This window comes from Musa acuminata, chromosome BXJ2-3 (genome assembly GCF_036884655.1).
Source record: "Musa acuminata AAA Group cultivar baxijiao chromosome BXJ2-3, Cavendish_Baxijiao_AAA, whole genome shotgun sequence".
Taxonomy (NCBI): domain Eukaryota; kingdom Viridiplantae; phylum Streptophyta; class Magnoliopsida; order Zingiberales; family Musaceae; genus Musa; species Musa acuminata.
This window is the reverse complement of record NC_088340.1, coordinates 12823055-12893381: the sequence shown is the minus strand read 5'-3', so window position 1 is coordinate 12893381 and position 70327 is coordinate 12823055. Positions and strand designations below refer to the sequence as shown.

General features: G+C 40.7%; 7 protein-coding genes, 1 long non-coding RNA gene and 1 other non-coding gene across 14 annotated transcripts; 8 read left to right on the top strand and 1 right to left on the bottom strand.

Annotated features, from left to right (window-relative positions):
* The first annotated feature begins 9774 nt into the window (after positions 1-9774).
* Positions 9775-16145, top strand: LOC135607431 (U-box domain-containing protein 33-like). The gene is made up of 9 exons (XM_065099240.1): positions 9775-10338; positions 10688-10809; positions 11075-11199; positions 11865-11969; positions 12816-13251; positions 13634-13774; positions 14013-14546; positions 14628-15398; positions 15753-16145. Exons 1-9 carry the CDS (start codon positions 10161-10163, stop codon positions 15936-15938), a joined length of 2598 nt encoding a protein of 865 aa, XP_064955312.1. The 5' UTR covers positions 9775-10160; the 3' UTR covers positions 15939-16145.
* Positions 16146-16797: 652 nt separating this feature from the next.
* Positions 16798-23676, top strand: LOC135607432 (V-type proton ATPase subunit D-like). Its single transcript, XM_065099241.1, has 3 exons — positions 16798-16954; positions 17156-18051; positions 23395-23676. Exon 2 carries the CDS (start codon positions 17230-17232, stop codon positions 18022-18024), a length of 795 nt encoding a protein of 264 aa, XP_064955313.1. The 5' UTR covers positions 16798-16954; positions 17156-17229; the 3' UTR covers positions 18025-18051; positions 23395-23676.
* An 869-nt stretch (positions 23677-24545) lies between these two features.
* Positions 24546-32840, top strand: LOC135607428 (uncharacterized). Of its 6 annotated transcripts, none has more exons than XM_065099233.1 (11): positions 24546-24851; positions 26785-26947; positions 27045-27236; positions 27370-27506; positions 28065-28109; positions 28326-28379; positions 28991-29095; positions 29186-29383; positions 29478-29563; positions 31120-32042; positions 32266-32840. In XM_065099233.1, the coding sequence occupies exons 2-11, from the start codon at positions 26857-26859 to the stop codon at positions 32544-32546; spliced, it is 2112 nt and encodes a 703-aa protein (XP_064955305.1). In that variant the 5' UTR covers positions 24546-24851; positions 26785-26856; the 3' UTR covers positions 32547-32840. The 6 variants fall into 6 exon arrangements, with proteins under 6 accessions (XP_064955305.1, XP_064955304.1, XP_064955306.1 ...); XM_065099232.1 differs by having other exon boundaries at positions 27045-27251; XM_065099236.1 differs by lacking the exon at positions 24546-24851 and having other exon boundaries at positions 26842-26947; positions 27045-27077; positions 27173-27236.
* A 2097-nt stretch (positions 32841-34937) lies between these two features.
* On the top strand, positions 34938-36308 carry LOC135607430 (aquaporin PIP1-1). The gene is made up of 4 exons (XM_065099239.1): positions 34938-35351; positions 35425-35720; positions 35793-35933; positions 36007-36308. The coding sequence occupies exons 1-4, from the start codon at positions 35024-35026 to the stop codon at positions 36100-36102; spliced, it is 861 nt and encodes a 286-aa protein (XP_064955311.1). The 5' UTR covers positions 34938-35023; the 3' UTR covers positions 36103-36308.
* A 2183-nt stretch (positions 36309-38491) lies between these two features.
* LOC135607429 (short-chain dehydrogenase TIC 32, chloroplastic-like) lies at positions 38492-44124 on the top strand. The gene is made up of 8 exons (XM_065099238.1): positions 38492-38746; positions 39326-39557; positions 39673-39752; positions 40354-40507; positions 40689-40767; positions 41688-41772; positions 42409-42455; positions 43835-44124. Exons 1-8 carry the CDS (start codon positions 38641-38643, stop codon positions 43991-43993), a joined length of 942 nt encoding a protein of 313 aa, XP_064955310.1. The 5' UTR covers positions 38492-38640; the 3' UTR covers positions 43994-44124.
* A 136-nt stretch (positions 44125-44260) lies between these two features.
* On the top strand, positions 44261-44423 carry LOC135608622 (U1 spliceosomal RNA). Its single transcript, XR_010485596.1, has one exon. It is a non-coding gene; the product is annotated as a U1 spliceosomal RNA (small nuclear RNA).
* Positions 44424-46269: 1846 nt separating this feature from the next.
* Positions 46270-47598, top strand: LOC103973413 (uncharacterized). Its single transcript, XM_009387973.2, has one exon. The coding sequence runs from the start codon at positions 46270-46272 to the stop codon at positions 47596-47598; it is 1329 nt and encodes a 442-aa protein (XP_009386248.2).
* Positions 47599-51018: 3420 nt separating this feature from the next.
* LOC135606480 (uncharacterized) lies at positions 51019-52321 on the bottom strand. Its single transcript, XR_010484826.1, has 2 exons — positions 51784-52321; positions 51019-51714 (listed from the first exon to the last, which is right to left on the bottom strand). It is a non-coding gene; the product is annotated as an uncharacterized LOC135606480 (long non-coding RNA).
* A 5322-nt stretch (positions 52322-57643) lies between these two features.
* Positions 57644-65168, top strand: LOC103973380 (uncharacterized). The gene is made up of 7 exons (XM_009387934.3): positions 57644-58852; positions 60052-60176; positions 61681-62310; positions 62413-62716; positions 63146-63311; positions 64533-64635; positions 64728-65168. Exons 1-7 carry the CDS (start codon positions 57785-57787, stop codon positions 64843-64845), a joined length of 2514 nt encoding a protein of 837 aa, XP_009386209.2. The 5' UTR covers positions 57644-57784; the 3' UTR covers positions 64846-65168.
* The last annotated feature ends 5159 nt before the right edge of the window (positions 65169-70327 follow it).

The following is a 70327-nucleotide window of genomic DNA, read 5'->3' as shown; positions in this document are numbered from 1 at the left end:
AAAAGGATACTTGGCTTATCCTAGTCCAAGTATATAGACTCCATTGTCAAAATGTTTGACATGAAAAATTTCAAGAGATGTCTCATACCGATGAGATATGGGATATAATTTTTTAGGAGCATCTTCCCAAAGACTCCTGAAGAAAAGGTAAACATAGATAGGATACCCTATGCCTCAATGATAGGGGCTATCATATATGTCATGCTATGTACTTGGACTAATATAGCACATGTTCTAAGTATCACAAGTAGGTATTAGGCAGATTAAGGCTTGAAGCACTGGAAAGTAGTAAAGTGTATCCTTAAGTATTTGAGAAGGATTAAGAATCTTTTACTATTATATGGAGATAGTAGCCTTAAGATTAAGGGCTACCCAGACTTGAGTTTTCAGTCTAATGTCTATGACAGCATGTCTAATTCGAGGTACGTGTTCACACTAATAGAGGAGCAATATACTGGAAGAGTTCCAAACAAGATACTACTATTGACTAGACCATAGAGACGGAGTATATTACAACGACAGAGATAGCAAAGGAGGGAATCTAGATAAAGAAGTTCATTATAGATTTGGAGTCATGCCAGGCAATGAGAAGTCAATTCTCTTATATTGTGACAACAACGAGGTGATTGCTCAAGCAAAGGAACCCATGTCTCATTATAAGTCTAAGCACGTTCTGAAGAGGTTCCACCTGATTAAAGATATCGTGGCCTAAGGAGATGTAGCAATGGAAAGAGTTTCATTCGAAGATAACATCACAAATCCACTGATAAAACTATTATCTCATATTATATCTGGGTGTCACAGGAGTCTGATGGAGATTAGACACATAAGTGATTGACTTTAAGTCAAGTGGGAGATTGCTAGTCATAGGTGCCCTACAAACCAATCATGTGAGTGATGACATGTGTGATATTGTATATATTTTTTTTGCTTATTATTATGATATTTTCTTACTCTATATTGCTTATTGTATATGTATATTGTAATGTCCATGGATCTGTGTACTAGAAATCGGATCATGATGAGATCACGATAATGAGACTGATTCGTCTTTAAATATACTCTAAATGATCCCGATCATATGTCACTCAAGAGGGACATTAAGATGACCGAATAGACTAGTGTGTTGTACACTCATCTATATAATGGAGGTAGCTGGTCTCATAAATGCTCATGTGAAAACACTAAGGATACAATGCAGGTGCTCATTAGAGAATGAATTCATTGATTGATCCACATACAGAATAATTGATGGTTGATGATGCTTCGTTGTTAGACAATGATTCTGTCGTCCTAGTGGTATATCTGGTCTTTAGACTTGAGACACCAAGGAAGTCCTGTATGAGTACTCCACTCTTTGATACTAGACTTATAGGTTTGGAAGTTTCAGATCTAGAACAACTGGTCATCGAGAGTAGTAGTCAATCTTATGAGAGCTACTGAGTGTCGATAAAGGATCATCAGCTCTCGATATCATAAGAGAAATATCCTATATATTCTTATTCAAGCAAATCCTTGTCTATGGTCATTCGGATTGAGAGAGAAAGAGTTCTTTGGAAGAATCCGATTAGAGCAATACTAGAGTAGAAATCGTATAAGCCTAACAGCACCATGCCCGGTATATAGTTTTTGGGATATTAGATAGATGAAAGACTATAGGTACATGGTAACTAAGGATAAATAGGTCCAAAATATTAGATTCTCCTATATCGTCTGGGGACTATGACGTAGTTGCATAGTACATCCATAGTCGATGAGTCTAGTGAATTATTATAAAGATAATAATTCATTGAGCTAGAAGGAGTTCTGACAAGTATAACTTACGGTCAGCTCGATATTAGGCCTAAAGGGTCATACATATATGGTAGGTATCGCGACGAGTAGAGGTTCGGATATGAGATATCTGTTGGAGCCCCTATATTGTTGGATATCCAATAAGCCATTGAATTATTGGATCCTATAGATAAGATTCAATAAGAGCCAATGAGATATTATTGGATAGAGATCCAATAATCTAAGAGGCTTGGGTAGTTGGATGGAGATCCAATAACCAAATAGGGCAGGATCCATTAGGGTTAAATTGATAAGTGACCTCTATAAATAGGAGAGAACTAAAGGGTCATAGGTTTTAGCTGCCATCTCTTATTCTCCTCTTCCCTTCTCTTTCTCAGTGAGCAGCCCTTATTTGGGGTGTGCGAAGATTTGGATATCAATTCGAGGATCGTCTTCGCAACCCTTATCGTGTGGATCATCGCTAGAGAGGATAATTGACCTCCTTCATCTTTTTCCATAGATCTATAGGAATTCAATGATATACGATCTCTCTAAGTAAAACAACTATCTCACATATGGTTTTTAGTTTCATGGGTTTTTGCATACCAATCTTCACACGAAGATGAAACCTTTTAGTGAAAATATGAGATTTTTCTTTTTATTCTTCTACTGCATATATGATGTCGCGCATAGATTTTCCAACAAAATGTTATATTAATTTTAAACTGGTTAACAAAATTTTAAGATGTCTTCCAAAAAACTAGGATCCAAAGATAATTACAATTCAAGAAGCAAATGACTTTAACAACTTTCCTCTTGAAGAACTCATAAGATTATTAATAATATGTGAAATGACTTGCAAGGCACATGATGAACATGAGGATAACTTTCAAAGAATAGGAACTTTCTTATACTTAGAACCAAAGAAGACCACTCGACCGAAAGCTCAAGTGATGATGATGATTTGACACTCCTTACAAGAAAATTTAAGAAGTTCATAAAAATGAACAAAGCAAGTCCTATAAAACAAGACTCTAAGAATAAAAATAAATTTAAAAAGGACATAATCATTTGTTATTAATATGAAAAGTCGGGATACTTCAAAAATGAGTATTCATAACTAAAGAAGAAGTTGCTAGCATAAAAAAAAAAAAAAATACTCAAGACAACTTAACGAATCAAGTGCATTAAAAGACGAATAGCAAACCAATAAATACTTGTTTACCTTATAATCAATTACTTAATGCATTTGTACGATGAACTTAAGATAGTTGATAAAAAATATAAATTACTAAAAAAAGGATCATGTATCTCTCTCTAACGAATTTGATAAATTAAAAAATAAATATAATAAATACTTGTTAACACCTTACACTAAATATAAAGAGTTAGATTCATTCAAAAAAGAAAATATATTATTACCATAAATATTAGAAAATTTTAAAATTAATAACAAATTTTTAAACAAGATTATTGCTAATAAAGGTCATGTATATAAAAATGAAAGAATCAACTTCATGAATTGTAACACTCAACAAAAAGCCAACTACATTTGTAAAAGGACCCACATTACATATTTCCCCTAAAGTTAAATATAATTTTTATGATAGATATGGTCATTATGCTTATAAATATTTATTTAAAAAATATAGCTTGTATAAATTAGTTTGGATTCCTAAATGAGTCATAAATGACTTAATGCCAAAAGTTATGATAGATAGATCTAATCATGAGGAACTCCAAGTTAAATAGGTACCTAAAGCAAACATTCATTTCTTGTAGATATGTAAGAGGAATGCCTAAAATTAAATTTGTCAAAGATATAGTTTGTGATGCATGCCAACTATATAAATAAATAAAGAGTAGCTTTAAACCTAAAAATCAAGTAAATACCTCTAGACCACTACAATTAATTCATATGGATTTATTTGGATCAATTGATATTATAAGTCTAGGAGGTAGTAAATATGCTTTTATGATTGTTGATGATTATATTAGATATACTTGTACATACTTCTTGACTTATAAAAGTGATTATTTTAAATGTTTGATGAAATTTTATAAATAAATTTAAAATAAAAAAGATTTTATGATTTCTTATATTCATAGTGATCATGGTGGTAAATTTCAAAACCATGATTTTCAAGAATTTTATGATTCAAATGGGTATGATTATAATTTCTCTACTCCAAGAAATTCATAATAAAATAAAGTTATTAAGAGAAAAAATAGGAGTTTACAACAGATGATAAAAACCATGCTTAATGAATCTAGCCTACACAAATATTTTTGGGCCAAAACCATTAACACAATATGCTATGTCATGAACAAAATCGTTTACACCATTACTATCTAATACTTCTTATGAATTGTAGAATAATAAAAGATCCAACATTTCATATTTTAAAGTTTTTTGTTATAAATATTTTATTTTAAATGAAAAGAATGTCTTAGGAAAATTTGATGCAAAATCCGATAAAGATATTTATCTTGGATATTTCTCTATTTCTAAAGTTTATCGAGTTTTCAATAAAAGAACTTTAGTTAATGAGAAATCTATCCATGTTGTTGCTAATGAGTCTCCTGAATTTAAGAAAAATAATTTTAATGATGATTTTGAATTTGATATATTGAATTTGAATGAGAATTCTCCTCTCCCAAGCAACTTGGATGCATCTACTTTTAAAGAATTCTTACATAAGGAACGAAAGTATATAAATACATATCCTAAGGAGCTAATCATTGGAGATACATCAAAATATATTTAAACTCATTCTTTATTTATTTATTTTTCTCAAATTGAATTTAAATGCATTGACGATGCTCTCAAAGATGGCATGAGTTTTTACAATACATGCAAAATTAAATCAATTTGAGAGAAATAAGGTTTAGACACTTATTCTTAGACCTAATGATCATCTCTGATACTAAATGAGTCTTTAGGAATAAGCAAGATGAACAAGGTATCGTAGTTCGAAATAAGGCTAGATTAGTGACCAAATGTTTCAACCAAGAAAAATGTATAGACCATAAAGAAACCTTCGTTCCTGTGATAAGACTTGAAGCCATAAGGATACTCATTGCCTATGAATATTGTAAAAATTTTAAGTTATTTCAAATTGATGTTAAAAGTACTTTTTTTAATGGTTTTATTTTCGAAAAAATTTATGTTAAGCAACCACCCAGAATTGTGAATATTCTTTTTCCAAACCATGTTTATAAGTTATCTAAGGCTATCTATAGATTAAAGTAAGCCCTAAAGACTTGGTGTGAGAGACTTAGTTCATTTCTTATTAAGAATAATTTTTTAAAAGACAAGATCGATTCCATATTATTTATTAAATATTTTTAAAAATATTTTTTTTATTTAAATTTATATTGATGTTATTATTTTTTATTCTACAAATAAATCTTTATGTGAATGATTTGTCAAAAGTATGAGCCAAGAATTTGAAATAAGTTTAATGGATGAATTGATATTTTTCTTAGGATTGTAAATTAAGCAACTATGTGATGGAACTTTTATTAATCAAACTAAATATGCTTTGGAACTACTAAAATAGTTTTACTTAAATAGTGCTAAGGTCATAAACATACTAATGAGCACTTCTATTAAATTAGATAGGGACAATGAAGGACAATATTTTGATCAAAAGACTTGTAGATGTATGATAGGTAGTTTGCTATATCTTACTGCAATTAGACCTGATATAATATTTAGTATTGGACTTTATATAAGATTTTAATCCAATCCTAAACAATCTGACTATCAAGAAGTTAAAAGGATTTTTAGATTCTTAAAAGGAACTCCTAATCTATGATCATAGTATCTAAAATTTAAAAATTTTGATTTGATTGCATATGTTAATGCTAAATTTGCAAGATATAGAATAGATAGAAAAAATACCTCTGGAACGTGTGAACTTCTAAATCATGCACTTATTTCTTGGTCTTCTAAGAAATAAAATTTTATTGTATTATCTACAACTGAGGTTGAATATATAGTGGTAGGTGCATGTTGTGCACAAATAATTTGGATGAAAATTACTTTAGAAGATTATGGACTATGCTTGAAAAATATTCATATAAAGTACAACACTAGTGCAATTTACTTGTCAAAAAATACTATTCAGCATTCATGAACCAAACATATTGATATTAGACATCATTTTATTAGGGATCATATTAATCATTGTAATATATCTTAAGATTTTATTAACATAAAATATCAATTATCATATATTTATACTAATCCATTGAAAGAGGAATAATTTAATTTTATTAGAAGAGAATTCAACATGTCGAATCTTCCAAACGCATGAATTCTTCTTATATAATTTTTTAAATAAATTATTATCTTAATTTCTCATTATTTATGACTTGATTGATCTCTTATGATTTAAATTTATTTTTGATATTAATATCTTTCATGTTATGATTAAAACATTGATGTAAATTTTACACCATTGTATCATTCTCTTCTTTTTGATAATGACAAAAGGGAGAGAGAGAAGTGCTAGTTTGCATATCTCAAAGAGAAGTAAAAACTTGCTAATTTGTATATCTCAAGAGAAACGAAAACTTACTAACTTGCACACCTTAAAATGAAGGAAAAACTTACTAATTTACACTTCTCGAAGAGAAGCAAAAACTTGTCAACTTATACATCTCAAAGAGAAGCAAAAACTTGCTAGCTTGCACATCTCAAGAGAAGCAAAAGTTTACTAACTTACATATCATAAAGAGAAGCAAAAACTTACTAACTTGCACATCTCAAAGGGAAGCAAAAACTTGTTAGCTTACACATTTCAAAGAGAAGCAAAGAATTACTAGCTTGTATATTTTAAAGAGAAACAAAAAAAATAAAAACTCTCACATTTCTCATTTTTGTTGATGATAAAGGGGGATAATTAAATGTACTTATTTTTTGATTATTTAAAATTTTGATGAATTAAAATTATGCATATAATGATATCTTAACTCTGATGTACTTGATGATTTGGAATTATACATACAATAATATCTTAACTTATGATTTGATATTATGATGCATGTTAGAAAGTATGAAATATATTTCTCTAGAAAACTCAACAGTGGTGTCGCCAAAACATAATCTCCTAGGCTATGTTAGGCGGTGGTACCACCTAGGCAAGTGATGGTACCATCAGTGATCAAGCTATCAGATAGTGGTATTGCCCAATACAGATGGTGGTATTGTTAGTACCTCAAAAATCTAGGAATTTAAATTTTTGACTTTATTTATGAAGCTATTTGGGACCTATAAATACCCTCTCATATTTGCTTGACAAAATATGAAAAGCTTATGATTTTTAAGTGTTATAAATTCTTGAAAAGTGTTAAGTCTATTACTCCTTGAGTCTAAAAATTATTCTAAGGGATGTGAGAGGTTATTTATAAAAAAGAAATGTAAAGGTTCTCTCCTAAATCTATAAAAAAAGAAAGAGTTATAATAAAGATAGTTGATTTTTGCCCATTGAAAAAAGATCGGTAGTGAAAGCCAATGAGTTTGAACGAAGAGGAATTGAGAGTGGACGTAGGTTGGGACGACCAAACCATTATAAATCGATTTATATTTCTTCTTTTGTCTTAATTTATTATTACATACTGATTTACTTATTAAGCAATCCTTATTTGCACTTTTTGTTAATCACATTTTCGATACCGAACTTTCAAATCAAAATTTTTTGAAAACATTAATTCACTCCCCCTCTCTTAGTAACTTTACGATCCTAACGATTACTCCAATCATTTACGAAGAAGGAGAAGAATGAAATAAAAAGAAATATAAAACAATTTAAAAGATTTTATTGAAAGTAACTGATGAGTTGAAAATATTAACATCCATTTACAAAGAGATATCTTAACAATATTAAAATTTTAAAATAAAATATTTTAAATCACAAAAAAAAGGTGCTATTAAATTTTTTTTTAAAAAAATCATAATGATTTTTATCGGATGACACCCTTATATTCGTTTTTAGGAGGGGTGCCCCTTTTTTCTATTTGAACATAAACGCTCTTACCGTTTACATTAAATGATCCAATTTGGATCAAAATATTTCTAAACCTCCAATCGAACTTTCCTCGTCCTTTTCGTCCTCCACCACATCCTCCTCATCCACCTCCGTCCCCTCCTGTTTCTTGTCTTCTCTTCCTTTTCATCCTCCCCCTTTTGTCTCAGCCTCTTTTCACTTCATTATTGCCTCCTCCTCCACCAATCTCCTTCTCCTGCTCCTCTATCTTCTTCTACTCCTCCCCAAATACTTTCACATAACTATTATGATATAATTATAGAAGTTCAACACATAGAAAGGTTGATTTCACATTATAAATCATGTCCGACATCCTTCTTCATACTACATCTGAAGTCCACGAGGACAAACTCAAATCTTAGCTTTATTTCATCTTTATTGTCCCTTTCCTTGATCTCCAGTGACATACTATATTAGCTGGAGTTTAATGACAGATTTGACTGATTCTTTTTATATCACAAGAAATGCCTGTAACTCGTCATGGGGAAGCAGACCTTTGGAGCATGTACCATGGCATATCCTAAGTTTCCAAGTTTATATACCATCACAAGATTCTATATGAATGCCACAATGAATTAGATATTAACATGTTCAACCCCACCTACTTCTCTATCATAGTTGAAGAACACAGCCAAGGGTTGCTGACTTTCTCTGTCTTGATGAGGCGATTGGGTGGGCCATTCACCATCCTTTCCGAATGAGAACGAAACAAAATCTTACAAGAAGACATCCTTTCATTATCTGCACAACTGGAGCCGCAGAAGCAAGCAAATAATAATATGCTTATCTCCCCAGAATAATGCAATTAATTGTTTTTCCAGACCACATTTGCATCCTTTCTTGAACCAAAACCTGTTCTTAGGTTGGCCAAAATCATTATATATGAATCTGCACTGATATATGCAACGCACCGTATCAGATTGATCTTGACAAAAGAATGCCAAATTATGCAATATAAAGTGACATGATAGTCCCAAAAGTAAGGTTTCTTGAGGGAAAAACAAGTGTTTTTATTTCCTTTTTACGTATTTGTTTGGATCAAATGCTCGAGTACTTTACCACATTCACTCAGTTGAATGCTGATCCAAAAACTTTTTCTTCGTGGATGAAGTGCAGCTGACTGATGGAGGGAGAAGTGACATATCATGCTTCCTATATCTGCGACCTGCTTAACACTCACGCAGCAGCATGAAGTTAATGCATGACATGTTCCAAGTTTGATGCGTTTTGGTTTCCTCGAGGAAAATATAACTGTTTCATCGGGTTGATGCTGCAAGGAGGCAGCTTTCATTGAATGGCCGTATGTACCATTTGGCTACTTTCTCACCAAAGAGGGCGTGACTTGCCAGGCATATTGCATGGTTTCAGTCTTGATTTGACAAACTTGGCCAATCACAGTTCAATGCATACTGGGAGTGATGGGGACGACGCCACTGAAGTCTCTACAGCGAGGACACATCGTTCTTCTTTCGACTCGGTGTGTTCTCATCCGTCGTCCGGAGCCCTCCGAGACACGGCAATGGGAGATCTACAGGAGACAATGATACGCCTTTCTGTCCACGTTTGACTCGTCTGTTCACTGATAGAACTTGATCCACCTTTGGGCAATAGTCTTCGGATTTGTCTCCTTCTTTGCAGTAAAGAGAAGCAGAGGGTGATGATTCCCAGTCGTCACACATTTGCACGTTCAGATGTTGGCACTGACTGTGTTGCCATCGCAAGGAGCAGTTGCTGAAGGTGTTATAAGAATGTAGATATATCTATCTAAAGCCAACTGTGTTGCAATCTTGCTTGAAATGACCTAGCATGTTCTTGGACTATGAAGGAAGAGTTCTAGTAAGAGAGAGAGAGACGACAAAGAGAAGATGGCAAGAGCAGGTAAAGTTGACGGAACACGCGGATACGCTGTCAGTACACATCACTTCCTTCGGAGGTCTGACGAAGTCGAGGCTCCCATCGGGAGTCCCTTCCACCGTCCAATCTCCAATTTGAGACAGCTTGTTTGCGACCGGAGGCATCAGAAGGCCGAAAGAGAAAGCAAAATGAGGACAGGTGGCATAAAGGAAGGGGAGTGGGGGAGGAGTTCGGAGTACGTTGCGTGCTTTTTGCCTTCACATCTGTTCCTCAACTTATCTCCGCACGGTATGGATAAAGGGCGCCCCTTTCTGCTCCCCAAATGGTAGCTAATAGGCGTTCGAGCAGCCTCTTGGATCTCCTCCGTGTCACGACGCTGGCGAGCCGTGGAAGGGACCGAGGACGACGCTGGCTGGCTCCGAGCAAAGCCGGAGCGCACGGTCGTCGCGGGGTAGCTTGAGGGAGATCGTGGAGGAGCCGATGGAGTCGTCCGCGTGGCCGCACGGGGAGATGAAGGATGAGGACAGGGTGTACGTGGCGGTGGAGAAGGACGTGAGGGAGGGGAGGGCCAACTTCGTATGGGTGCTGCAGAACACCGCTGAGGAGAGGAAGATCACCGTCGTTCACGTTCACCGCACGGCTCAGAAGGTCCCTACGGGTATGCTCGCTTCCTTCCTTCCTCTCCAAGAATGCTGAACCCAAAGATCGATCTTTTTTGGCTTTTCCAATTAATTTGATGTCTCACAATTGTACACAATTCAGTAAAATAACATGATAATTTCTTCTTGTTTGTTTAAGAAGATTGTTTAGAATTCTTGTTAGGGCATTTCGCCATTGCCATTGGAGAGAGAGAGAGAGAGAGAGAGAAGAAGAGGGGTGGGGGGTCGGTCATTCACTTTCACATCGAACCTACATGTGAACTTTCTTGTGAAAGGAAGAGCATTCTTATTTCATTCAATAGAACATTGCATTTGAGCTCAAGTTCTCTCTTCCAATCTCAATTGCAGCACTGGGTTGGTTCCCTGCAAACCAGCTAGAGGAGCAGGAGGTTGCTGCATACAGAAACATTGAAAGAGAGAAGATGCATAAATGTGTAGATGAGTATCTAAACATGTGCGCAAGTGTAAAGGTATGTTTGCTGCTCCCCAACTATCTTCAGTTCTTCCATTTTTCACTAGGAATAGTGATCATCAATTGTTTTGTTCTTAACTTATAATCAATTATTCATCGAAACATTTCATGTTGACTTGTTACGGAAATTTGGTTCCCGATCATCTTATCTCTCTGATTATATGAAAAAACAAAGGTAAATTGTGAGATTAACAGAATCATCTCTGTTATAAACGAGAGTGGATCATGGTTAATTTCGTCGAGCAACCTCTTCGATTTTATAGGTTCAGAAGGCTGAGAAACTGGTGATCGAGAGGGATGATGTCGGAAAAGGATTGGTAGAGCTCATAGCTTTACATGGTATCACCAAGCTTGTGATGGGAGCAGCAGAAGACAGATACTACTCAAGGTATGGCCGGCAAATGCAACTTCTCCATTGATATTATAAGATTCTTAAATATTCGACCGGAAGAGAAGAAAAATCTTAAGCATTAATTGCTTTTTTAGTAAAGGATCATGTGGCTTCAATAATTAGGACACTGAATAGGGGATTATTCCCAAGGCTTTCTACCAGAAAAGAGATTACTTCTTCAAGTGAATTTTTTGAGAGATTTATGCTCAGACAACCACTTGAGCCATTTCAATTAGAAATATTATCGATGACAAAGTGTATATCTGCACCTCTGTCAATTCAATTGATAAAAGCTGATTTCTGCTACCGACTCTTTGTCCGATGCATGATTTGATCTGGAACCGATTGAGACTTCTGGTGCTACTTATATGCAGTACTCAGAACCCAAGTTCAGTTCATCTGACCAAGTGACACGAGATGGAAACCATTCTTTAAGTTGTATTTTCTTTATTTTATTATTATTCTTGCTTAAGAATAGTGGTGGAAGAACAACTTTTAAAATTCTAATGTCAAACAAGGGAAACACATCCCCCAAGATTCAAATGAGCTTAGCTCCTTCGCAACGAAGAAGACTGCAGGTTGTCTTGTTGACTTGTTTATTTTTAATGATAAGCTTGTGCTATTGTCAACTTCTGGACTAATCTAAAGCTTTAGAATCACAGGAGAATGAAGGCTCCAAAGTCGAAGACAGCTCTTGCCGTGCAAGAGCATGCTGATCCGTCATGCAAGATCTGGTACATCTGCAAAGGAAATCTAATCTGTACAAGGTAAATCCAAACTTTCTGATTTGAATTTGGCCTGTTTTCATCCTTGCAAACCGTTTTTCCAGGTTTTATCTATATGGTCGGACTAATATATGGTCTCTTTTAATCAGCCAAATGAACTGATCAGCTACACCGTTTAGAATGTATGAACCAAAATTTGCAAGTTTCTACCATCCCAATTCATGACAAATTTAAACGTGTAAACTAAGTTTTCAGTATTGTACTCGATGCATGTGTTGAGTTCAACCAATGATAGATATTGCCTTCATCACATTGCCAACTGCAGCCTTTCTTTCCCCTAATAACAAAGTCCTTGTTTTGATCATCCACATCCTCATCGGTACATTATCTTTTAGAGCAAACAACGAATTGGCTTATCCTCCTTCTGATGAAAATGTAGGAATTCATCATAAATGGTGGCATCTATAACTCACACATCCATGATTCTGCTTATTATTTTCTTTCTTTCAGTAATGGCCTCTTAGAAAGATAGTTATATTTCCAATAGGTTGTAGTCTTTGTTGTAATAACAAACGTTCATAAGATGCATCATTTTGCTTGACCAAGTTCCTTCCTCTTCCTTTCTCGAGGTGAATTTCCTCGCAGAATTAAAAAGGAAAGAATCATCTATTTTAAGAATTACTGCCGCCTGAAGAGCCATGAATTTCTTAATTTTATATTAAAACTGATTAATACTTGTCATATATTGCTCCGGTTTCCTGCTTCGTAAGCAGAAATCATGATATAGGGAATGTAATCCGAGATACTAAGAGAGGATCAATGTGGTTTTCCTTGCACTATCATTAGAAAATGTCCTGATGTCATCGTACATTTGGATCTTATTCATAGGGATGCTTCTCTTGATGGGCCTATTATAACCCAATCACCAACAGGAACCCCGAATTCCATCTCAAGCCAATCTGAAATGCAGAGATCAAGGTTGTTGTTATATGAAGCACAGGGGAAGCGAGTGAATGTTTCAAGTCTTACACCTATGATGCAAGATCTATTTTCACAAAGGTCAAGATCTACAAATTTTACACCGTGCCCAGAGTTGACAATGTCAGCTTCGCCCGCTGAAGGACTCGTCGAATCGTCAATATCTGGGAGCATAGAAGGCAGCGTTATTGATCCGTGGGATGATATTTCAAGGGGTTCAGAGTTTGCTGAAGCATCTGGAAGAATGACTTCATTGCCAGTGAAACCCCAGGATGTGGATAAAGAAGATGGGTCGCTCGTTTTACCTTCAGGAGAAGATCTGTTTCGGTTTCCGCAACATGACTTGGTATAGTTTGTTGTGTTTTTTTCTTATTACCTTCTCTGAAGAAAAAATAATTAAATGATTAACAATTTTGTTTGCCATCATCATTTTGAAGAGGATCTTTATGGAAATGGAGCCCAAGCAATTTGATCTTTATCCCCTCTCCCCTTGAAAAGGGAACCAAACAGAGCTCTCAGTTGGAGTTCACATAAAGTTTAGTGTAGGGTCTGCATCCAGAGCTCATACTAGGTCAAGTGGCAATGTCCAATGAATTGCCATATAGGAATAGTTGTGATGGATGGATGAACAAGCACAATATTTTTTTTAGTAAATAAGACAATGAAGTTAATGTAAAATTTTCTGTCTTTAGGAGGAAAATTTTTCTAAAATTTATTATATATTGCAGCAAGATCGTGGCGTGGACGAGGTCATGCATAAAAGGTTGCAAGCTGCCCTTAGTGAAGCTAAAGACTCTAAGCGTGAAGCATACGAAGAGCTTTTCAAACGGCAGAAAGCTGAAAAAAATTTCAACAACTCTATGCAGAAGGTAAGATGTTCGATTACTAAAGAAGCTTTCATGAGTCAACTCTATGAATTACATCGGGGTTCCAAGCTGCAGATTGGACTGTAATTAATTTTTTTTTATCTATATGCCTTATAATTGGAGCCTACTAACAAAATCATGCTTCTTTCAGAAATGATTCTCAAAGACATGTAGAATTTAAATGAAAGAGATCAAATGAAATAAAAATAATAGTCCTGTCATCTCACACATGATTATGCAGGTCGGAGTAATTGAGATTTTGTACACCAGAGAGGTCAAACTAAGGAAAGAAATTGAAGAGACCCTAGAAAAAGAAAAAGTGGAACTGCTAACACTGAAACAACAGCGAGATGAAATCCATGAAGAACTCCAGAAAGCACGTCAAAAGATGGAAGAACTACAACCACAGATTTCTGATTCTGAGCAAACTCTCAAGGATGCTAGAGGAAAATTGTCTGAGGCATATAATCACCTCGATTCGATCCGACAAGTGCATGAGGTTATCTGTCAGGAGCGAGACGATGATGCGGTTAGAGAAAATGAAAAGCTGCATCAGAAGAAAGGAGATGCAAGAATCTGCACTCATAGAGCAGAAACCTTCTCAGAGTTTTCCCTTTTGGAGTTGGTGCAAGCGACCGAGAACTTTCATGAATCATCGAAGATCGGTGAAGGTGGATACGGATGCGTCTATAAAGGTTTCCTTCGCCACACGACAGTAGCAATAAAGAGGTTGGATCCTCGAGGCATGCAAGGAAAGACAGAATTTCAGCGGGAGGTAAATACTGTCCTATAATTTTTCATACATTTAATACTACAAAGTGTTGTTTCCTAAATAGACATGACTTTGTTTCTGTAGATGGATACTTTGAGTAATTTAAGACATCCGAACCTTGTCACTCTCATAGGAGCATGCCCAGAAGCATTGGCTCTCGTTTATGAGTTTCTTCCTAATGGAAACTTGGAAGACCGACTTACTTGCATGGACAACACTCCGTCACTCACCTGGCAAACCCGCATTCGCATTGCTGTGGAGATATGCTCTGCTCTCGTCTTCCTCCACTCCTGTAAACCTCCCAATATAGTCCATGGTGATCTTAAGCCTGCAAATATACTTCTTGATGAGAACTTTGTGAGCAAGCTTGGTGACTTTGGCATCTGGCGTTTGCTCATCCAGTCAATTAACAGCACCATCCTCTACCATTGCACACGACAGCCCAAGGGGACATTTGCTTATATGGACCCTGAATTGCTGACATCCAGAGAAATCACAGCAAAGTCCGATGTCTACTCCTTTGGAGTCATACTACTACGACTTCTGACGGGAAGGCCTGCACTTGGAATCAGCAGAGTAGTACAGGAGGCATTGGATATGAAATGTTTGGATAAGATATTTGATGCTTCGGCGGGAGATTGGCCTTACGTGCAGGCCGAGAAGTTGGCAAAACTGGGTCTAAAGTGCTGTGAGATGAATACGAGGAACCGTCCAGATGCAAAAGAGGCATGGAGAACACTCGAGCCCTTGATGAAGTCTGTCTCATTTGTCAGGTTATCAACTTCATCGATTAGATTAGTCCCAGAAGTCAGCAGCAGCAGCATTCCATCTTACTTCATCTGTCCAATATTTAAGGTATGCTATTTCACATTATGTGCGTGTATCTTTAGTTGTAGGCACTCTGATAATATGTAATATTGTGCTTTTGTACAAGCCTTTCACAGATAAGAAATCTGACTACCATGGATCAAATCTGCTATTATGGTTTGAATCACATCAGTTTTTACTCCAAAATTCTTTGAACTTTGTACTCAAAAAATCTATGTTCGACAGTTGAGTTTTCGTAAGATAATTCATTCAAGTCATAAGCATTACTACCCAATATGTGCATTACATCCTTTTGTCTATCTACTTATTACTGAAAGTTGTAGAAGCATCTCTTGTGGTTACCATTTAAATTTGATTTCCTACTAACGAATGATACTGCAGGAGATTATGAGGGATCCACAAATTGCAGCAGATGGCTTCACATATGAAGCCGAGGCTATTGAAGGATGGCTTCGTGGTGGCGGAGACACATCACCGATGACGAACCTCAGGCTTTCTCATCACGAGCTAATCCCCAATTACGGCCTTCGTTCTGCAATTCAAGCATGGCTTCAACAGCAAAACTGATACAGTTCCAGGAAAAAGAAGAAAAACTGAAGGCATCGATTAGCTCTTTTAACCGCATAATTTCTCTGGCATCATTAAAGTTGAAGAAAAATGTTCATTGCTGGTACATAAAATGAGTTGTGATGTTTGTACATTTGTACCTTTTCCAAACGTTGGCGTTTGAACTGAAGCAAAGATAGCAACAATAATAAGCCTTTTTGTTTCTAATTTGTTCTAACATGAATGCTGTCCTCCTCTCATACTTCAAGCAAATCTTCTTTTCTTCTGCTTGTAAAGTCGAGCTACTTTTTGTCAATACAATGTACACGGCATCCTTTTTCTTCTTGAATGTCTATCGCTTGATAGTACTTTGCCTGCTTATTTCATGAAGTTTTATCTCTCCACAAACCTAAAATGTTTTTTTTTTTGTCTTATGAGGCTCTATAAAAGTTCGTGAAAGAGGTCTACAGGAAATGTTTTGCCTCTAACCCACGAGGAACAGAGTCTGATACAGAGGAATGCAGAAAAAAAGATCACAAAGTATGATGAAAGCACTCTACTCGGAATTAAACGTGGCCTTAGGAGAAACAGGGATCAGGTGGTCGGCATTCCCAAGAGCGATGGCCATAGCTTGATGGCTTGCGAGTTCGCAGCGGGACGACGGGGAATGCGACGCAACTGACTCGTTTAACATCGGTCCGAATGGATCCAATCAGCGTCCCGTTAGTTCCCGTCTTATTAAGCACGGATCAGGTGTTGGGTCCCGTTTAAATCACAGGCTTTAAAACCCAATCAGATCGTTCCATCTTTTTGTTACGTGATTCTTACGGTCGAGATAGGCCCGTCAAATCTTGCGAACGGCCAAAGTTTGTCCACGAATACAGCAAATGATTTGTGCCCCAATTATATCTTTTCCGGTTTCGCGATGTGACTGTTTGCCTCCGAAAGAGCGAATCCGAGGAGAGAGAGGGGAGACCAACAGAGAGCTCTTTCGCCGAGGAGGTTCCCAGAGTACTCCGTCCGCGATCGATCTCCTGGTATCGATCAATATCACCGGATCTTGCTGTTCCTTCTTTCAATCTAAAAGAGCACAATCTCCTCGAATTTCGCCCATTTGTTCCTTCGTTTATCTTTCATTTTAGATGCAACGATGATCTGTGGTTACATGGAATCCTAAGTACGCAATTCTTCATGATTTACCTTCAACGAAACCCTAATGCTTGCGGAATCCCTTGCAGAAGCCAGACTCTTGATCCTCAGCAAGAAACCCTAACCCTACTCCCTTGGAAGAAGCCTAGGCAATAAGGGAAGGATGTCCGGCCAAGGACAGAGATTGACTGTGGTCCCGACGGTGACGATGCTTGGGGTGATGAAGGCCCGGCTCGTCGGCGCTACCCGAGGCCACGCCCTTCTCAAGAAGAAGAGTGACGCCCTTACGGTGCAATTCCGCTCGATCTTGAAGAAAATTGTCTCCACCAAGGAATCCATGGGTGAGATCATGCGCAACTCCTCCTTTGCCCTCACCGAGGTCAAGTACGTTGCAGGAGACAATATCAAGCATGTGGTGCTTGAGTCCGTTAAATCTGCATCCCTCCGAGTTCGGTCCCGCCAGGAGAATGTTGCTGGCGTCAAGCTACCGCGCTTTGAACACTTTGTCGACCATGGCGCTGGGGATGCCAAGTCGGACCTCACTGGTCTGGCACGCGGTGGCCAACAGATTCAGGCTTGTCGTGTGGCCTATGTCAAGGCAATAGAGGTCCTTGTCGAGCTTGCTTCCCTTCAGACCTCATTCCTTACCCTCGACGAGGCCATTAAGACTACCAACAGGAGGGTCAATGCACTTGAGAATGTTGTCAAGCCACGGCTTGAAAATACAATTAACTACATCAAGGGGGAGCTTGATGAACTTGAACGAGAAGATTTCTTCCGTCTTAAAAAGATCCAAGGGTACAAAAAACGTGAGATTGAACGGCAGCAACAGGCTGCAAAGAATTTTGCTGAGGAACAATATGCAGAGAAGATCTCGCTGAAGAAGGGAATCTCAATAAATTCAGCTCACAACTTGCTCACTGTTGGTGTTGAGAAGGATGAAGATATAATCTTTTGATGCCATATAAATCTTTAGCATCCTGCGGTTGGTATCACTAACTGTTATTTTAGATAATGCTTTTAATTTTCTCTTGTGGTTAGTGATCGATCTTTTGCATAACAAATCTGTATTGAAATATTTCTTTGGTTAGCTTCTAATAATATTGGTTTTGTGTCTTTAACAATTCACAGATGTGCTAGACTACAACATACCATTATCTTCGTATATATAGAACTGAACAATTTTAATTGCAATCAGAATCTCCACCGGTTTGGCTTTTAGATTTTTCTAGTCTTTGTTGCATACGATTAGATGAAACTAAGTTAAATAAGACATTTATAATTTCTAAAATTGGAAAATTATTGAACCTATACAACATAGAGAGCTTGGAGAAGTTGACAGGTCTTACAATATAAAGTTATTGTGCTCGTGATTAATGTTTTGGTTTAGGTTGGTAGGTTGCCAATATATTTGGCCAGTATTGTAAACTACAGTCCAAGAAAAAATGTGATCATATAACCACATTGAAATGGCGTATGTGCTCAATGGTTGCATGGAATATCAGAGTTCACACGTGGACATGCAGCCGCATATGCTGTTTGCAAATGGAAGATGTAGCTGCATGTGGATTTTGTAGTCTCAAATGATACATCCTTCTTCCTCATTTTTCAAAATTGGTTTTACTATTACATCATTGTTATCATGCTATAACACATGGCTCATAGTAAAATCACCTGTAAGTTTTTTGAAATGCGCTCCATTCCTTTTTATTATCACTCGAATAGCTTATTAAGTGCTTATGATAAAATTTCAGGCTTGAATAGATTCATAGTTTGACAATAGATTATTATTACCTATCTACAATATAAAGTAGGTCCTACATGTAGATTTGGTATTAAGTTACATACTTCCAATTTATGATGTTTGGGTAACTAGAAAGGTAGCATAAGAAGTTCTATTTGTTAACAATTAAGGTGTTTCTGATTGAGTATGAAATTAGGTATTGAGGCTTGATATGATATGAATATGACCAAAGGAGACTTAGAGATACATCATGGGTGAATCAAAGAGGAAGATTTATTGCCATATAAACAATAAAATGTGGCATCATGGCTTTACTATTTGTTTCTATGGTGGAAGAAGATCCATGTAGATTACCCTAAATAACTGGGACTTCACTATTTGTTTTTATGGCTGTACTTCCTGACAATAAATTTCTTTTTTTCAGAAATCTGTGCAACTGTATATACTACTGCATGCACTATATGGAGAAGCTTCGAAAAATGCAGGATATGAGCAAATTTTATGTTTATAGAGATTTAGTAAATAGCTAGGAATAGACACGGCATGTATCTTTTCTTGCATCTTTGGACGGTATAAATTTAATTGCTAGGTGATTGATGTGTATGGACTAATGTTAGTATAAGCAATTATCTTGTCATAGCACTAAAGTTTATTAAGGATGGTTTTTAATTAGAGCCTTAAAGTTTTAAATCAAATTCATGGCTATAAGTTCAGCTTGAATCATTGGAGTAGTAACAACCAATTGAATTTGATATCATTTGTACATTAACTTTGGTAGGAAATAGCAATCGAAACCTTAATCATAACAAATATTATTTTAGTTTTTGAACTAAAGGATGTAAGTGCTCATTAAAGAATATAAGTGCCCACCACTGACACAAATTATGATAAAAATAATAAAATTAAGGAAACTCAACTTGTTTTCAGATAAATAAAACTTTGCTTCTTGTTTTTAATGGTTAATCAAGCCATCTCCTCAACGGAATTGGATAAAAGATAACAATTCATGATGTCTTTTTGGGTGGCAAAGAGGTGTCTGTTCGGTTACCTGGGTCCATGGAGATGGATGTTCTGTGATGCAGCCCAAGAGTTCAAACCATGGTTAAGTAGGTTTGAACTAGCTCTTTCTTATTTTCTAGGGACTTTTGGCCTTTTTTGCAATATGATGGTGACTGGACTAATTTGAATACTGGAAACAATGTAAATGTTTTCATCAAATAAAGTTAGAAAGAGGTGGTAGTAAACATGTTTTATGTCTCTGTTTTCATGCATTTGCTTTTAGAAATCAGAATAAAGAGCAAAATCAACAAAGAGGAACTTAAATTATGTTGTCTTGTTGTGTACCTATCTTCTGGTGCCAGACTACATCCATCGAGTTCTTTATTGAAATTTTGTGCTTCACTGCCTATTGACCTGTAAGGTGGGAATTCGATGAGAGTTATCTTTGACATGCTTATCAAGGTATTTTGTTGAAAATATCTGTTACATTTTGAGCTAATGCAATCTGGAACATGTCGTGTGAAGTTGCCATTACTATGATATTTAATAAATCACCAGCAAATATTGACCAGAACTATGGTAATGAATTTGCTTGATCATGTTTGTTAAGTTAAGAGTTGGGCACTGTCTTCTGGTATTGGTACGTGAACTATGATCGGCCTGACTCAATCTTTTGGGCATAGTACGAGTCCAATTGCAGGACATAGCAGAAACACTCTTTTGGGCAATGCTGTGTTGCTAATCAACCCAGGAGGTCAACTGGTCCAGAAACATTCTCTTGCCACCCTAATTTGATGTCCTTAGCTTCCATAAGTGAGAGTATGATAAGTTTGTGCTCTTTCAGTAGGAATCAGGGTCTTTTCTACTTTTGGAATTATATACCATGATATCCATGGAACTGAAAGATCTAATGTTTTATACTTTTGGTTCAACAAGCAATAAAAAAAAAATATCTTAATGGTAAACTTCTAGAGTTCATATTAATAATTGTTATGGAATTTGAATATCTGGACTCTGAAGCAAAGACAACTATGCATCAGCCCTTGCTGCTGCAAGCTGCAAAGCCTGCTGAAACAACCTCACATCAGAAATCTTTAGACTCTAGACTTTGAAGGATATCTATTAGATATTTTTAACCAGTGATTTCAATAGGCGCTCGGGTGCTCGCCTAGGCGCTCGGGCGAGGCGAGGCGAGGCCCGAACGCCTCGCTTCACTTCCAGGTGGCGCGCTTCAAAGAGACGCCGCCTGGGCGCTCGCCCGAGCCCAGGCGCCGGGCGCTTCGGGCGAGCACCTGGGTTAAACCAGGCGACCGAACCAACGTTTTAGGTTTGGTTCGGTCTCCGATGCTTTAGTTGGTTCAATCGAACCAACTAAAGCACCGATATCAGCAACCGCTACCCAACCCTAACCCTGCTCGCGTTCACGCTACCGATGTTGCTGCTCGCTGCCGCTGCCGCTGCTCGCTCCCGCTGTCGCCACTCCCGCTGTCGTCGTTCGTCGCTCTCGCTGCTCCTCGCCGATGCCATTGCCACTGTCGCCGCTCTCGCTGCCGTTGCTCACTTTTACCGTTGTCGCTGCACCCTCGGTCTTCCCTTACACTCCTCTTCCTTCTCCTCTTTCGAAAGTATACTGTTAACCAAGGTCTGCCATACCGAAGCGTACCGCCCGTACCGGGCGGTACGTACCGATCCGACAGGTTACCGATACTCGGTACCTCTATATGCTACAGTATGAAAAAAAATAAAAAATTATTCGATACACCAGAGTGTACTGCTCGGTACGCCCTGATGTACCGCCCGGTACACCGGTACCGTACCGTACCGAGCCCGGGTCGAAACGCCGGTACGGTACAGTATAGCGAACCTTGTTGTTAACAGTATACTAGTAACAGTAATGTATTTGTATTTATTAGATTAATGATATATTATTTTGATTTTAATACTATTAAATAATTATATTTATTAATTATATTATATATTTTAATATTTTAGCGTCTCGCTTCGTTCGGGCGAGCGCCTAGCGCCTCGGGCGTTTTTGGACCTTGGCGCCTTTTGGTGCCTAGCGCTTTTTAAATCACTGTTTTTAACATATTTGCTATAGGTATTACTGTCTAATATCATCTCAGTCTAAAATCTTTCTTAGCTTATTGGGTTGATCTAAGTGAGCACCAATTCATCAGTCTGGTTGTGGACCATGAAGGATGGATTGGTCTCATGCAGTTATGGATTCCTCTGATTTAAGAAGTGCCAGTTGGACAATGTAAGTCCTAATTTCATATATGTGTAGATGAACATGTAGTTGCTGGTATAATCTGCATTTTATTTTTAATCTTGACTGAAAAATGGTCCGTACAGCATTAACCATGGTGCTGGATTATTAGCCATGGATAACTGCAGTGAGCTACCCACTGTTTTTTAGGTTGCCCAACAAGCATACTCTTCGAAAGTTGGTATTGGTATAAGTGACGCTAGGATTCAGGGCATTGATGATCAGGCTCTCCTACGAATTTCATTGGGTCATCCTTGGCTCGCCTACCAATGATCACTTATCATGAGATTTAAATTTAATAACCATTTGCATCAAGATGCTTGTGGATGTCACATAGTTATTGTGCAAATCAGAGTTTCTAGTTGACTTTTCTTTTTATATTGATAGTATTTGTTGTTTTCTTTCAATCTTTTGAGTTTAGCAGTACTTTTGATCATCTATTTCAATGGAGATTTAGAACAAACCTATTTGCAGATCTAACTTCTAGGAGTTTCATTTTAGTTTAATGTTGCTTATATATTGGCTTCTGTCTATTTATTATGTTCCTTTTTTTTCCCCACACCCCCAAAACCCCAAAACCGCGCCACCCCCACCACCTCCTCTCCCTCCCCTCCCCCCCCCTCCCCCCCGCGCCCGCCGCCCGCTTTGTCATACTTCTTATGCAAGTAAAATAAGGCATAATATTACTTTCTAAAGAATTAAGGCAACATCAACTGCATCTCTCTCTCTCTCTCTCTCTCTCTCTCTCTCAACTGGTGTTATTTTCACTATATCAAAACTTCTTGCCAAAGTACCAAGTGTCTCCCTCCTTTGCTATTATTGGATCATCATCAGCTAAGCTTCCAAAGGAAGCTTGGTTTTTGAAATTTGGAGAATGTCTATTTTTTGGGTTTGCAATGTATAGGTTCTACTGTCTAGAGTTTTGCTATGGATGAAGTGAAAGATAAATTTTAATTACTAATAACTCCCATGAGACATGACTTCGCAGCTGGACTGTTTTTACAATGATTATGTACATATAAGCATTATGGATTTTCAGAGTGAAGTTGGTTTACACAAACAGGGAAAGTTACATAATTGAACCTGCTTTTTTTTTTTGTTCCTCATTTGAGCTTAGACTACTTAAACTGATTTCATTCTACTTTTTAGTTTTGCAATGTTATCAGTGCTTTCATGCTTATTCTCTTAATCTGGAATTTCAGAGTTTGTTGTTTGATGAGTTATTGTTTTAGTAATTTTAGCTATGTTATATAGAATGACACTGCCATGGTCACCATTCTATTTGGCCAACTAATGCAACTTTTGCATTTTTGTAGAGTGACTGGATGTCACACTACGTGAGGACGCTCACAGCAGCAGTATCCATGGAGATTTTCCCCTACTATTTGTGGCGTACGGTTCAATTACAATGGGTGTGTGAATTTATTACAAAACCTACGTTTGAGGAATCTTATCAGATATTATGGATAGATCTAATAAATAAATCACTGTACTTTCTTGAGTAGTGTATGATGTAGCATGCTTCTATGTTAAAGATTTTACACACTGCACAGTTCATATCGATCAATTTGAAGCTGAAAGTGTTCCTTTTTTCTTTAGTTACAACAATCTTTGTTGCTTAGATTGCATTTTCATCAGTAACGAAAGAAATCTAAGTCATGTAAAGAAGTTTATATTACTCATCCCCCGTTCTTAGATAATGTTGCTCTGGTCATGCAAGTAAGTTTTGCGATTTTAAATCTTCCATCACGTTTGTGATGCAAGTTTTGCATGCTAAAATTATTTTTTATAACCATTGTTTGTAGGCGATCAGCAGTGATGGGAACTAATATTTCATGCGGCTGAGAGAAAACTCAGCCTGCAAGTTTGGGCTACTGCTTGACTCGGATTTGGATGCGTTTATGATCAATGAGATAGCATTGATTTAAGTAGGACATCGAGCCAAATACATAACATGTGACAAACTTAATGTGTCTACCTGTTGCTAGTTTTTCTTATCGCTAACAGATCTCGGATGTCGATCTCATTATGATTTAGATGCCACTGATCTCAACAATTTCATAAATCCAGATATCGATCACCTGCAATTGGATGAATAGTTGTGAGATGTGTTGATAGTTCTTCTCGTTCTTGCTCATCCGATAAAACTATCGAGAATCCTCATCTAGAAACGTTCGACTACTATAACAGATCCGAACTCTCTAAGCTCACGTCTACGGACATCAATGACCAAGACTTCTCGACACCTATACTCATCATCTGCCCCATCGTGCCTTTGTTTATACCATAGATAATACAATATACATACATGGATATATGTATATATATATATATATATGTATATATGTATATATACATATATATATATGTATATATACACATATGTATCTGTATATATATATATATATACTTACGTATATGTATACATATATATACATATGTATATATATGTATATAATCCCGCCCGTCTCTCCCAGTTCGTCGTCTCCTTCGAGAATTCTCCATCGACAACCGCGTTTCTAGGGTTTCCACCGCCCTCGTCTTCCCCGCGACGCCTCCTTCCGATCTCCCCGATTCCCCGTTGGCCGAGCCCTCCTCCTACCGGTGCCGATCTCTTGAATCCGCATCGAAGTCTCGCCCTCTGCCCGCTTTGTTTCACATTGATCGTTCCTGCGGCGATCCGAGATCTCGCGGTTCGAAGGCGTTGCGGGGTCTCTCCCAAGTTGGATCGTTATTGATCTCCTACAACTATCGTCTTTAGTTTCTGACCTTGGTGAGTTTGTCCTTAGTTTCATCGTTTTGGTTTCTTTTACATTGGAGCTGAACTCCGAATGGTTAGCCTGGTGTCGAACGTCAAGACGTTTGATTTGTTATTATGACATGACATGTAATATTGGGTTCATGTATTGGTACCAGATCAGGGCCCTAATTTGTGATTTGTGCACCAGTTGATGTCTTTTTGGATGCATATCCGATGTTAGCTCGGTTTCAGTTTCATGTTGTGCAGTGTCAATGATTGCTTTCGATAATTATGTATAAAATGTCGTGTAATTGGCAATAAATTTCGGAATCTAAGTGCTTTTGGAGGTTGATATTTAGGTAATTATTTGGGAAGCAGGTTTTTCTTTGGAGATTCTAGATTTGATTGCATTGACACATGTAATGCAACAGTTCCACAATCATGATTGTTTATCCCTGTTACACTCCTTGCTAATTGAAATAATTAACATTTTTCTAATTAACCTTATAACCTTTTCATGGCTGCATAATTGGTTAAAGTCTTCAGCTAATTTTTCATTGATAAAAGTATGTCTTATCAAATGACAACTTATGTAGTATTTTTAAATTAGATTTTGAAGCAAATTTGACACTTCTTCAATAAAGTTGACAAGTCTGTCAGTTAAGAATATTGAGACACTTATTAATTATATAGCTTACATTCAAGTAACTTGTTATGTATTCAGATAACATGTACTGTATGCAAACTGTGAAGTGCATACATTTTCATTCTGTATGGTAGACAGGGTACGTCATTATGGCATTTAGTGGAGAATGGGCACAAGGTAAGAAGAGAAATAACACTCATGATAAATTAAGAAAGTGGTAGAGGCAATTATTATGATCTGGAATTAAGTAAATAATCCATTTGTTGTTCTCTTACATCTTTTTCTTGCTACTTAATTTGGATATTAGATAGTAACAAGATTACCTACCTAGAAGTTTGTTATCTAAGTTGTAGATTGTGTTTTGAGCCTAAATCTGGAAAGATATTTTAGGTTGGGAAGAAGATGAGAAATGCAGAGATCTCCATGTCACAGTTCTTTTGCTTTTTTTTTTTTTTTTTCTTTTTCTTGTTCCTTCTTTCTCCATGATGCAACTTGCAAATACTTGTGAACTTATGTCAGCACACTCATCTGAGATGCTAGATGTTATTGTCTCAGTGGAGTTGGAAAAGGCACACTCATCTGAGATCCTTTCTCAGCATTATCTGGCAGTTGTAAGGCAACAACTACTGCTTCTGTTGGTTTAACTAAAGCCACTGTAACTGATGTGGGCATTGGTTGTATGCGGCCATTTAGTTGGCTAGTTACCTAGATCGAGATAGCAGTATATGGTCCTTTAGCTGTCTGTCTAGTGCCTGTGTTATCTAAAATATTGTCGACAATATCAACAATCAGAAATTGTTGATTCATATATTCGTTTGTTGTATATTATATTATTTCCTTTCGTCTAAAACATCTGATCATTCTTGACAGTCGTGTCTAGTTCAATGAATGGATGCTTGATACTTTAGCAGGGTTTATCTGGTAATGCTTATTGTGACAACAAATACTTATTAAACGAAAAAAGAATTTATATGTTCTTTTGATACTTCTGTGATCTTGGAGCTCTGCTTGTGTATGTCAATGTGCTATTATATTCTGTTTGCAACATAGCTACTGCAAGTTTTAGAACCATTTCATTGTTAATTATACTTGGTCTTGTAGCTCCTTTCTTGTGGTTAGCCATTGCAATTTGCCAACTAGTTTGTATCAAAGCACTGACAGCAGTACCTCTTTGTCGAGTAAGCAATAGTTTACTTAGATTTCTTTCTGATTTTCTCAAGGGCTGATCATTCTTTTATTCATCTGACATGCCTCGTTGTGTTTTCTGATATAGTTCTTGGATTTCACATTGATTTATGTTTGTGTATTCTTTACAAACAGAAACGAAGCATATTTCTTGCAAAGGTTGAACTTCTTTTTGCTAAATCAAGAGCTTGTGGCGGATTTGGGGAGATGAAACCAGGCAAGGAAGGGCAGGACTCCCTGAACAACATCATTAGACAAGCAATTGATAAAGAAACACTTCTTTCAGTCTGTAGAACTGGTGATAATCTTGTTCACTGGATTCATTTACTCCAATGCTCTAGACCAGTAGGAAAGCAGCAATTTTTCTAAAGATTAATTGTTGGACAATTTTGTAGGAGGAAAGGATAGCATTCTTGAACTTTTCAAAGGTGAGACTGCTGGCATGAGTGAGTCTATGGAAGATAGTTGTTCTTCAAAGGATAGTGGCAGCACTATCAAGGGGACTAAAACCTCATCTGAACAGATGCAAGCACTCAAAATTCCTGAAGCTGTTCTAGCCTTTGCTCAAGCTGCTGCAAGGGCAAACGGTGAGCCTGAAAAATGTATGTCAAGTCTCTAAAGAAGGTATTTGGATATAACTAGTGATAGGTTATAATTCTTGCTAAATCAAAGTGGGTTTGTTCATGGAGTTAATAGATGAACCCTATCTTAATTTGCCAGATCTTCCAGGATGGCCTTTGTTCTCACCAGCTAAGGTGCAATTGCAGAAATGTGAAAAGTGTTCTCGAGAGTTTTGCTCTATGATAAATTATAGAAGACACATACTTGTGCATAGGCGTACCTTAAAGATTGATAAGGTCTTATTCTCCACCCTATCTCCCTTTCGCAGCATGGCCTTCATTAACGAGATCTCCTTTTAAAGCATTATTATTGTCTTTAACCTGAACATGGATGCCTATAATAATAACTAATCGTTTGTTCTTTTGGAATTAAACTACTTATAAATTTCCAAAAAGAAATCAGTATGTCTTTCTGTTCTTGTTCTTCGAGCATTTGTGGAAGTTATAAATTAAGATGTCATCTGCAAATAGTTCACAATTCCATTTTCCCCTATTCTTTGGTCATTTGCATTATTGCCTGGAGTCCTATACTATCTATCTATACATCCACAGGTTTTCTATCAAAAGAATCCTGCTAAAAGGTATTGCATGAACCATTTGTTTATCTATCATTATTCTTTTCTGACTGAGTTTTATGAACATACCAGAATTGAGCATGTAATTGATCATATGAACTTCCTTGGAACAATTTGTTCTTTCACATCATAATAAGATATCATTTCTGTTATTTATTTTTTAAAACTTCTAACTTTTGCATATGGTTTTTCTTGTTTATGGGTGGTTACAATTTTGTAGGATTTTCCAAGGAACAGGGAGTATTTGGGTGCCTTCTGGGATAAGGTAATACTTTGCTTGAATTTGGAATATAAACTGTAAATACGGCTAAGCAAGTTGAAGCATAATATCGAACTTTCACTGAAGACACCTATTCATACGAGCGGTTGGACTTGGATTTGGTCTTGGATCATGCTCAGTTATCAGCCATATGCAACTGTCGTTTAGTTTGCTCCTTTTTTCTCTCAGACACTAATTCTTCTTTGCATGTTGTAATTTCAGCTATCTTCGGATAAGGCTGAAGAAATTCTTTCTTTCACAAACATGTCCATAGAGGTGATGTTTTCACTTCAACCTTTTGAAAAGAACAAAAATTAATTCAAATGTTTTTCTTGTTTTTTGTCTACATAAACCTTTAGTAGAGGTGCATAGATGTATAAGTCCAACAGAGTTTTCACTTGGACACTGTCATCCAAAAAAAAGAATGTCAGACCATCTAGACTCGTACTCTCTGCAGATTAAATAATAATTTAAAGGTCCTTTTTATGGAATTTTTTAATGATAAATAAATGGATATATAAATCTAAATTGTGAAAGACATGATTGCATTAGTTGTAATCTTATTCTTTATAAAAGTGACTACATCAAAATCATCCTTTCCAAATTTCCACTGAGAGAATTTAGCAGCAGGGTTTGACAAGCAAACCCTATCACTTTCCACAACAAAAAAGGAAATAAAAGTTAAATAAATAAAATCAATTACATAACAAAAAAAATTTCCTTCTCCCCTTTTGCACCTACTGAGATGCACATTAGTTTATTCCATAGTCACTTTAAATGAACTCTATTGGGCATCATCATCTGTGTCATTTTGGAAAATTGAGAAGATGCATGCTAATGATGCACTGGCTTTCTTGAGAGGACTCTGATAAATAGCACATTTTCAGGAGGTTAGTGGTGCTTCAATCATAAGGGTATTGTCATTATGGATTGGAAAGCCATTCTTTCATTCTCTACCGCAAACATATGCAAAGGCTGGATCTGCTTTATTGGTAATGGGCATAATCTACTTATAGCAGGCTCTCTATGCATTTTTATCTGCATGTCACAAGTACCATCATCGAACTATGATGATTTTGCAGGATGTGATCCAAGCAAGCCCACCGATATGCTCCAAGAAACTCTTTAGTATCCTTGATGATGCAAGTGAAAATACTTTTTTGTGCACTGGCACAGCTGTGTCCTTGCAGAAGTTTGTGTTTGACGGTGAAGTATCAAAGATTGCACTGGAAATGAAAAACCTCATTGCTTGTATTAGTTTCTTGCTTGAGCAGAAACTGGTATGGTGAAGTCCTCCATATTTTCATGTTTTATTATCGTTTTACTTGTTGTGGGGAAGAAGAAAAGTCTTGACCAAATTGATCCAATTTACAGGTCAAATCATGGGTTGCTGACAAGGATGCTGAAGCTTTAAGATGCCATAAGTTGCTCATGGAGGAAGAGGAAGCTGCTCAGAGAAGGTAATCGGGTGATTTAACATGTGACTGAACCAACGTTGTTATAGTCATCTTACATATCTGATTAAACAAAAAAAAATGTTGGGTAGATTTTTTTGATCTGATTTGACTTTCTTATTTTGTTAATTATTAATTTTTGTGTCCATTCATGAAGATGCCTTTCTAGGTTATAATGCAATTTCTAACAGACCATTACCAAAGGTTTGCATTAATCATTATTTTTGAATCTCATGGTGAAAGGGTGACAATTTAGTCACCTTTTCTAAAGATTGGAGTCCTACCTTCATTTCTTGTTTTATTAATCAGTTAATCAGCAATTTTGTGGTTCAGATAACATGTAGTTCTTGCCTGTGGCAGCTTCACTACAATTGAACTCTTTGTGCACATGCCAGGTTGAGAGGTTAAAGAAAAAGGACAAAAAATGCATATGCTTGCTTCCTGTCTGTTCTTTGTAAAAATTTTTTAATAATGCTGCAAAGAAGAGTTTCAAGTATTTCATTGACATATGAAGTTATGTAGTACCCCAGAGTCTTTGATCATTAGTTTTCTTATAAAATAGTTATGGGTGAAAATTTGTGCTAGAAGGCCCTGCTTTAGATAACTCGTTTAGCGTTTCTACAATTAACTCAACACATCAAATCAAGCTATTACTAGATGTAGAATAATTTGGAATTATGACTGAGAAGAGTTTGTAAAATTGGAGTTTTGTAAATCGGCTTTACTTTCTGTCAGCCTTGAAGTGCTCCCTATACCTTGGTCGACCCGCTTAACATTCCTGAATGATTGCACCCTGGTAAAATGGTCATATGAAACTTGATAATTTGTGAATTTAAGAAGTCATTCAAATGATTCTGTTTGTAGAAACAGCTAATTGGATTTGAATATCTTTCACAATTTAATTTAGCAATCATATTTGCACTTCAAGGTCACGCTTTCAGCTGTTGCGGAATTGATTATTACTGTAATTCAATCTGGAAGTAATCATGGTTGCATTATAAAGGCGTTTTGTATAGTCCCTGACAATGTTGGGCTTGTATCCGTCTGTGACTATCTGTGCGGACCATGTTAATTATGTAACTAATGCAGGCAATTTAGATTCAAATTAACGTTGTTACTTTCTCACTATCACTGCTATCAAATGCTGTTTTTACATGCCAGCCAGTAGACCAACCTTTGCCTGACAGATGGCATATCATATCCTGACTCATAAATGCTGATTCGTTATGGCATGTATCAGTGATGTAATGAAAACTATAAACTTTGTGTTGATAACAGTTGGAACCAGTTAGCTCATGATTTTAGAGTACTAGGAAGCAACCATGTTGTGAATTTAAGTGTGTTCTGTATGTACCCTTTGGTTAAGTTTATTGTAGAATCACACACTAATAGTGATAATAGTTTCTTTTTTGCTTTCTAATTTTTTCTGTAGATATATATATTTTTTTTTTCTTTTCTGTGGCTATCTAATAATCATGAGAAAGGATATCATTCATGGTTGCAGAGTACCTAGGTTTGATCTTTGTCTTTTTCTTGATGAAAAATTGACTTGTTGATTACAGGCAAGCTGAACTTCTGGAAAGGAAAAGATTGAAGAAACTTAGGCAGAAAGAACAGAAAACAAAGGACTTAATTGGTGTAGAAAATAGGATCGGTTCAATTAGAAGTACAGACGGCAAAACTGAATTCCCTGGGAGATCAAGTTCAAGGACTCCATCTCATTCAGATTTGAATACCCCAGCAATATCAGAAAACCAAGTCCATCATTTTACTCCATCATTGGACCCTGTTATGGCTACCGACTTCAGGATGCATGTGGATACTGAGGTTGCAGTTCAGTATATTGTTCAAAATCAGATGAATGACAAACAACATCCTGTTTCCACGCAGCATTTACTCTCCAAACCAAAAAAAACCATTAAAAATGGTTTTGGTACATTTCAGGTCCCTGCTGCAAAATTTTCAGGTCCAAAAAAAAATGGTCTCTATAAGGACACAAAGGCCGCTTCATCAACCACTGGTTATAAGATTTGGACCCAGAAAAATAGGCGAGAGGAGGTGCCATATGACAGAATGGACAAGATTCATCCAGATCATTCGGTTTATGTTGATGGTTCGAAGGTTATAATTGGTTCAATATGTGTAGCACTTGGAAGCAGTGATAGATCTAAATCTTCTCAAGGGAAGCTGGTCAAGCCTTGTACTAAACACAACAATGTCAAATCTTCAACAGGAATGCTGTGGAAACCCGTGGGATGCCATGAAAGTGGGTATGAATTGACAACTATATCTGATATGAAGAACTATAACTTGGATGTGTCTTTGGCCAAAAATTCTGACCAAGTTTCTCCCAGCGAGACCCATCTTGCTTTAGTTGAGAAGAGAGACTGTGTTCCTGGGGCACAGCAGGACTCTTTGGCAGCCCAAACAAGTGCAGGGCCATTGTTGTTCTCAAGCAAAATTGCAGAGGCTTTTCTCACAGAGAGTAAGAATTTTCTCTCATTAATGTCCCTCCTTTCTGAAGTATGTGATCCGTACCCTCTTTAACTTAATCTCTGTGAACAAGTGAACTGAACCATATCTGTTGTACAGCAATGTTGAGTGAAAAAAATAATGAGTCTCTTTTTTATGCATGGTGATCAACTAGGTGTGCATTGTTTTGTATTGATCATAGTGTACGAATCTGATAAGCTTATAATATTATGCAGGATGGAAGGAGGCCATTGCTGCAGATCATGTGAAGCTAGTTCTACCATCTGAAACTGAAGCATATGATAGCTGTGATAATCCCCAGTATGATTGCTCTGAGGAAAGGCCACATTCTTATGATTGCCTTGGACATGGCAAATTTGGTAGCGGAGAAAAAGGTGGGGTGCCTGGAATGGATTTGATCGAATCTTCATCCAAGCCTAAATTTAGAACAAAGCCCGACAAAAATTACAAACTAAAATATGTTGCGAAGCAACGGAGTACTGCTTTAGGTGAGTAGATTGAGGTGGAATAATGGGTACAGTTTCAGTGTAAGATGCAGTCTATACACAGAGGCACCAGTTTTAGCAGAGGTCTTCTGTTATTTTATGTCCCTTGGGCAGAAGTAATTGGAAATGTTTGTCTAAACTTTCAAGGCTTCTCTCCTTTGTTTCCGGCAGACTGGTAGTCTGTAGGCGCAGTTTAATGTTGTAATAATCTGCTCCCATTGTTCTCCTGTTCAGTTTGTTCCAAATGTCAATTTCTAGATTCTCTCAGATTTCCCATCATAGTGCAATGGTCGAATTTGTTTGTACACCTTTTTCTCCTCTTTTTCGTTTTTTTTTTTTTTTTAAATTTTACATGGCATGATTTATCGATGCTGCCACATGACAGAGCATCTTGTTGTCGTTTGGCAACCATCTATTATATATTATAAAATGGTCATGTTATCAGAGGCCGAAGGTTTGCCTTTGCCAGAGGTCCCTCGCCTGCCCTACAAACCCAACCTCGAAGAGGAAGATTCATATTAATGTTCGTTCGGAGGTTACCTCCTCCTCGTTAGGCGTTAGTAATAATTCTTCTTCCTCGAAACATCACCGTAACCGTGTGTGCAACCAGGAAACGTGCTTGTTGGGGCCCTTATGCTCGACGTGTGGCACGACCGCAAAAGGTCCTATTAGGGCAACTCGTGGGCCAACCGCGGTGTGGAAATGTTTGTTTTAATCGTAGAGTGGTGGTTGTGTGTGTGGTTTTTGTTTCGCGGCCAGCAGAGAACCTTTGGCTGTTTCTTCAATCCGTGGGAGGAGGAATACTTGCGTCGGCAATATGCTGACATTTCAATGTCATCTCCACCTTCTTTTCTTGTCTGCAAGTGAATGGTCCAAAGAATCTATTGAGAACAAATAGTTTACTTAATCTAAATCATCGACCTGCAATAATTATTCATTTATCATTATAAAAATAACTATTATTATTATTATTATTATTATTATTATTATTATTATTATTATTATTATTATTATTATTATTATTATTATTATTATTATTATTATTATTCTTCTTCTTCCTTCTTCTTCTTCTTCTTCTTTGGCTCGCTGCGACGGTTCGTAAAGAGCAGGTCATCTCCTGGTAATAATGCAATCCTTTACGACGTGACGCAGGTTAATCAACGCGAGATGAAGAATCAAACATGGCGATCAAGGTAGCATTTGTCTGATATCAATCGAACGTTCTTGTTGATCGAATCAACCATCAATTCCACGAGGAAGACACGACACGAGACGACTCTGTCATCTGCACCGCCAAATACACTAGTGTATTTGACGACGGCCAAACATTGCTATCAGTGGCCACTGTGACATGTGAGGCGGTCGAGTGTGACACGAAGTGGTAGGAATCCTATTTCACGTCCAATATATATATATATATATATATATATATATATATATATATATATATATTCAAAATATTTTAAAAAAAATTATAAATAATTATTTATTCTTTGCCTCGATCAATCTTGTTGTCGCTACCCCTATGCAGCCAGCTATGGCAATGATCTTATCAAATCCTTCCTTATGCAGAAAAGATACAAGCGAGGGAGGACGATAAAAGCTATCATCGCAACACCTCTTTTTTCCTTGCACCAGAACTGTCTCTACCTTCGTGAACCCCATCAAATCCTTTTTTGCGTGTAAAGCTTGTAAGATAAGGATAATAATGATTTACAAAGGTAATGTTAAGTCCAACGAGATAAAAAAAAAAAAGAGAGAGAGAGAGAGAGAGAGAGAGAGATAAAAATAAATTGATTGCGAGATGATCAATGAAATTTTTTAAAACTTAAAACGTTATCCAAGAATTTATCAAAATAATTTTAAAAAATCACCTATATACATATTAACCCGATAATTTGAATTAAATTTTAGAATTTAAAATATAAATCATTATGGCTACAGCCAACGTGGAATCCGTAGCCGTTGTCTGCGAATCCCAACTTTAAACGCACGTCCTCCCTTCGCTCCGCAAGGCCGCAACGGTCGTCTCACACTGGGAAGCGCTTCCGACGCAGCGAAGTTTCGTTCATCATCCCTGCTTTTGTCGTGTCCTCCCTCCTCCTCAGCTCACCCACGGGACGACGAAGAAGCCGGAAAGAGGAACGCAAACCGGCTTCGCCTCGAGCCGAGCGTCAGGAAAAGCTTTTGCCATTCTTAACCTCGACGTAGCCGAGCTGCTTTACGGAGCAGGTCAAAAAGCAAAAGCAGATAGATGGTAAAGAAAGAAGCCTCGAGGCCACAATTGCACGCCATGTTGCCATCAGGGAATCATCCCTATCTATCTTATTAGCACTGTACTCCATCTCCGATTAGTCTCGTGGCGAGACAGCACAACCCATCTGCTACCACGCCACCCCGCCTCTACGCCTATAAAGCCCCAACAACACCCTGATTCCTCCACTCAAGGAGTCTGTCGTGCTTGCCTTTACCACAAGCAAACAGGAAGATGGAAGGGAAAGAGGAAGATGTGAGGTTGGGAGCAAACAAGTTCTCGGAGAGGCAGCCGATAGGAACGGCAGCGCAGAGCGACAAGGACTACAAGGAACCGCCACCGGCTCCCTTGTTCGAGCCCGGGGAGCTCACCTCTTGGTCCTTCTACAGGGCTGGGATAGCGGAGTTCATGGCTACCTTCCTCTTCCTCTACATCACCATCCTCACGGTCATGGGCGTGGTCAAGTCCAACAGCAAGTGCTCCACGGTGGGCATCCAAGGGATTGCCTGGGCCTTCGGTGGCATGATCTTTGCCTTGGTCTACTGTACCGCCGGGATCTCTGGTAAGGGATCTGCTTTCCCTTCCATTTGGGTCTCTGAAACCTTTTGGTCGACTCACTTCTGCTAAATCGTCAGGTGGCCACATCAACCCCGCGGTGACCTTCGGGCTGTTCCTGGCGAGGAAGCTGTCGCTGACCAGGGCTCTGTTCTACATGGTGATGCAGTGCCTGGGCGCCATCTGCGGTGCCGGTGTGGTCAAGGGGTACCAGAAGGGGCTCTATGAGAGCAACGGTGGCGGAGCTAACGTCGTGGCTCCTGGCTACACCAAGGGTGATGGCCTGGGTGCTGAGATCGTCGGCACCTTCATCCTCGTCTACACTGTTTTCTCTGCTACTGACGCCAAAAGAAACGCCAGGGACTCTCATGTTCCCGTGAGTACATGTCCAAGTTCTTGATGTTGACCATGGTTGATCTGATCTTACAAGTGTTACGGATCTGTGCAGATTTTGGCTCCCCTCCCCATTGGGTTTGCCGTGTTCCTTGTCCACCTGGCTACCATCCCCATCACCGGCACCGGCATCAACCCTGCCAGAAGCCTTGGCGCTGCCATCATCTACAACAAGAAGCATGCCTGGGATGATCATGTAAGTGTGTCTGTGGAACCCTCACAAGCCTCAGATGACACTACTTACTAACTGTCCTGTTTCCTTGTCTCAGTGGATCTTTTGGGTTGGACCCTTCATTGGAGCTGCTCTTGCTGCCATCTACCACCAGATAGTCATCAGGGCGATCCCATTCAAGAGCAGGCCCTGAGAGAGCCTTCCATCTCCTCTCATAATCACCTGTCTCATGATTCTGTGTGCCTTTCTTTCATCATGGCTTGTTTCTGGCTTGGAGTGTGTTCCAGAACTGTGATTTGCACAGCACTGTGGTTGTCGATCAAGAGTGTAAATTAAGTACTGATGCATGTCGTTGTGTCTCTCAATCCAAGTATGTGGTGTTTGCCAGCTTCCGAAGCATATTCTCTTGTTGGGAAACCTTATCTCTTTGCATATATTTATTAACATCTTCATCTTATCTCACCAAAGTTGGAGTGAAATAAAGTAATGGAAAACAAGGGAAGGACGGAGGTAAAAGAAAGATCGAGCGAGTGGCATACTCTCAAAGCAATGATGGTGGCCGGTGGTGTGGCACCAATGGACGATGATGGTGGGTGATGGGGAGAACCTTTAGGTGGGATGTGATGGGAGCGGCGTGGTAGGCCAACTGCTACATGGGGGCTGCTGCTAAAGGTGTGGTTCTGGCAGCCTGGTTTTCCCATCCGTCCAAAGCAGTGCCTCCCATGTTCCTTTTGGCAAAGCAGACGGGTTTTGGTGGGATGAGGCCATGCACGAAGAAGATGCTTCTGCCTGCAACTGAAAGCTTTGGGACTTGGGATTCTTCAGGGCACGGTCTTTGGCGACGAGGATGACCTGCCACACCTGTGTTCTATGCCTCTTCGGCTGCTCTTTGAGACACCCCACTGTTCTTCACGTTCTTCTCCACAGGACAGACACCTGCAAGATTTTCTGCATGATTGTTTTGAAAAAGAAAGCATTTATTTGCACGTAGACCAGAGAACATAAAAAATATATATTTTTATGTTAGATAAATTCAATCTTATTTGGGTTTAATTATAATTACTCATTGGACTTGGATTTTTTATCGTTTTGATCTTTAAATTTTAAAAAATAAATTTAAATAATAAATAAAAATAATAATTTTAATATTTTAATTACGTTTTCAATGATGACAGACGATGATACTATTGTGAATGAGAAGAGAGACGAGAGGTGAGACGACGATGTAGATATCAATGCTCTACTTGTATATTAGTGCCGATAAAATTGATACCCGACGCTAACTCAAATGTAGAGCATAACAATAATTACTCATGACTCCCAATAACATTATCGTTCGTCATCATTGAAAATATAATTAGGATATTAAAATTATTATTTTACTTATTTTTTTATATTTCTGTCGATGAAACTGATGACATTACGGTAAATAGAGCCAGATGTTTCACTTTCATAATTATAAAAATTTTAATGTAAATTTTATAAGTCTAAACACTAGGATGGGTCTACTTAATTATAAGGGATAGCATTTAATTAGCCCTTTTTTATAATTAAAATTTTATCTTTCTTAATTTTTTTCTTACAATAATTATAAAAGTCATAGGTTCACAATTTTGTCTTTTTTTTAAAAAAATAATATAATATTCTGTGCTATCTTTCGAACCCTCTAAACTCATTTATGAACGTAGATTTATAAAAAAATTAAAAACCTATTTTAGGTAACTATATTTTTTGTGCGAATATATTATGCTTGTGGATGTGCTTTGCCAAAAAAGAATATGGCTTTAGTGTTTTTTTTTTTTTGGTGGGGGGGTATAGTTGGATTTTCTTCACTCACTTAAATCATATTATTGAATTCTTGATTCAAATCTAAAACTAGATTGGATGAAGAGAAAAAATATATCAAGGCAGGATCGAATTAGGGTAATAAAATGAAATTTATTTTGTATCATGTTCGTTTCCATTCTGACGATTAAATGTCAATCTATATTTACTTTACCCAATGAAATCGGATTCATTTCCTTTAGATTTGAATTATGTTTGGATAGAAAAATGAATACTCGAGTTAGGATTAATTGCTAAGCTTCAAATTAATAGTAATTGTCGAGGAATTGGGTATTTCCTAAGAAGTCAAAACCTAACATCATCTCCAATAATGTTATTTCATCATTACAATACCATTGTTCGTAAGTCTATCATCCAATTCTATTCAAATCAATCATTCAAAAATAATAACAAGTCATTTAAATTTTTTGACCTAAAAACTGATATGAGATTATGGCTATTAGATATTTTAAAAAATAAAAATTCATTTTTTTAAAGATTTTCTTCAAACAATTACAAATGTAGATTCGACGACATCGTCGTGTTTGAGGGGTAGTATTCTCCACAGGATGGCGTAATCATGACGTCACGCATCCTCCGGTGTTTCATCAAATCTGCACCGTCGGATGAAAGAGAACACGAATCTTCGGCCACCGGAAACCAATGCCCACCCACTCCGATCTGGTCCGATCACGCTGACCGACACAGATGACAACGTCGCGATGCGGCCACATTAGTCTTCGCTCTCTCGTGGACACATCAAGTGGGATGATGCGGCTTCGTGCGTTCCTTCCTCGGTGCTCTGCTCCAAAAGATCGGAGCACCGATATAATCCCCAAAACCTTGTCGGCAAGATCGTGGACAGAGAGACCAAAAGGGGAGAAGGGCGAGACGGACGGAGAGGGAGATGTGGCCGTTCAGCCGGAAGGGGGCGTCGGGGTTCTCCTGGTCATCCACCGCGGAGGAGGTCACCGAAGGATTAGATGGGAGCGGCCTCACCGCCGTCGTCACAGGTCCGCCAGATCTCCCTTTCTTTTTTTGTTGATTCGGAAGTTGTTTAGCTTCGCTACTCTCTCGAGACCTCTCTCTCTCTCTCTCTCTCTCTCTCTCTCTCTCTCTCTCTTGATGCGGCGTTTGTATCAGATTATCTCGTAGGATGAAGTAATTATGGAGTGCCATCGTAGAGGAGAAACAATCAAAGCTACGATGACATGGAGAATCGTTAGACATACCTCGATGTTTTGGACCTAATGCTCAATTGTTCGGGATGGGTATCATAGGACGAGGAAAGATTGCCTTATATGTCGTAATAGAGTTCGTGGTCTTCAATTAAGCGGCTGTTATTGTTGGGTCTGCTTTCTAATTGAGCTGCAAGATTGATTTGGGGGTGCTGAGAATTTTGATTTTGATATCTGCTATATCCTGTGAACCACGCTGTCATATAGCATACAACAGTTCCTTTTGTGTGATTTAAAATATTTTTGAAGTAGTTCTATAGCTAACTGCGGACCTTTTCCTTGATATATTTAGTTGTACAAGGTAGTGAACTAGTGATCCTTGTGTGATATTTGCTTGAATGCTTATGGTTGCAGGAGCATCGAGTGGAATTGGTGCTGAAACAGCCCGGGTTCTTGCACTTCGAGGTGTTCGCGTAGTTATGGCGGTTAGGAATTTGTCGTCAGGTGCCACAGTAAAGGACTCGATTTTAAAGGAAATTCCGGCTGCCGAGGTTGATGTCATGGAGTTGGATCTTACTTCGATGGCATCAGTGAGAAAGTTTGCCTCTGAATTCAATTCCTTAAATCTTCCTCTGAACATCCTTATGTAAGAGACCCAACTACGAGTTATTTTTTTTGCTTGAGATACACAAAATTCTGTTTGCAACATCTACTAAACTCTTTCGCTTGTTTGTCTTCGTGTTTTTTATTGTCATCGGAAGCAACAACGCAGGGGTAATGGCAACTCCATTCTCACTCTCTCAAGATGGTATTGAGCTGCAATTTGCAACTAACCATGTTGGTATGAGCTCCGATGCCTTGGCCATTCTGAGATTTTTGTATGCACTAGCAGAAGCATTTAAATTTTTTTTTATGACAACTAAATATATGGGAATCTTCTATTCTCTTCCAAAAAAAAAAATATTCAGCATTTTATATTTCTTTTTTTGAAAAGGAAGCACTGTAGGTGACTAACGATTAGGAAAGACTTATGCAAAGATTTGAAGAGATGAGGATGTTTAGATGTATGCACGAATGCATGCTGTTAATATGGAATATAGACATGGAAGAATCATCTAACATGGTTTTGTCATGCCCATGGAAGAATCAGGAATATATTGACAACGTAGTCTGGGAAATTTTGGGTTAATATAACCAGGATGGTCACAGAAGACCGTAGATTATTTTATCGGAGTTAATAAGAACTGATTTGATGGCTCATTGAATAATTCAGTTGGGAGCAGCAAATTTTTACTGTTGCTGCTTGTATGGAACATTGAACCTTCTTCTACATTTTAATTTTGGACATTTTCAACCTTTTATGTTTTACACATTAATTATGTTCTCCAATTTGGTGTTTAATGGCCAAAGTTATGTCTGAAGTTCAGTCTAATGTTTTGCAGGCCATTTTCTTCTGACTTACCTTCTATTGGACAATATGAAGAATGCATCCCGTACATCCAGAATAGAAGGCAGGATTGTTAATGTTTCATCAGAGGGGCATAGATTTGCATACAGTGAAGGAATTCGTTTTGATAAAATAAATGATCAGTCAGGGTACGATGGAATTGTGTGTTCCTGAATATATTAACTTGAGATTTCCTGTGATTAGTCGGCCAAAATTTTCTGATCTTTTGTATGCTGTACTATTATTTTCTTTTTGGTCTAAATTCAGGTTATATTAGACAAGATGAAACAGGAAGAAGTTCTTTATTGGTTTATAATTTTTTCCTTGCAGATACAACAGCATTGGTGCCTATGGGCAGTCAAAGCTTGCGAATATATTGCATGCTAATGAACTTGCAAAATGCTTCAAGGTTCATTCTGCTAGAGACTGCAACTATTATTATAACACAATTTTCATTTTTCACAATCTAGTGTGAATATCTCAGTTATTTCTTGGAACATATCCTTCATCAGTTGTAAAGCTTGATTTACTGCGTTTATATGACAGATGTCCTCAAATAGGCATTACAATTTTCTAATTGTTAAGAACCTTATGCATCAATTGGTTCTTTAGCTCGGCACTCAACTGTTACCATGTCAGGGAACAAGCTATTGGGTGTTATTTGGCTCCGTTTGTCACTCATGAAGGTTCCTAGGTGCTAACCAATTTTCAATTCTGATAAGTTGCTCAAAATTTGAAAATAAAAATTTTGAAGACAATAGTCGTTGTTACATATTACATTGATATGGACATAGATGGTCTTAAAATTATGTTGACTGTCATTATGTAATAGTTATTTCTGTGTTGTCATTTAAAAAAAAGTTGCACAATAACTATATCACAAAAAAATAGCTTAAGTAACTAGAAGAGGAAGGACTGTGATGTTGAGATCCTGGTCCCAATATACCATGGTCTAAAGATAAATGGAGGTATACATTCCTTAAGATTCCATAATCTGTAAAGACAATAGGATCCTTGTTTTCTGCATAATGAAAACCATAAATAATGAAAAGAAGCATCTCAATTTACACTTGATAATGTAAATATAAATGCTGAGACTGAAGTAAGCTTATCAGGAGTATAAATTTCACAGATTCTTAGCTTAATGGAAATTTATAGCCATCAATAGTGGGCCAAAAGTGAACTGAATTTTGCTTGTGGTCGTGTAATACTTGTTAACTGACAACAAGCTTTTTGGAGTTTTTCCTTGTATCATGCTATTATTCCTATTGATTTTGATATGCATATATGAGGAACATTATCAGCTGGCTTCTTTATTTGTCTCAACAGGAAGAGAAGGTGGAGATAATTGCCAATTCACTTCATCCTGGATCGATTATCACAAATCTTCTTCGTTACCACAGTTTCATAGATGGTAAACAAATAGAGCTCCATGTGTTTTTCTTGCAATATTTGATTTATTGGACATGAGAATGCTTGTACTTGATTCATGGTTCTGGACATGAGTATTTAATAACGTGTGGCAAAGCAGGTTACGAAACTGTTTTTCAGTTTGTTGTATCATATAGATGAATAGAAAGCTATTTTGTTGATATACAAGACAGCCTCAAGTGAGAAACGACATTAATCTCATCTTGTGACCAATCATGGACATTCAACTTTTCTGATAAGACTTCTGGCCTTAGAGGATATATTTATCATGTATATTGATTATTTTAATTCACAATGATGAAAATCTTGCATAGTAGGTTCGTCACCATTCCAATGTTGATCTTTATTGTTTTGTCAATAATTGTATTATGGGATGATTTATGCATCAGTAGTTACCAAATGAAGACTAAGTTGATTTGTGTAACGCCTGGTTGAGCGTACTTGATTGAACTGATGGTCACAGGCAAATTTCTGACATTACTCATGCTTTAATCTAGTTCACAATCCAAAACCAAATATGTGCATTTAAGTTCATCTAAGAAGTTTTCAGTTTTAAAATGTAAGCTTGAGTCCTTGATGTTTCATCTAACACAGTGCATCTTCTTTTGATCTAATGCAGTCATTGCTCGTACGCTCGGGAAGCTAGTGTTGAAAAATGTGCAGCAGGTATTTTTTATGTTTGTGTTGTTTATATTTTTAGTGAGTCGAGTCCTTACAAACAATAAACAATAGCTATCTAGCATCTGAGTCATCTTCACACATTAATGCATGTTTGACATATTTAAACTAAACCAAAAGATAGCATTCTTCTTGTCAATTATTAAGCAAGTAGGACCTGGCGGACTGGTGGTGAAGGTGATCCTATGTTGATACCATATTTATGGACCATACCATGTCTTTTGGTGCCGACGTATCAAGTAATCTATTAACAATTTTTGATTGATATGGGCATACAATACCATACTGACTGGTACACACAAACCTTGTGGGTACCAATGCTGGTATCAAAATTTTGGTTCTGCCACTTTGACTATGTAGGCAGATCACCAGATTATGGAATTACTAGATCAACATCTATTTTTGTAGATATAAGTCAATAAAATCACCTCGCACTCGCCTGGCATAATATTAAACCATGACTTGAGTTTATTATGCTATTTTATAGAATTTATTTAACATGAAGCTTGAGGTTTCATGTTATCGGTGCATAAAATGTGATTATCAATTAGAATTTGATTTTCTAGATTATTTATTACCTGCTTTGACTAATCAAGGAGCTTAATATGCATCCATTTCTTACCTTGAACACAGTCGAATTGAAAAATGAAAAACTCAAATGACTACTATAGTTATTTAGTTATCTAAGTTTTTAGCTTTTTATTTTTTTAATCTGATAAGGAATTTTTATAATCATTTTAATCAAGAATACTGTTAAATTTTTGTATCACACACCAATATGCATGTATTGCTCATCAAGTATTGTCATAGTTTACAATGTCATTTTACTTGAAATCTATGTACATCATGAGTCGCATGTTGTGCATTTCTCTTTGCAAGTGTTTTCTATAACATCAAACAGTCCAATGGACAAGGATCTTTCTTGACCTTGCAATTGTCTTATTCATATACATTCTCAGTTAGGAATACAGTCCTGTGTTTTCTTTTGTTTAAAAATATAAATTACTAGTAATGCCTACTCTGTTCTATATAAATCCTTGTGTGAGATGAATAATTTTGAAGTACTTTAAGATGATCAAATCCATTCCTGATCACTATCTGGTTCATTCCAAGGACTCGAGTATCATTAGCCACGTTCCTTACACTCAACAAAGCTGGAAAAGAAATAAAAATATCTAACAAAGGAAAACAAGCACATCCACGGATTTAGTTTTGCAGTTTCATGGATACTCCGTTGTGATATATGAAGTGATCAGTCATCACTATCTCATGTTGTCCATTTGATAGAAAGTGAAGCATAAAAAGATCACTCAGTTGATTTATTAATTTGGATTATCTGGTGATTTTTTCAATCAATTTCTTGACAGGGGGCAGCAACCACATGCTACGTAGCGCTGCATCCTCAAGTCAAGGAGGTGAGTGGCAGGTACTTTTGCGACAGCAATTTAGCTGAGCCAAGTTCAAAAGCCAAGGATGTGGACTTGGCGAAGAAACTGTGGGACTTCAGTGTAGATTTAGTTACCTGATATGTTTGAAACCTATGGTTAATAGTACAACAAGTATTTCTTGTCAGAACAAATAAATACTTCCAAGGATGTTATTGTGGTTTGTTCTGGATTTAATTTATCGATAAAGGACGTGATACCATTTGGGTTTATGCAAGTGTTCTTGGAAAAGAATTCGAGTTCAGAATGGTGTGCTTGTGAGATGCAAATAGTACCACATCGGTTATATTAGATGCAGTAAGGGGGCGAGAGGTGTATAAGATAGGGAGCCCCCCGCGTCAGGAAACCATACTTACCTGGACAGGGTCGACGGGCGATCAAGAAGGCTCGTGGCCTAAGCCAGCTGCCTCTATTGCACGTGGGAGGATCGCTGGCTTACCATCTCCCCCAAGTGGGAGAGTGGATGTCATAATTTGTGGTAGAGGGGGATTCGCGTTCGCGCGGCCCCTACCCAAATCTAACAGAAAATTTCTCTCGGAAGAAGAAAGACTTTTTTAACACAAGCAATAATTACTGTACGGTTGTAGTCGATGGACACAAATTGCAAGCATATTAGTAGCCGTCATCCAGGTGACGACTCATTAAAGTAATCAGATGGACTCATCAATGACTAACATAACATTGACGGGCAACTAACTTGGATCAGACTCAATTTTCGTCGGTGTTTAACGTCAGCTTTGAATGCTCGACACATTTAAAGTTCTCATTATCGACAGTTGTTAACTAGAATTGCGGTGGTAGGATATGTTTACACATCAATGCACCTCGATCTTGATCTTTCGAACAAGTTGCAGTACGTTTTTGAACCTAAAAACCCTCATGGATGCGCTCGCTCGCAACGAACGATGTCAGGGACCATCAGGAATGCGTCGTGATCTATATCCTCAATATCATGGACTGCCATTGGATTACCGAACAGTTCTTACCGGAGTTTCGATGCTATCCCTTTCAATCCCCAGGCAGAACAAATTCGTGGGAGACCTCCTGTTTAACTCCTAATCCCACACTAAACTAAATTCGATGCATCAGATGCAGACAGAAGAGAGAAAGAACCTCAGAGAAAAGAGGCTCCACTAGCGACCTACCTGCATGCCTACCCCATTGATGAGGGTTAATAATTACGATAAGACTTGTGTGACACCCGTTGACGTCCCACTCCCCTGTTAGTCCGACACCGCGTGACTGACACGGGTCGGAACGTCAACCGAGACCCATTAACGACCGCTCAGGTTCGATTCCACACGCTACGCCGATAGCAATGTCAGACGTCATCAGAAGGTACGATCCTACCCCCTACGGGCAGGCACATCAGGTAACACCGAACTCCCCTATAAATACCCTTGCATTCTTAACGAAAAAGAGAGGAGACAGAACAAACAACCCCACCACGATTATTTACTGACTTGATCATCGGAGGGGTCGGGTCGAGTTCTCCCGTCCCGACCTGTGTGTAGGGACGAAGGCGAGACGTTTCTCTCCGGGCGCGTTGGCCAGGAACCTCCTCCCGAAGGAATCGGCGACCCGTCATCCGGACCCGAACCAAGCCGCGTCGGCCCCGAGGTCACGGCTAAAAAGTTGTTTACATTAACATAATGGCGCTAGAAGGAGGGCCGATGTCAAGGGATCGCCAGGCCGACTCAGCCGAAGCTGCAGTCGAGGGGGCGCATCCGGTCGGGGTTCCAAGGGAACATCCCCCGCGGATAGGTCTCCGTAGCGAATACCCCGCTGCAACTTCAGAGCGCTATTAGCGAATCTTCAACGACCAGGGCTTGCTACCGCCCGACACCCCCTCCACCGAACCACCGCCCGTCTCGTCCAAAGCCTTTCTCGACCTCACCCATCAGGTCCAAGTTCTAACCGGTATGATACAGTCCATTATTCCACTCGTCTCAGGAACGTTGCATCCCCCGGCCACCGAACCAGTGCGACAGCAGGAGCCGCCTACTCAGGCTCAGGCGCAGCCCTTGGAGCTTCCCACTTCGCCTCGGGTCCCGTCGTCCCCGCTCACTGATCGAGTCACGATGGACCGGAGGGGCCACACCCAACCCGAGGCCTTTCCTTCGGCCTCGATGGACTCCCTGCGAGCCTAGTTGCTCCTCGTCAGTCAACGGCTTGACGAGGTACAGAAAGAGGTCCGCAGGTCGAGAGGAGAGCTCGGGGAGGACATACATCAGGGATCCCCATTTGTCCCCGAAATACGGGATCAGACGGTCCCACAGAATTTTCATCTCCCCTCTCTCGACACGTACGACGGCTCCACCGACCCAGCAGACCACATAGCCACTTTCCGCACCCAAATGGCACTGTATGGAACTTCTGACGCTTTGATGTGCAGGGCGTTCCCCACAACACTAAGGGGACCAGCCCGCACGTGGTACGGCGGCCTGAGAACCGGGACCATTGCCTCATTCGACCAGCTCTCTAGAGATTTTGAGCTCCACTTCCTAGCCAGCGCGCGACCAAAACCATCCATTGCCTTGCTTCTCGGACTACACCAGAGGGAGGACGAGTCCCTCTCCCACTTTGTGAACCGTTTTGCCACTCAGATCCGAGGATTATCCGACGCTCACCCGTCTCTATTGATGCAGGCGTTCATGACAGGACTACGACGTTCCCGATTCTTCTGGTCCCTCGTTGAGAGACCCCCCTCCGCGATACCGGAGATGCTTCAGCGGACAAACCAGTTCATCGCGGTTGAGGCTTGGATGGCCGGAAAGCAGGAAAAGCACACGAGGGTTAGACCGGAGCCGGTTCGCGGGCAACAGCCTGCCGCGACTAGGCGCAGGCTGGACCAATCCGACCTACCCGCTCCGAGGCCTCCTTTGCCCCTCCTAGGCACATCTCGAACGGAGATATTTCTCCAGATAAAAGAGAGAGGGTTACTCAGGGCTCCCGTTCCGATGAAAAACCCACGAGAGCTTGCCGATCAGTCCAAGCATTGCAGCTTTCATAGGCAAAATGGGCACGACATCGAAGACTGCCGCGAACTGAAGCGACAGATCGAGGAGCTCGTCCGCGCGGGCCACCTCAGTTGGTACATCCGACGTAACGGGGAGTCCTCGCCTCTCCCGGAGGGCCCCGTGGAGCGCCACATCGATGTCATCTCCGGAGGACCGGCGGCTGGGGGAACCAGTATGTCGGGGAGAAAGGCATATGCCCGTTCCGCCAGGATCGACGCTCCCCAACGTGGTCCCGACCCCAAGGTGGCATTCCCTCCCGAGGACGTCAAGCCACCGCAGCACGACGATGCGCTTGTGATAATGGCTCGAATCGCTAACGCCCAAGTGCGGAGAATCATGATCGACACCGGAAGCTCAGCCGACGTGCTCTATCTGGACGCCTTCCAGAAGTTGGGGTTAACAAAAGAATCCCTAAAGCCTATCTGCTCGGCGCTCATGGGGTTCACCGGCGACTCCATCTCGCCATTGGGGACTGTCACCTTGCCCCTCACCTTGGGAGCGCCGCCCCGAACAAAGACGGTGATGCCCACCTTCTTGGTGGTGGATCTTCCTGCTGCCTACAACGCCATCCTCGGCCACCCCACCCTCAACAAAATTAGAGTTGTAGTCTCCACCTATCATCAAACGGTGAAGTTTCCTACCCCCACCGGGACAGGTGAAGTTTGAGGAAGCCCCCGAGAGTCCAGACGATGCTACCTGACGGCGGTCTCGCTGCACAAAAAGGCGAGGACCGACCAGCCTCTTGAAGACCCGAGAGAAGAGAAGCGGCCGACGCCACACCCGGAGCCGATGGCGCCCACTTGCGACGTGCCATTGATGGAGGATCGCCCAGATCGGACGGTCCGGGTCGGGTCGGAACTCCCCGGGCAAGAGCAAGAGCAGCTCGTCGGTTTCTTACAGGAGAACGCAGATGTCTTCGCCTGGTCGCCATCCGACATGATCGGCGTCAACCTTGAGACCGCCCAGCATCACCTGAATATATCACTTGACGCCCGGCCAGTAAAACAGAAACCACGATGACAAGCCCCCGATAGGCAGCTCGCCGTCCGTGAAGAGGTGGAGCATCTGTTAGCGGCTGGCTTCATCGAGGAAATCAAGTACTCGCGATGACTATCCAATGTAGTGCTGGTGAAAAAATCTAATGGGAACTGGAGGATGTGCGTTGACTATACGAGTCTCAATCGGGCATGCCCGAAAGACTGCTATCCCCTCCCAAGAATCGATCAGCTGGTCGACGCGATAGCCGGGCACGCCCGCTTGTCGTTCATGGACGCCTTCTCCGGATACAACCAGATCAGAATGGCGCCTGAAGACCAAGAACACACGGCTTTCATCACCGACTTGGGGGTGTATTTCTACAAAGTCATGTCGTTTGGGCTCAAGAACGCAGGCGCCACCTACCAGAGGGCCGTGAACAAAATGTTCACCGCTCAAATCGGGCGGAACATCGAAGTCTATGTCGATGACATGATCGTCAAAAGTCGCATGGTGGCAGACCACCTGACCGACTTGGCTGAAACATTCTCTACACTCCGGAAGTATGGCCTACGGTTAAACCTGACAAAGTGCACCTTCGGCGTCGGGTCGGGAAGGTTCCTCGGATTCATCGTGCATGAAAGGGGAATCGACGTGAATCCGAAAAAGGTGCAGGCGGTCATCAATATGCAGGCTCCTCGAATAGTCAAAGACCTATAGCAACTAAACGGACGGCTTGCTGCCTTATCCCGATTTCTGTCTCGGTCCGGTGATCATTGCCTCCCCTTCTTCTGGGCGTTAAAAAACCCCAAGGACTTCCGGTGGACGGTGCAGTGTGAAGAGGCTTTTACACAAGTCAAGCGACACCTGGCCAACCTTCCCCGCCTTGCTTCGGTCGTCTTCGGGGAAAAGCTCAGCGTTTACTTGGTCGCCTCCCAGCACGCGGTCAGCTCCGTCCTAACCAAAGAAGTTTCCGGGGAGCAACTACCGGTCTACTACGCCAGCTACGTCCTGAACGGGCCCGTGGAGCGGTATCCGCCGCTCGAAAAGCTCACTTTGGCGCTTGTGCTGGCATCCCGGAAATTACGCCCTTACTTCCAGGCTCACACGATTGAGGTAATCACTGACCAGTCGCTCCGGCAGGTTTTGTCTAAGTTTGATGTCGCAGGTCGACTCCTCAAGTGGTCGGTAGAACTCGGAGAGTTCGACATACATTACGTTCCAAGGACTGTCATCAAGACCCAGTCCGTAGCCGACTTCATCGCAGAACTGGCCGATGGTAGGAATGGAAGCCCCGAGCAGACGGAGGAGGCGTGGGACTTGCACGTGGATGGCTCGGCTACCTCCAGCAGCGCCGACGCGGGGTTGGTACTCTCAACTCCCGACGGACGCTCATTCGAACGATCCCTCCACTTCCGGTTCCGGGCCACCAACAATGAAGTCGAATACGAGGCGCTCCTGGTTGGACTTAAGCTGGCCCTTGAAATGCAGGTGGACGTCATTCACATCTTCACTGACTCGCAGCTCGTCGCCGAGCAACTTAGCGGTGGGTACGAAGCCAGAGAACCAACCATGGCAAGGTACCTAGCAGAGGTAAAAAGCTTAGCTTCCAACTTCTCCCGCTTCACGTTATCCAAGGTACCGAGGAACCAAAATGAACAAGCCGACGAATAGGCAAAGATGGCTTCAGGACTGGACCACGGAAACTGCCCCGCGGTCGAAGATCTCCCATCCCACGCCATCTCAGTTTTGTCTGTAGCTCCGGCCGAAGCGCACACCACGTGGGTACAGGAGATGCTGCTCTTCAAACGCAACGGGGTCCTTCCCGACGACGAAGCCACGGTGCGCCGCATTCGTCGAACGCAAGCATGGTATTCCGAGGTGAACGGATGGCTCTACAAACGGTCCTTCTCACAGCCCCTGCTGCGATGCCTCGAGCCTAGCGAAGCGAAAGCAGTCCTCGCCGAGGTCCACGCGGGGATCTGCGGGGAGCATATCGCTGCTCGAACCTTGGCCTACAAAATCCTTCGTCAAGGATACTACTGGCCCACCATGTCTCAAAACGCTAGAAACTACGTGCAGTGGTGCGGGCCCTGCCAGTGGCACGCCCGAACGCCCAGGCAGTCGGCGGTCCCCTTGTCCCCATCGACTGCGCATGGCCCGTCGCTTAGTGGGGATTGGACCTCCTTGGCCCTTTTCCATCGGCCTCGGGGCAACGACGATACATCATCGTGGGCGTGGATTACTTCACCAAATGGACCGAAGCCGAGCCGCTAGCGACAATCACGGAATGGCAAGTGGAGAAATTCGTTTGGAAGAACATCATGACTCGATTTGGCTTGCCAAAGGCCATCATCACGGATAATGGATCCTAGTTCACCAGCGCTCGGTTCCAGGAGTTCTGTGCGAACTACGGGATTCAGCTAAGGTTCAGCTCTGTGGCCCATCCCCAGACAAACGGGTTATCCGAAGTCACTAACCGATCTATTCTAAACGAACTCAAAAGGAGGGTGTCAGCAGCCCAGTCAGCTTGGGTGGACGAGCTCCCCAGTATTCTGTGGTCCTTGCGAACCACTCCCAAGGCCGCAACCGGAGAATCCCCTACAACCTCTCGTTTGGGACCGAGGCTGTCTTGCCTCCCGAGATGGTTTTCCCCACCCTGAGGACGGCAAGCTATGACGAACGAGTTTCGACCCAGGGACTGCGAGCCGATCTCGATCTGCTCGAGGAGCGGCGCGCTAATGCGCACCTGAAAGATCTCTCCTATAAAAGGGCCGTCGCTAGAATTTATAACCGCAAGGTGCGGCCTCGGCCAATTAAGTTGGATGACTTGGTCTTACGCAGGGCCGAGGTTAGCGACCCAACCCGAGCACGTGGGAAGTTAGCTCCCAATTGGGATGGCCCTTATCGGGTGATCGAAGTCGTTAGGGTCGGAGCATACTGACTCGCGACAATGCAAGGCCATGCTTTGCCAAGGACTTGGAATTCACAAAACCTCAAAAAGTTTTTTCCGTAATATAATGAGTTCGGACGTAATAAAGCGGAAGTTACGTTAACATAAGTTAGTATAAACACAACGTGTTAGGCAAACCATAAGACAAACAAGCACGATGAGAATAAAAACAGTCATACCATTTTCTTCCATTACATTTCGCACCCAAACAACAAAAAGGAAAAACATGTACAGACGAGCCTACATTATTCCTCTGGAGCGTCGGGGCTGTCGTCAAAAGGGACTTCGTCCGGCATGTCGACGTCCATGTCCTCGGGGAAGGAGTCGAAAGGATCCTCCGTGACTTCCAGGTCGGGGTGGCGCGCCTTAAAGCGAGCAAGGGCAATTCGGTACCCATACTCGTACGAAACCCGCCCGGTCCGAACAAGGACAAGCTGAAAGCCCGAGGATGCTTTATAGTCCTCGATCAATTTCTTGTCCTTTTCTGGCCTTTGGCGAATCTCGATGGATAGGGCCTCGATAGCCCCCCGCGCTTCGGCGCGCGACTCCTCCAACCGACGGATCAGCTCGACCGACTCCACCCTTGTCGAACAAGCCTCGGCCACCGACACCTTCAGATGCATCTAAAGCTCCTTATTCTTCTCCTCGGATGCCCTGAGCTCGGACCGGAGGCGCGTCGCCTCTGCGTCCAAATCCGAGGTGCATTGCTCGGCCGCCGCGACCACCTCAGGAGCCGCCCCGGCTCGGACCTCCTCCACCTGCTTCCGGAGGTCGGCATTGCGGTCGCTCAGGAGGTCGATGATTCACCCCGCATCGCGAACGCGCTCCATCAGCGCCGCGGCATAGTGGGTGCCCTACAGACAAACGGGTTAGAACAAGAGCTACCCAGACACACGTAATCGAACCAGCGGAACGACACTCACCCATAGCAACGACTTAGCCGACCTAACAAGAAGAACCTCCGAGGGCAGAGTGTACAGATCTCAAGCTATGTCGGGATGGAGCCCTTCGCAGATAAACCCGGTTGCGGAATCCCTATCGGCCCACACCCGGCTGCCCCGGGAAAGGCCTTCCCAACGGGCTGTCAGCGGGTCGGAGGGCTTGCCCGGAGAAAGATCGCCCATCGCACGCGCCTGGTAGGGCTCGTCCTCCCCCCGGGCTTGGAGGCGGCAAAGCTCGCAGACAGAGGGCTCTCGAGGGGCTTTCCCCGCCACATCCCTACTCGTGCCGGCTTTGCCCCGCCCGAGGCTTTTCCCGGCCCGTCCGGTCGGTACAACCACAGCCCCCGCCGGTTGGGCCGATGACCCCCCAGAGGTTTTTGCCGAGGTCTTCGCTTTCTTCCGAGGGCGACCAACCTCAACGTCCACTGGGGCCTCCCTCGAGCCAGCCCTCGCCTCGGCCGACAGACGCGTGGACAGGGCCGTCGAGGTCTTGCCCCCACGAAGGTCTCGGAGAAGCACCATCTCTGCGCGAAAACACCAACATTGGTTAGCTGGCAAATTGATCCCTAAAGTAAACCCTAAAGCTACCCCTCAGGGCATACCTCGAGGCATCGGGCTAAGACCCGCCTCGACCAACCATTGCTTGGACATATTCCGGATGGCTCTTGAGGTTGGGAGGATTTCTTTAAGCCTTCGGAGCTCTCAGTACTCCCCATCATCCAGACCCAGGGCGGTGTTGTCTATCACGCGCGCCGCCCATTGAAGCCCGAACCCCTAGTCCTCCGAGCGGCTGACGAAAAAGAAACGCCCCTTCCATCCCTTATTACTGGAAGGAGCCCCGCTCACTCGGAAGCCCACCCGGGCGTACAGATAGTAGCCCCCCGACCCTTTGGAAAGCCAGAAACAAGAAAGGAAGAGGGATCGGGTCGGGATGATGTCGGCATAGTAACACTCCCCCAGGAACGCCACCAGATAGCGCCAAGAGTTCGGCGCCATCTGAGACGGGGAGATACACCACCATGAGATACATGAATTTATGATGGGGTGCAAGGGGAGACGTAACCCGGCCTCAAAAGCATCAAGGGTAAGGGCGAAGCTCTTAGGAATCGGATCGTACGCCCGTTGGTCGGGCTCGGGGGCATGGAGGGCGAACTCCTCCGGGATGCCATAGAGGTCCCGGAGACGATTGAGCAACGACTCGCTCACGGTGGAGTCAAGGTCGTGCGGCAACATCAGGGCCTCAAGGGCCCGGGTCGCTTTCTCGTCAGAAGACGAGTTGGGGCTCGACACAACCGTCGTTCGCTCATCTTTAGCCAAGGAAGAGGGTGAAGAGGTAGGGGAAGAAGACACCATCCTTACCGACCTTTGGGAAAAGAAGAAGAGCGATCGGCGCAAACGAAAACGGTGGAGTATGTTAGGATCGAGAGCACTAAGAGGGGGCGGGGGGGGGGGGTGAATTAGTGCAACGGATAAATTTCAGCGATTAAAAACGAAAGCTGCGTTCGTTTGATAAAAACTATTTTGATGCAAAAGCCGATTCTAAGAATACTTATGATTAAGTGCAATTTATATCTAAACACAGTTTGCGTCTAAGCGCAGTTTACGCAGTTTGCGTCTAAATGCAGTTTGCGTCTAAATGCAGATTGCGTCTAAGCGCAGTTTGCGTCTAAGCACAGTTTGCGTCTAAGATCAGATTGCGTCTAAGCGCAGTGCAGTTTGCGTCTAAACGCAGTTTTACGTCTAAACACAGTTTTACGTCTAAACGTAGTTTTACGTCTAAACGCAGTTTGCGTCTAAACGCAGTTTTACGTCTAAACGTAGTTTTACGTCTAAACGTAGTTTGCGTCTAAACGTAGTTTTACGTCTAAACGTAGTTTTACGTTTAAAAGTAGTTTATGTCTAAAACACAGTTTTAAAGGGATCTGAACTTAGAAACTTCGTTCGTAAAAGCGCAGAAGACAGTTTTGCAGAATCAAAACGTAAACGTAAACTGTAACGTATGAAAACACCGATTTACGTCTGAATGCATATTCGGAAAGATCAGCACTTAGAAACTTGTTTGTAAAGGCGCAGAGAGCAGTAGCTATGTAGGAGGTTTGCAGTAATGATAAAGTGCTCAAAATAAACGCAAACCAGAGATTTAGAGTGGTTCGGTCAGTCTTGACCGACTCCACTTTTGGCTTCCTCCACCGACGAGGTCACCGACGTCAACTAGAGGCCTTCCTTCAATAGGCGAAGGCCAACTGCCCTTTTACAGATTCACTCCTTTTGATGGGCTCAAAAGACAACCCTTACAGGACCTTTCTCTCCTCTCTTTACAACTCAAGACTTGAAGAACAGAAAGAGGAGAACTTTAGGACTTTTCACAAATTTAAGCTCTTAGAATCACAGAAAAGATCAAGAATTCAGTGTAGGTCTGTATCTTTTCAGTGCTGAATGGGTGGGGTATTTATAGGCCCCAACCCAATTCAAATTTGGAGCTCAAAACGATCAAATCCCGGAATTCCGGGATCAGGCGGTTGCACCTCCTGACTGGAGAGGTTGCACCGCCTGGCAGAGCTCGAAGACTGAGCCCAGGCGGTGCCACCTCTTGACTGAGGCGGTTGCACCTCTCTGCCAGAGCTCGAAGACCGAGCTCAGGCGGTGCCACCTCTTTGTCAGGGAGGTTGCACCGCCCAGTCTAGCTCGAAGACTGAGCTCAGGCGGTGCCACCTCTCTGTCAGGGAGGTTGCACCGCCCAGTCTAGCTCGAAGACTGAGCTCAGGCGGTGCCACCTCCTGGCTGGAGAGGTTGCACCGCCCAGTCTAGCTGGGAGGCTTAGCCCAGGCGGTACCACCTCCTGGCCTAGGCGGTTGCACCTCCTGGTGCAAGCAGGGTCCGAATGGTTAGCTCCATTCGGCCCAATTTCAGTCTTTCAGGGGCCCAATTGCCCCAAGATTAAGCTAATGGGATCACCTCCCATTTTCCAACTTAATCAACGTGCTAACTACAATTAGATCTAAGACAATTTCTGCAGCTTTGCTTCGGTGCGTCAATCGCTTCTTCCGGTGAGTTTCCGACGAACTTCCGTCGATCATCCGATGAACCCTCGGTGATGCTCCTGCGGACTTCCGGCAAACTCCTGGACTTTGCGACGATCCACTTGGCGAGTTCCGACGAGCTTCGCTTGGCAAGCTTCTGGACTTCTCGGATCTGTTCTCGCAGAACCTCTGATGACCGTCCGAACTTCCGTCGAACTCTCGAACTCCCAACGTGATCATGAACTTGACTCCGGCGCAACTCCTGCTGCTTGTCTAACTTTCATCGTAGTTAATCCTGCACACTTATCTCAACACATAGATTAGACAACAAATGACAATTGACTTCATCATCAAAATTCGAGATTCAACAGAGTATGGAACGGCAGAATAGAGACAAGTGAGGAGACATTCGAGGGGCTAGCCGCGCACTATTTATAGACAAAATCCCGCCAAGAACAGCGACCCTTTCTCTTCTCAGGCACGTCGCATCGGGATGACACAAACATTATTCCGTCATAAATACAGCTTGATAGAGCGACCGACAGGCGCGTTACACGTGACACCAGCGAGCTTGAGTCGTCGGTCTCCTCGAAAACTGGCGATTCACAAAAAGGTTCGACCCCTGGACTTCCGAACAGACCGAAGGGCACTTGGCCACCAACACCTCCCGCAACACAGCGTAACAACTCCAATCGAAGTAGCTCCTCGGTAGCAGCCGCCTATGTCATGCTCTTCGGCCTCGCGACATCCGAAACCACTCCTACGCAGCCTGTTCGCCCGAGTTCAGCTCCTCGGCAGCAGCCGCCTGCGTCGTGCTCTTCGGCCTCATGACGCCCAAAACCACGCCTGCGCGGTCTGTTCACCCAAGTCCAGCTCCTCGGCAGCAGCCGCCTGTGTTGTGCCCTTCGGCCTCACGACGTCCGAAACCACGCCTACGCGGCCTGTTCGCCCAAGTCCAGCTCCTCGGCAGCGGCCACCCGCGTCGTGCTCTTCGGCCTTGCGACGTCCGAAACCATGCCCGCGCGGCCTGTTCGCCCGAGTTTAGCTCCTCGGCAGCGGCCACCTACGTCGTGCTCTTCGGCCTCATGACGTCCGAAACTGCGCCCACACAACCTACTAGCCCGAGGGAGCTACCTCCCCAACGGCCGAGCCCAATCCGACCTGTGAGTCGCTCTTCGAGGTTCCTCGGCCATTCACTACCCAGCGCCGTGATGGCTCACCCGACCTACCTCGATCGCCAAGCACTACGAGTTTACGCACAGGGCGGCGTACCGGCCTTTGGCCGACGAAGAAAGCTCTTTAAAGCTGAAGCCATGCCTCAGACCCCCCCCCATTACGGCAACTAACGCATAGCTTCATTTGGGGGGGAGAATGATGAGGGTAATAATTACGATAAGACTTGCGTGACACCCGCTGACGTCCCACTCCCCTGTTAGTCCGACACCGCGTGACTGACACGGGTCAGAACGCCAACCGAGGCCCATTAATGACCGCTCAGGTTCGATTCCACATGCTACGTCGATAGCAATGTCAGACGTCATCAGAAGGTACGATCCTACCCCCTACGGGCAGGCACATCAGGTAACACCGAACTCCCCTATAAATACCCTTGCATTCTTAACGAAAAAGAGAGGAGCCAGAACAAACAACCCCATCACGATTATTTACTGACTTGATCGTCGGAGGGGTCGGGTCGAGTTCCCTCGTCCCAATCTGTGTGCAGGGACGAAGGCGAGGCGTTTCTCTCCGGGCGCGTTGGCCAGGAACCTCCTCCCGAAGGAATCGGTGACCCGTCATCCGGACCTGAACCAAGCCACGTCGATCCCGATGTCACGACTAAAAAGTTGTTTACACTAACACCCATGATCGTCCCATCGAGCACCGTGAGCCCAGAGTAATCCGAACTCCGAAGCAATGAGTTCCCGGCTTCTGATGCGAGAAGACAGCATCCTGGGACGAGAACGCCAAAGTGACCCGTGACTGACTGCGCGGCTACCCGGTACTGTCAATTCCATCTCCCTTTGGTTTCAGATCACCGATGGTTAAATAGCGCACCGTTATACGAATATATTACATACTCCGTTGTCGGTACGAAGCTCTTAGTCTGAGTCACGGTTTCTTTCCTCCTCCTTCCTTCCTTTCTTCCTTTGTGCCAGCCAAATAATAGATTGAGGAGTCGGACAAATCTTCACCTTCCTCTCTCTTCTACTTGTCTCCTTTAGATGATTTGAGGGCGTTGGACTTCCATCGTCCCCAAAGCCCACGCAACGATGACCGCATCACCATCGGTTTTTCTTCTTTTAGTATCCATCGTTGGTTTCATACCATTCACCGTCAGATCGACGCCATCTGGACTCCGATGCTTTCTTCTGGCGCCCTCTTCCTGGGGTAATCTCGTGAGTGAGTTGTCGAATACCAGAGACGGAGGGATCCTATTAAAGGGAGACGAAACCTAGAAGTCCACGTGGCTTCCCGCCGCGTCCTCATCCAAATCGGTGACGTGACATCCAAGGCACCACTCGCACCGACTTTTTCATGGTGAGACGCCCACCCTCCGTTGACTGTACCAAGTAGCCGACACGTGAAGGAATGATGTGCGAATTGTAAGGTCATCGAAACCAATAAGGTGAACAAATATCCAGTTGGGGGTCACCTCTTTTTCTTTCTACTAAGCTTACGTTTCGTGGCAAATGATCTCATTCCCTTTCTCTTAGGATCCGCTACAACAGTCTTAATTTATTGTTTGTCCTTAATAAAGCTACAAAGATGATGATAATAGTATCATTGTTAAATAATTATTAATAGGGTTTTCTTCGTCATCTTCGTCCTGTTATTCCTCTCTCTCTCTCCCACGCCACCAGAAACCCTCATGGCCCTTATTCAATGATCTTTGTCTAGGGTTCGATCTTGGTAATTTTCTTCCTTTCTCGATTGAGGGGGAGTCGTTTCACAGCTCGTTGGCAATGGCGGAATTGGACTCCAACCTCCTGGAGGAGCTTGTCCGCGGCCACCTCGACGGATGTATGACCGCCGCTGCCCTCGCTTCTTCTTCCTCCTCCTTCTGCGTCGGCGACGACGACCAGCTAGTCCGGCGGCGTCGCCGCTCCGTCCTCGACGGCGACGAGCTCGCCGAGTCCTCCGCGGCGGCGCGCCGGCACTCCCGCATCCTCAGCCGCTGGGCCGCCCGCCAGGCCGAGGAGATGATCACCACCATCGAGCAGCGGAACCGGGAGACCGAGTTGATGGCGCTCGCCGGCCTCCACACCGTCTCCATGCTCGACTCGTCCTTCCTCCGGGAGCCAGGGCGGTCCCCCTCCTCGTCTCCGGTGGAGCGTCCCGCGGCAGCCCGCGCGTCGTCCATCCTCCAGATGTGGCGCGAACTGGAGCACGTTACGGCTTCTGCAAGGGGGCGGAGGGATGCCGCGACGGACTCTGTGGACGGCGATCGGAGCCGCGGCGACGTCCGGCAGCTAGGCGGCAGCTCGGCGGCCGCGAGCGAGAGCGAGTATAACGGTTACGACCGGTGGACTCATGGGGGCATGGTTTTATCGCGACGGCCGGGTGAGGAGGAGGACGATCAGAGGTCGAGCAGGGAGCAATCACCTGACCTCGGGGATGGCGAGAGGGAGAGAGTGAGGCAGATCGTTCGTGGATGGATGACAGAGAGCGGGATGTCGGACACCGAATCAAGAATCTCTCCGAGAAACGACACCCAGAGGGCTGAGTGGCTTGGGGAGATTGAAAGGGAGAGGGTGAGGTTGGTGAGGGAGTGGGTGCAGATGGCCAGCCAGCAGCAGAGAGATGCTCGGACTAGCAGGAGAGAGAGCGAGAGGGAGAGGAATCATGATGGATCAGTCACGGATCATGAGGACGGCCAGCCAGAGCATGTCCAAAGAGAGTTGCTGAGGCTGCGAGGGCGGCAGGCCCGACTTGAGCTGATCATGAGGATGATGACAGAGAGGCAGAGGGAGCTTCAGAGCTTGTCGGAGCATCATGCAGTTTCCGAATTTGCTCATCGTAGTCGTATTCAAGTAAGCGGCCAAAATTGCTGGGTACCAGAGTAGATCTTCTGTAGTTTAACAAATATATCAATCTAAATCAATCTGCCTTTTACTGGAAATTGGAAATATGGTGTTGGTATCCTAGGTTAGACAGTTGTATTTCATGCATTCATTCACTTATCATTTAAACAGCAGAAATTGGCACACATGTTTCATTTTCTTTTCTTCCAAAAGAATTTAAGTCCATCTTAGAGTATACTATTAAGAGAAGGATGTGAACTTAATAAATTGACTACAACACCAATTTTTCTTGAAACTGCTCTTTTAGATTAAGTTGAGATGTCGATTGACCTGGTTTAGGTGGACTCCTGTAACAATTTTATGTTATACTTGCGTACTTCAAGTTTGGAGTTTGAAGCACTTAATGGGCTTCAATTCTTTCCCCCTTTTCTTTTTCACTTTTGAGTTGAGTTTATAAATGCCACGGGTTTCACCTGATTCATTTCAACTCTGTTGGTATTTCATCTGAGTTCACTTGCATAATATTAATTAGTCTTAATTCAGTGGATCTAATGAAGGCAAAGTAGGTAATAATAACCAAAATATCTTGCAGTTGCTGTTATGTGCTGCCCTCATTTAATGTCCCCAGGTAAAACAAGTTCTATTTCTGATTTATCTTAGTTTTAAATTTTTTTTATGTAGTTTTAAGGCAAGTACAAAATATGCTTGAGATCAATGGTGCAAGAGAAAAATAAGAATAAGAAAGTATTACTGCATTTATATTTGTGAATATTCAAGTTGTGTGTTGTGTAAACATTCAGAGACTCCTTTGTTCCTTGTGTTACTCAAATTCAATTGATGCACATAAGTCTTGCAGTTGCCTGTATTCCCTGAATGCAGACGGTCTTCTGCAGAGAAACCTTGTTCTAGTTTGGCAAATCTGTCTTCAATTTCCAAGATTTTAATATTTTTCAGTACCGCTTAACAAGAAACATTGAACTTCTATACCATAGAGACTTCAATGAAAGATATACTAACCAACTTTACGTATATCTCCATCTGGGATTTACTGCAAAGTTAAGACATGTTCCCTACAATGGTAGCATCTTTCTTTATGCATTTTCTGCCCTATAATGGTAACTGAGTTTGTAAACATTATCTGATGAATCACAAGAAATATTATTTTTATGACAATGGTGCAGAAGTCTGATTATTTTTACTTCTTCCAGTCACTACTCAGAGGTAGATTCTTAAGAAATGAAAGGCCAAGTGAGGATGATGAAGAGAGACAGCCTTCAGTAGCAGCAAGAGAAATAGGTCAGCTCAGACAACGTCATCGTGTATCTGGTCTAAGGTATGTGTTCTTCTACCATTTTAATTACAATTATTTTGTTACCATGGTGAATTAAGGTCTCTTTGCTAGTCCAATTGATTTTAGCTTTCTGTAATGATAGCTTAGAATATTACTTAGGAGAGAAAAAGAATAGTAGATATGTTGGTGGCAACATTCTGAAGTAAAAAGGTGGAGTAAGCTAAGCAAGAACATGTAACGATCACCTTATCTAATGCACAGAAGTATGCTATAGGTAGAAGAGTTGTGATTGAAGGTGTGCCTCTTAGTCATTTCTTATTAATAGTATGTGGCATATCTAGCTTACATGAGAGAAATTATTGGATTGAGTAGTTGACATCAGTGAAAATTCTCTTTAATATTTTATTGTTTGAAATCTCATTTTAATATCTTTTGTCCCTGTGAATGTGGGACCATCATCACAATATGGGGTATGTATCATTTGCACAACAAACATACTTGGAGCAAGGTGTCGGATATTTTGCCTTGCAATATATGAGTGAAGAATACATGTTGGTGTTTGTAAGTACCAAAGTGTGGATCTTACATGTGCTCAGGTTTTGTTATGTTCAATTGATCTGTGTCATAAACTGGGATGTTCGACTAGCCTCCTGGCAGGTGGAAGTAGGACTATATAGGATTTTCTGCAAATTCTTGGGAAAATATATGAAGGACCAATTAACCTGTAGGGTCTTCAATACTTGTAATTATTAGTTGTAACAGATTTATTAGGCATGATGTAACAATTAACTTCTGCTGGAGTTTATCAAGTGAGTGGGGATTTCCACATCTTGAAACAAAAACTTAATCTTTCCCTTTAAGACTTTGGTTCCAAGAAGGCAGCAATGTTCAGAACTAGATATCTAATGTGAGTGTGTACAGATAGAGAAAGACTTGTATCAGTGACAAATTCTGCATTGGGCTGCCCTTTTGGAAGAAATTTCGGTTTCTTTTTTCTCAGTATGATGCATGATGAAGTTAAAGTGTTTGCATTCCGTAGCAAATTTCTTATTGCTCCCAAGGAATTTTGCTTTCCCTAGCTGTTTGTCTACTTAATTTGTATTTGTATATTAATTTCTAATTTTGCTTTAATTTGGTTGTGATTGAATGCAGTAATCTCCAAATCGATTAAGTGGAACATCAATCTTTGGGCACTGGTTTCTGCAGATCTGGAATTTTATAAATCATGTTCATCTGGCAAAGAAAACATGACACCATGCATTATTTTCTTATTTGATTGTCATATGTCATTTGAATCCTGTCAAGATCTGGACACATGAACTTTGTATTATTAGAAATGGTCCAGATGTTCTAGTATCCACATTTAAATCAGAAAGCAATAATAATTAAAGCTATAAGGTTGCGAATCTAACATGTTCTTATTGCTGATCGCTCAATTATTCATTTTTCAAAGAAGAATTCTTTTATGAATATCATGTTTTGCTTTTGTTATAAAGATCTATTCTGAATTGTGTAAATAGTAAGAGATGCAATTTTTTCTATCTAGAGAGGGTTTTCGCTTCAGATTAGAGAACATTGTTCGTGTTCAAGCAAACAGCCATAATGATGCTTTGGCAAGTCAGAACTTTGCTACTGCTAGAACTGATCATTCTCAAGAAGGCACTACCCTGGAGCTACCTAATGATAATCAGGACCAGAACCAATCTAGAACTGAGGACATTAATTCGCATCAACTGATCCAAACACATGCAACAACCGAATTGGAGACTAGCCGTACCGGTAATACTATCAACATGGAGGAATCTGGTACTCAGCTGGCTGGTTTACAGGAAGAAGCAGCACAGGAGACGAGGGATTCTGAAGCAAGTACTGAGGTTGGTTTCAGTGAGTGGCATGCAGATGCTGGAGAAGAATTTGATGGAAACAGGCAGGAAAATGTAGTCCAAGACTGGTCACATGACACATCAGAGAACAGAGATGAAGAGGATAGCCATCTTCCAGAAGTGCACGAGGAATGGCATGAAGATGAATCTCATGATACTGAAGAGACCTGGCATGATGAACAGTCTGATGATTTAAGAGATCCAAGATCAAGTCCAACTAGAAGAGTTAGTAGATTTATTCCACCTGATGATGAAAATGTGTATAGCATGGAACTCAGGGAACTCCTAAGCAGGTAGTTTTGGTTATCTTAAAGATTTGAGCTTGATTTCATGCTAATTTCAATTTTTTTTCTTATTCGGTTATGATTTGCTGAATCAGTTGTTCTACCTTGCAGGAGAAGTGTTTCTAATCTTCTTCATAGTGGTTTTCGTGAAAGCCTAGACCAATTGATACAGTCCTACATTGAACGGCAAGGCAGAGCTCCTGTTGATTGGGATCTGCAAAGAAGCTTGCCTTCTCCGAATTCACCAGAAGATGAGGACAACCAAGATGATGATCTAAATCAGGAAATTCAGGATGTTGTAGACAGACCTCAAAGTGTGTTTCCACCTCCACCACTGCCGCCCCGACAACCTATATGGCGCACAGGCCTACATCACAACAATTGGTCCAGACAAAACATGCATCGATCAGAAATTGTGCGCTATCTTGCCCGTAACATGTGGATTCATCACCTAAAGCCTGCTATCAATCAAATTCCTTTTATTTTAAAAGATGAATCTCGATGCATAGACTGGTTCAAAACTAACTTAAGAAGTCATTATGCTTTTTACTATGTATAGTTTCCTCGTTCTTAATTTAAGTACAAAATCTCTTGAGATGCTACCAAGATGTTACCACCATGTAAATTTATTAATTTTATTGCTTAATTACCACATTTCACTCATCTGTGTAGCCACCGAAGTTGGACTGTTTAGCTAAGTAATTTCTAACTGTACCTCACCTGAGAGTAACACATTGACGCATTTTGATCTATATTTTCATGTCTAATATTGTCCTATTTTTACTCATGCTTGTTCTCTATATTATGGTATTGTTTCCTACCTGAAGTTGCTTTATTGATGCAGGAGTGGGATGCTATTAGTGATTTAAGGGCTGACATGGCTAGACTACAACAAGGGATGAGCAATATGCAGAGAATGTTGGAGGCTTGCATGGACATGCAACTAGAGTTGCAGCGTTCTGTTAGACAGGAAGTTTCTGCCGCTTTGAATCGTGCTGTTGGAAGACAAGGTCAATGTCACTTCTTCATTGAAATCATCATTTGCATTTCTAATGAAATATCTATGGTGCTTAAATCCAAATGTCATCTTGTCGATACATCCACCTTCTTAATCAGTTGCATTTTTTCCTTCTAATCAATATCTCTGAATGTCTCACATATGGATTCTAGATTATGTAGCTACTGCACTCAGTATGGATTACATGTCTGCCCATGGCCACATAGCTAACTGTCGAATCATAGCCACTCCCATTTAGCCGATGATCAAATCACTGCCATTCTCTTCTGCTTCATATAAAAGCATGCTCAATTCTCTCCAACGCTATACCATGACTGTACGACTGGAAATAGCCTAGGTTATCATAATGTGGAAGCATCAAAATGCCCTTGATCAACCATCTGTCCACTTTGTCATTATGCCCTCTTCAGTACTGGTGTTTTCTGTTATGCTCATCTTTATATTTTGTCAAAACTGATTAGAAGTTTTTGTCACATCCAAACAGTGCACCACCTTTGTTTGTTCTCCCTTTTTTTCATAATCTTCCTTACGTGTCCAGTTGGAACATTTCTCATGAAGAATATATTAGCCTCTTTCAAGGAATCCATCTTGCTGATCTGAGTTTGGCACTCATGCTCAAGCTTAAGTTCAAGCACTTATGTTGCAACTTGAGTTGTTTGCTTGATCGAGAAATCTGTTGTCCAGCTGAGTTTTTGAATTATTTAAATTTGCAAGCTGATCATGGTTATATTACTTGGCTACTTTGTAAGCTGAAGCTCGAATGTGGCTTTTATCTTGGTCTGTTGATTAAGTGAATCAGAATTAATTATTGAGCTGGGTCTAAATGGTCATAGTTGGTTTTGTTTGTTCATAGCCCCATCTTAACCTCAGGTTAGAGGGAATGCTGATTTCTGCTGGTGAACATAGTGGGTTCACGTACGAGGTTGTTCTCAGGAAGGACATAACTGCTAAGTCTTAATCATTTCTGCAAAGAAGTGGCACAGAGAGAAACTGTCATGTTTCTTTTAGTATCAACTTGAGGCCTTCATCATGGGCAGAATATGTTCTTTTAGACCAAAAAAATTCTTGTAGCATATTTGTAGATTGATTCGTTTTTAGAGTGTCTTTTTTTCCCTTCAGAATATTCAGATTGACTCAGCATATTCTGGCTTGAAATAGAGAACTTTTTGGCACTTTTCTGATATTTTGTTGACTGAAATGAGTCTGTTTTCAGGTGTGTGTGAGGAGTCATCCGATGATGGATCCAAATGGAGTCAAGTTAGGAAGGGCACCTGCTGTATCTGCTGTGATAGTCAGATAGATTCCCTTCTGTACAGGTTCGCGTACATCCTTTGGGTTTATGCATCTTGGTTGCAACTTACTGTTAATCCCCCCTCTCCCCCCCCCCCCTCCCCTTCTGCTTCATCAGATGTGGGCACATGTGCACTTGTTGGAAATGTGCCAATGAATTAATCCGAAGTGGTGGCAAGTGTCCGTTGTGCCGTGCACCCATCGTTGAGGTGGTCCGAGCCTATTCGATACTGTAATGTGAAGGAAACTCAACATGAGAGAAGAAGAAAAGGAATATGAGTTGCTGACAGCCGAGTATTCCGAGTGTCGACTGACCAAGGAGTCGAGCAACCTGAAGCTGTACATTATTATTTTTGTGCCTCCGTTCTTGTGGTTTTTGGAGCAGGCAAAATGTTTCAAGTGGAATGGCGAAATGGCACCTTTTGTAATGTTCAATGTTACATTGGTATGATTCTTCGTGTAATCTACATTTAGCAAGCTTTCCATGCAAATGTTCTGCATGGAAAGGTCTGCTTGTGAATAGTTGAATAAATGTGGCACGACAAATGGTGATGGTTAAGATGATCAAGCAAATAGTTGATTATATATATAGGTATAATTGGGATCAACATCAACTGAAAACCAAACTTTCTTCGAATTGGTAACTTCGAGAAAGTCAACTTCACTTCTCTTTAATTTAAACTAATATAAAAAATAAAAAGAAAGAGAGAGAGAGAGAGAGAAAGTTGTGGCTGCCTTTGCCCGTAGCCTTTCCGCTCTGTCGCTGTGATCGTCTTCGTTGCCTCCCAAGAATCAATCCCATAATGGTATTCTCGTTGACGAAGCTCGTTGCCTCCTAAGAATCAATCATATAATTGTCATGGATAAAGTTCTAAACAGGATGTTTAATGTAATACTTATATATGTCCGTATTTTTTGGTTTATTTATGCTTTACATAACATATATAGGGACGATCGAAGACTTAAAAGCCTTATTTTAGTTAGGTTTGGTAGTCTTCTTAAGTTTGTAAATAAAAGTTATGTCATGTGGACACTTGTGAGAGATATTCGGTCTATAATGGACCATTTTGATCCTTTGTTGTATAATCGTTCAGAGTTTGTAAAGTCTGTTTGTAATTTATATTGTCTATGAAGTGTTTCCTGGAATGTTTGCTTGTGAATCCCGAGTGAGGCGCTTTCTCTAACCCATTTTCTCTTTTGTAGGTCCTAAGAGACCATGGGAGGTTTCGGGGAGGCTGACATTTGCAGACGTATACATAAGGGTGCCACATGACTTAGGCAAAACCAACTAAGTCCATGATATAACAACATTATCGTTGATGAAGTTTCATGATCGTCTTCATTGTCTCCCAAGAATCAATCCCATAACGATACGGCATTATCATTGATGAAAACCTCAAGATCCACGAGAGACATTTAGGATATCAATTAAAAAACCGTGCTGGTGTGTTCACATCGATGACAAATAATAAATAAAATATATTAACTAGTTTATATGATAAAAAATATATCGAAAGATAAATCAAATATCATCTTCATTATTTATTTAAAAAAAAATTAAATACATAAAAGAATCGGCTTAATCTGTTGTCATCAAAGCCTAACTGTTGCTTGTCCATTTGGGGTTCCGAGAAAACTAATAAAAAGAAATCACCTCGCTTCAACGCTGCTGTCGGCTCAGCCACGGCGAGAGTCGCAACCAGCCACACGATACGAGCATGAGAGAGACCGAAAAGCCAGGCATAAAATATTGGGGTGGGAGTGGCATTATTCGGGAGCGTGACGTTCATCTCCACGATGCATCCAACCAAGAACAAGGGACAAAACCCTACTCATTCTTCGCACTCATCGTGATTTGAACTGTTGCGTGTTCTTCGATCCGAATCGAACAAGTTTTGAGGATGATTGAATGCGATGTCGACTCTCTTTTTAGTACTAAACGAAGAAAAAACCAACACATTATGTTCGTCCTCATCTCGTATCCTATCCGTGACAGGTTCAATGCACCCAATCGGGATCCTCCAAATCATATCACAAACAAATCTCATGATAGAGATTTTTCTTTCCTCATACACGGCATTTGGATGTGTCAAACTCATAGGAACATGATTAATGATTAATTATCCTTTGTGAGATGAAGTTTTTCTTTCTTCCATAGGATGTGTCAAACTCATGGAAACATGATTAATTATCCTTCGTGATGGAGTTTTTCTTTCTTCACACACCACATTTGGATGTGTCAAACTCATCAGAATATGATATATAGTCTCGAAGGATCATAGATGCATAAGACGAGGATTTTAAATTTTATCTCGATATTTTTAAAAATCGAGTGAGTACCACAATAAAAGTATTATAACTCCCAAAGTCATCGTTGACTTTTGAAGATGTCTCTTAAGATTTATCTCCAAAAATTAAAACTATATGGACTTATCCAACATAGAAAATTTCTCTTGAACCTTCATGTTCAAACTAGTGAAGATAAATGATGACTTTCGGGGGTCCGATTACATATCATCAGGTTAGTTAATTCTTTGGGTGCATGAGAGCTGAGTTGACAACATTAGTCATCAATTTTATTTCTACTAGAGTCTACTTAGAGTTGACTTTGGCATGTGTTTTCATCATAATGTTAAAATCAAAATATAAGCACTTAATTACTAATTATCTATCATAGTTATTGTAAATTATGATTTGTATGATACGTTGAGGGGTTCGGAGCCAATCCAAGACCAAGAAGATAGAGTTTAAGGTAGTTCGACAAGACCTTTTTAAAAAACTATATTGGGACATACCCTATAAAGTTTATACGATGCTTAAGCTAACAAGTAAATCGATAGATTCGAAAAAATAGAAGATATATTATTCACATATAGTAAATCTCTGGTAATGAACTAGAGTAAGCGGTTATTAATGTGAGAGTCAAATAATAGAATTATCGGTCATTATTTCATCATAAATTTATCAAATCATTGGATATTATGATTAGCATAATTTTGATAATTGAGACGACGAGGCCGAGTAATGTGTCGGCACAATTTATATAACGAGAATATAGGCTTTTCTTCATCATCTTTCTGTAAGTTTCTATAAGAACAGAACAGTGCATGAGAAACGCTTAACTAAAGATCTCGTCTTCAACGGAATATCAAATAGAATTTGCCGGTTATGCATGCGACAATCCTCGTCTCATCGTATATCATATATCAAACAGTTAAGTATTTGAAATCGGAAGTGTATTCTTGTTTACTGGACCTCATCTTACAATTAATGTAGTATCTATCAGTCTTAGCATATAACAGTGATGGTCTCTTCCTCTTACTTGGACACATTGTCATCCTCCCGCCACAAAAATTTCTCTGCATTCTTCCAATCAGTGACAAACAAGGCATTAATGATTTGAATCTTTTTCGGAAACCGCAGTGAGTTATCTAAAGATCTGCAAAACAACAGGCATATATATATATATATATATATATATATAATTTACAGGTTCTGCGAAGGAGATCAAATGAGAATTGACATGTTAAACGTTGACATCTGCATGGAAATTGGAAGAGGAGAGGATCTGAGAACGATGTGAGCCACAGGAAAGGGCGATCAGTACATAGGCTTAAATTATTGGGTGTCGTGATGCTGATCCCTTCCATGCATCGAACGAAGAACCAACGACAAGATGGGTACAGTACAATTGGATCCATCCGTAGGTCACGTGCGCCAACGCAGATGCTGTCAAGAAGCGGTTTCAGTAACTCCAAAACTATGGCCAGCAGATCTTGATGAGAGGCATCAGATACAGTCAGTCCATCTCAGGGTGGTGTTTTGGTGGGGCGTGTGCACCCTCATCCCAAGAACATATCACGAGTTGTTCTTTTGCGTCAGTGGGAAGAAGAACGGAGAGGTGGTGGGGATGTGTTGTTTCTGATGGACGTACCAGATGACCACGGCGACTACAGTGCGCAGACTCATCTTTCGCTGCCGCATCACCGAAACTTAGAGCAATGGCTTGTGGTTGACTCTTCGAAGCGTAAGAGTACTTTGGCCACTCGGCATCAATATTCTGACAACGATCATCCAATCTATCTCAGAATCAGATTCACTAGCAAGCATCGAGCTCAGGAAATATGGAGAAGATATAAAAAGAGAATGAAGTGATTCGATGAGCTTGCGGTCGGCTTGTAATGAAATCTGCGAATGGTTTTGTTGTTTACCTTCAGCGGAGCTTTAACGAGACACAGAAAAAGTTGTTTTGGAGAATTAAAAGAATTAAGTGTTTTGGACTCATTTCATACTTATATTAATTAAAAGAATAAAATATAAGTTTATAAATTTAAAAAATCAATTATAACTCAATGAATCTCCTCATCAATGCACCAAAAAACCAACTGTTCATCTATTTACCTTCATCTAGATTTTTATCTTTTGTTATATCTAATCCTAATTATTTGAATTAATTTTATCATACTCTCTTAATTAAAATAATTATAATTTGAAGTTGATTTCAAAAAGATAATTTTTTTAAAAGCTTATGTAAAGATGTTGACAAGCTAATTTTCAGTACTACAATAGTCCATTTAAATTTATGTTATATCAATCTGATGTCGAACTTCGATGTGTTTGGTTTATGTAAGAAAGACATAATTTTTTATCATCATAATATTAGGCGTATTGTCATAGTAAATTTTACCTGATCCATCTTGTTTTCTTTGGAGATTTGCTAGAATTTCTTGAAGTCAAATTATTTAACATATCGTACTTATAGTCATAATATATTCCACCTCAAAGTTTGATAGAGCAATACATTCTTGTTTTTTTTTGTTATCCATGAAATCACCCTTGCGCTAAGACGATATTTTTTTCTATCATTTATATAATCAACCCAATCATTATTAATATAAAAATATAACTTAAAATCTTTTATCCACTCATAACAGATGTTATAATTAAGAGTTCCCTTAATGTATATAAGAGTTCTTTTGACTACTCTAAAGTGATGCTTGTTAGAGCTGTACATAAATCTGGATAATAAACGAACTACAAACATAATATATAACCTTAAATGTATGAGATATATTAATCCTCTAATTAAACTTCTATACTATTTCTCATCTATATTTTTAACTCCATCTAACATAAGTTTATCATTTATATTTATTGGAGTATTCACTGACTTATAAATTATCATATGAAAACTTTTTAATAAATCTTTAGCATATTTTTTTTAGCATAAAAAAATTTATTTGTATCTTGAATAATTTTCATTCATAGAAAATAATGCAAAAACTCCATATTAGTCATTTCGAATTTTGACATTATATTTTTCTTAAATTCAACAAGCATATCTAATGAATTTTCAGTATAAATTACATCATTACAATAAAAAATTTCATACCTTGGGTTTTTATATATAAAGTTGGCTCAATTATACTTTTTAAAAAATTATGTTGAAGAGAGTACTTATCAATTTTGTTGTACCATGCTCTTAATGTTAAAAAAATCATGTTGAAGAGAGTACTTATCAATTTTATTGTACCATGCTCTCAATGCTTATTTCAAACTATATAATGCTTTATCCAATTTATACGCTCTATCTTCTTACCTATTAATTTTAAATCCACTCAGAATGGATGTCATAATTAAGAATTTCCTTAATATATATAAGAACTCTTTTACTACTCTAAAGTGATGCTTGTTAGGGCTGTAAATGAATTCAGATAA

Coding starts and splice junctions, on each gene's coding strand:
- LOC135607431 (XM_065099240.1), top strand. CDS start 10,161: ATGGAGTCGTCCGCGTGGCCGCACGGGGAGATGAAGGATGAGGACAGG. Junction 11,200..11,864: donor GAAGACAGATACTACTCAAG/GTATGGCCGGCA, acceptor TTAGAATCACAG/GAGAATGAAGGCTCCAAAGT. Junction 15,399..15,752: donor TCATCTGTCCAATATTTAAG/GTATGCTATTTC, acceptor ATGATACTGCAG/GAGATTATGAGGGATCCACA.
- LOC135607432 (XM_065099241.1), top strand. CDS start 17,230: ATGTCCGGCCAAGGACAGAGATTGACTGTGGTCCCGACGGTGACGATG.
- LOC135607428 (XM_065099232.1), top strand. CDS start 26,857: ATGAAACCAGGCAAGGAAGGGCAGGACTCCCTGAACAACATCATTAGA. Junction 27,252..27,369: donor AAACGGTGAGCCTGAAAAAT/GTATGTCAAGTC, acceptor TTAATTTGCCAG/ATCTTCCAGGATGGCCTTTG. Junction 28,380..28,990: donor TCACAAACATGTCCATAGAG/GTGATGTTTTCA, acceptor GCACATTTTCAG/GAGGTTAGTGGTGCTTCAAT.
- LOC135607430 (XM_065099239.1), top strand. CDS start 35,024: ATGGAAGGGAAAGAGGAAGATGTGAGGTTGGGAGCAAACAAGTTCTCG. Junction 35,352..35,424: donor CTGTACCGCCGGGATCTCTG/GTAAGGGATCTG, acceptor CTAAATCGTCAG/GTGGCCACATCAACCCCGCG. Junction 35,934..36,006: donor AGCATGCCTGGGATGATCAT/GTAAGTGTGTCT, acceptor TCCTTGTCTCAG/TGGATCTTTTGGGTTGGACC.
- LOC135607429 (XM_065099238.1), top strand. CDS start 38,641: ATGTGGCCGTTCAGCCGGAAGGGGGCGTCGGGGTTCTCCTGGTCATCC. Junction 40,768..41,687: donor AACTTGCAAAATGCTTCAAG/GTTCATTCTGCT, acceptor TTGTCTCAACAG/GAAGAGAAGGTGGAGATAAT. Junction 42,456..43,834: donor TGTTGAAAAATGTGCAGCAG/GTATTTTTTATG, acceptor ATTTCTTGACAG/GGGGCAGCAACCACATGCTA.
- LOC103973413 (XM_009387973.2), top strand. CDS start 46,270: ATGGCACTGTATGGAACTTCTGACGCTTTGATGTGCAGGGCGTTCCCC.
- LOC103973380 (XM_009387934.3), top strand. CDS start 57,785: ATGGCGGAATTGGACTCCAACCTCCTGGAGGAGCTTGTCCGCGGCCAC. Junction 60,177..61,680: donor CATCGTGTATCTGGTCTAAG/GTATGTGTTCTT, acceptor TTTTCTATCTAG/AGAGGGTTTTCGCTTCAGAT. Junction 64,636..64,727: donor ATAGATTCCCTTCTGTACAG/GTTCGCGTACAT, acceptor CTGCTTCATCAG/ATGTGGGCACATGTGCACTT.